Source organism: Armigeres subalbatus, unplaced genomic scaffold, assembly GCF_024139115.2.
Source record: "Armigeres subalbatus isolate Guangzhou_Male unplaced genomic scaffold, GZ_Asu_2 Contig1982, whole genome shotgun sequence".
NCBI classification, from domain to species: domain Eukaryota; kingdom Metazoa; phylum Arthropoda; class Insecta; order Diptera; family Culicidae; genus Armigeres; species Armigeres subalbatus.
The window spans coordinates 129,345-201,433 of NW_026942817.1; the positions used below are offsets into that span (position 1 = coordinate 129,345).

At 41.8% G+C, this 72,089-nt stretch overlaps 3 protein-coding genes and 1 long non-coding RNA gene across 4 annotated transcripts in view; 2 read left to right on the forward strand and 2 right to left on the reverse strand.

The window, feature by feature from the left end:
• Positions 1 to 9,332: 9,332 nt before the first annotated feature.
• Positions 9,333 to 14,800, forward strand: LOC134203600 (endocuticle structural glycoprotein ABD-5-like). The gene is made up of 2 exons (XM_062678483.1): positions 9,333 to 9,590; positions 14,307 to 14,800. Exons 1-2 carry the CDS (start codon positions 9,421 to 9,423, stop codon positions 14,545 to 14,547), a joined length of 411 nt encoding a protein of 136 aa, XP_062534467.1. The 5' UTR covers positions 9,333 to 9,420; the 3' UTR covers positions 14,548 to 14,800.
• An 18,758-nt stretch (positions 14,801 to 33,558) lies between these two features.
• Positions 33,559 to 34,192, forward strand: LOC134203602 (uncharacterized). The gene is made up of 3 exons (XR_009977651.1): positions 33,559 to 33,605; positions 33,668 to 33,806; positions 33,926 to 34,192. It is a non-coding gene; the product is annotated as an uncharacterized LOC134203602 (long non-coding RNA).
• Positions 34,193 to 49,742: 15,550 nt separating this feature from the next.
• LOC134203601 (endocuticle structural glycoprotein SgAbd-5-like) lies at positions 49,743 to 50,499 on the reverse strand. The gene is made up of 2 exons (XM_062678484.1): positions 50,282 to 50,499; positions 49,743 to 50,119 (listed from the first exon to the last, which is right to left on the reverse strand). Exons 1-2 carry the CDS (start codon positions 50,458 to 50,460, stop codon positions 49,906 to 49,908), a joined length of 393 nt encoding a protein of 130 aa, XP_062534468.1. The 5' UTR covers positions 50,461 to 50,499; the 3' UTR covers positions 49,743 to 49,905.
• A 21,252-nt stretch (positions 50,500 to 71,751) lies between these two features.
• LOC134203603 (uncharacterized) overlaps positions 71,752 to 72,089 on the reverse strand; it is a 27,725-nt gene continuing 27,387 nt past the window's right edge. The window contains exons 2-3 of the mRNA XM_062678485.1: positions 71,917 to 72,086; positions 71,752 to 71,856 (exon numbers count right to left, since the gene is read on the reverse strand). Coding sequence (XP_062534469.1) covers positions 71,786 to 71,856; positions 71,917 to 72,086 — 241 coding nt within the window. The 3' untranslated portion in view covers positions 71,752 to 71,785. The remainder of the gene's footprint in view (positions 71,857 to 71,916; positions 72,087 to 72,089) is intronic.

The window sequence follows — 72,089 nt, forward strand, 5'->3', positions numbered from 1 at the left end:
CACCACTGTTCAAAATCTGTAAAGCGGGTTTCCACAACAATTCAAGTTTTTATACCGCAGAATTCTCCGTGGAAATTCCGAAGTGAAGTTACCTTAGAAATTCCCAAATGATATTTCCAATTTTCGTTACAATACAAATGAATTCCTTGGAAATTCCTTAAAATATCCCATTGCATTGATATCCCGAGTAAATTTGCGTGAAAATTAGGAAAAAAGTCTTCCTAGGCTTTCGGAAGTATTTAAGTGAACATTCTAAAGGCCAAATGGCAGAAATCAATTTGGGCGAATGTCACATGTTGTTTGGACGAATATGTCATTTGGCAGAACAAACAATTAGGCCAAAACTCATCTGCCCGGAAACGTCGTTTGCCTAAACAGGCCATTTAGCCGAACGTTTGGTCGAAAATGGCGTTTTGCAGAAACCGTCACTTGTCCGAAAAAGTCATTTGTCCGAAATAGTCATTCGGCAGGAAATTGTAATTTTCCGAAAAAGTCGTTTTGTCGAATAGGATATTTGATCAAAAATGCCGTTTGGCTGGAAGGGTCGTTTGGCAAAAAGGACCATTTGCTTGAACCGGTCAACAATTTTGGACATATGACCCGTTTAAAAAATGACCGTCGCCAACAACAACAAAGTGAAATTTCAATGCAGGGTTCGTACAAACGTTCGATGGCTGTTAAAGTTTAGAAAGGCGCATGATGAAAAGAAAATCGAATCTTTCCAGCATTTTATGTGAAGAAATTAAGGGTTGATTACAAAAATGGCGATGCTGAAAATCTGTTCTCAATGGTGGCGTCTTAGTTAAAAATCCTCTAGTGGCCGTCGGACAAAAGCAGCAAAAAAGGAAATTCCAATACAAGGTTAGGACAAGCCTTTGGTTGTCGTTAGTTAATACTGTTGCTGTTAGTTAATTTATTTATTTATTAATTTCGTCAACAGTCGTAGACTAGTTCATATAAATATACATAATTTTTCATTTCTTAATGCTAATATACATAAATTGTGAAGTATTTACCATATATTTATAATAAAAATTAACTAGAGATTAAATAGTACAGATAAAAAATGTTATATCTTTTGTCTTATGTGTTGCGATTTCGAATTCTATTAAAATATGTTTTAAGATTCTGCCGAGACATTGTAAAGTCGATAGCTTCGCAGTGTTGATTGTAAATGTCCATTATTCGATTCAAAGGTCCAAATTTGGCATAATTTGTTCGATGATAGTTTGTTATAAATAAGGTACGATTACGAAGTTGCCTTGAAGGAATATAAAAGTTTAATTTTGTTACGATTTCAGGTGAATCAATACGTTGCGAAACGATGTGATTTACGAATGAAACCGTTGCTATTTCACGCCGCTTTTTCATAGTCTGTATGTCAATAAGCATGCAGCGTGCTTTGTATGATGGGAGTGGAAATGATGTCCAGCCTAATTTAAGAAGAGCAAATAGTAAAAATTGCTTTTGTACAGATTCTAATCTCTCTTCGTGCGTGATTGAGAAAGGAGACCATACAATACTGCAATAGGTATTCCATTATTGATCTAACATAAGCTACATAAAGTGTTTTAATTGTATATGGGTCATGAAAGTTATAGCAGAAACGCATTATGAACCCTAGCATGTTATTAGCCCTGTGAATGATTGTGTTGTAGTGGTCTACGAAAGAAAGTTTAGAGTCTAATACTACTCCTAAGTCCCTTACTCTTTCACATTTTTCCACATTCTGATTCCCAAATGTGATTGAAATGTTTGGTATTGTTCTTTTTCTGCTAAATGATATTAAGTTTCATTTCTTTACATTCAGTTCTAATAGGCTTTTCTTGCACCATATGCAGAATTTGTCTATTTCATTGCGGAATACATTGATGTCGACTTCATTTCTTATTCTCATAAAGAGCTTCATATCATCGGCATAAATTAACACTTTAATGTTTTTCAGAATGAAGGAAATGTCGTTTACATACAAGATAAAAAGAAGAGGGCCCAAATGAGAGCCTTGAGGGACTCCCGAAGTGACTTGAATTGGTTTTGATTTGTGTCCATTAAATTTGATAATTTGTTGGCGGTCAGTTAGTATGATTCAAGCCATTTCAGGAGTCGTGGTTCAATTCCAATTTTGTGTAGTTTAAAAAGCAGCATCGGTATATCAATGCGATCGAATGCCTTGCTAAAGTCCGTATATAGAGCTTCTACATGGTTGCCGTTATCCATTGCATTCAATGAAAAGTCTACGAATTGAAGCAGATTTGTTGAGGTCGAGCGACCTTTAAAAAAGCCGTGTTGTGTGTCAGTTACTCTGTTTTTGATTTGCAAAAATAGCTTCTAGCTGACAATTGCCTCGAAAAGTTTTGGAATGCAAGAGATAAGGATGCCACGATAATTACGTACGTCTGATTTTCGACCAGATTAAATTAATATTGGTACTAGAAAAGAGCTTTTCCATATTTTTGGGAAGATTCCAGATTCCAGAGACTTATTGAAAAGCTAATATAGAGGAGTAGTGAGTTCTTTTGCTAATTTTTTTAAAAAATACTGGTGGAATCGTGTCAGGGCCAGGTCCCTTCAAAGCATCCAAGTTCATTAGAGCGTCGAAAATTTCCTGGACTTGAATTTGATTTACACCAACATCTCTGAAAAATTCTTGATAAAACGCAAAATAATCGCGGTCGCGATCTTCTTCCGAAAATGTAGTATAGATGTCTTGGGAAAAAATGGCAAATAAATTACAGTTTTTTCAGAGCTATCGCCAACATTTTCATCGAGGTGCATTACAGATGGAAAATTGTCTGATTTTAATTTTGTTTTTACGTAATTGAAAAAGTTCTTTGCACAGGACTTTATTTCAAGCTCAGTTTTTGAATTATATTTTTCATGTGCATTACTGATGGCTAGATTCAGTTGGTCGCAGATTTCCAAATATTTCGCTTGATCACTCTCTTCTTTCTTGTAGATTTTATGTGCTTTTTGTTTGCGATTTTTCAATTTTTTTATTTGACCGTTGTACCAGCTTGGACTTTTTGTATTTCTTTGTCGTCGTTTTTTCTTAAGTGGAATTTCTTGTTCAATTATTTGCTGTAAAGTTTCGTTAAAAGTGTATGCAGCAGTATCGATGTTTCCTTCATTCCTTATAATTGACTGCCAATTATTACTATTTAATCTTAGTTTAATTCTTTCATAGTCTGCTGAATGGTATTCGAAGACTTCCTCGTACTCATAGTCGTTGGGTCTTTAGTGGGCGTGAATGATTAAAGAATATTCGATTGCTGTGTGAAACACTTCATTTTTCCACAATGGATTTAATGATTCAGTCACACAGAAATTTTCATATACGTTAGTTAATAAAAAGTCCAAATAGCATTGCTGTCTGTTTTTTATATGGTTAATTTGATTAAGCCCAAGTTTAGAGGTTGAATCGAAAATAAATTGCAATGTTTCATTATCCCCAACGAATGGGAGTAAAATACTTTCTTTTTCAGAGTCCAGAATGAAATCGGCATTGCGTTGGTTAAAGTCACCATAGATGTGAACTTTAACCTCTGGAAGGAGTTGTGATAAAATTTGTTCAGCACATTGGAAAAAACTTTCATACGTGCTTTTATGAGCATGGTCAGGTGGAAAATACACCGAGGCAAACAAGTGTGTTTCACCTGCGATGTATGATTTCACCCAAACATGCTCAAATTCTTTAAATTTAGATGTAGGAATCATTTCTGAATTAAAGGTAGTCGAAATAGCCACAAGAACTCCCCCACCTGATTTTCTATTAGACTCATGAAAATTTCTGTCGCTTTGAAATACATTAAACCGCTTACAAAAACTTCTTCACTTTTTACGCTTTCGTCCCAGCTAGTTTCGGCAGCCAAAATGGCCGAAAAGGACGTGCTCAAAATGTTTTTATAAATTTCCTTCATTTTAGCTGGACTTATCATGCGATTGTAATTTTGACAATATATCGAAACTTCAGTCACATTCTGTTTAAATTCTGAAGAAGTTTTTGGCTGCTCGTCGGTCAAAGAAATAGTGCTACTTACTTCAGGCGAAGAAGGCGTCCTTACTTGCGAAAATTTCTGGGGGAAGGAGAGTGGAACCTGGTTGAGCTCTCCTTTAGCTGTTGCAAGCGATGTGTCCGTTCACTCGAAAGGTATTGGCGATAAGACTGCAGGTCTGCTGCGGCTTCAACTGGCCCAACTCCATATTCCCGATGTACTTCGGTGAATACGCGATGAAGGTGTTCAGGAGACGATGGTAGTCCTTCAGATGCAAGAAGCATCTTGATGCTGGTTGGCGTCATTCCATCGATGCATACATTTGGGGGCTGGTCTTTCATGTACGCAAGATACAACCTAACAACCCTCATGATGGTAGGGTCACGTAGTCTGGCTTTTAGGAACCACCCGTCCCCTTCCGTAGATTGTTGCGTCAGACGAACGATGGGTGGTCTCATTGGGTTTAGTTCAAATTGGCCGTCAGGATTTGGTGGCTGTTCTTGTTGCTGTAGTTGCTGCTGCTGCCGTTGCTGTTGATTCTGCTGAGTATTAGCGTAAGGTGGTTGAGGTTTCATTTGTGATTTTTCAGCTGGATAGATGGTTTCATCCTTCTTAAAGTGGATGAAAGATTTTGCATTAGGAGCTGATAGAGCTGCAATTGGATGTTCTATTGTTATTGGAGGACCAGAAAATTGACTTTTTGCCATTAGCAGTAGTTGCTTGTCATTTGGTTTGTTGTTGCTTTTACTGTGTCGTTTAGGTCGTTTAACCATTTCAGTGGTTCGTTTGACATTCGTCTTGCTAACGATGTTGGTTTTGATATTGCTGCCTTGGGTATTGGTGCTGTTGAGACGATTGTTTTGCATGGAGATGTTCTGCTGACGCCGTTCATGTTCCATTTTTTTCCAGTCTGGGCTCCACCTACATTTCATTTCCCCACCTTGAAAGCATTTCCAGCCGGGTTCGTTCATATGCGTAGAGCAACTTCCTTTTACTTGAGCATCGGCACTTAGCATTTTTGCACGACGCTCAGCAAAAAGCTCAGCAATGGCATTACGCGCAAGTTTATTCTTAGTGGGCGATTTCTTGAAATTTTGATGCTTGGCTCGATGATGCCAGTGTTGCCAGGACCAGCATTTTCTGAAGAGAAAGGGTTGATTGCAAAAATGGGCTCTTTCGGTGGTATCGATGTTTCACTAGGAGCTTGGTTCACGCATCATTCGGACTATCGCTTGGTTGCTGTTTGTTACCATTAAACCTGCTGTTTTCGGAACCACAATTGAAGAGAAGAAAAAGATAAACCGATGTGAAATTTCTCAAGATAACGAAACACAACCGTGTGATGGCTAATGAAAATTATGCTTTTTGCCGGTGGTGTCAGAAGCAATTTTATTTTTAGAAAGTCGTGTCAAGTACGAGACACTGAAGACAGCCTTACAGTTGAGGTCGAGATACGTATCTGTAAAGATTATTACGTGGTGAAAGTAAATGAACTAGTAAACTTATCTTATGATAGGTAATTTTATTTTTGTTTTATACTTTGAAGTAAATTCATTTCGAATCAACTTTCTCTTGGTCCAAAAAAGAACCGATTTATGTATTTTAAATAATGCGCCTTTTCAATCTCTAAGAGAAACACAACTAAAATCAGAATATCGTGAGAAAATTTCATTTGGCTGCTACTGACGTCATTCATACGAATGATGTTTTTGCGTCATCTCCGTCCTATGCGCGCTTGTGCTTATTTCTATTCGCTTTGCAATCACTATGCGGAGAAATTTTCGTAGTCCTAGGTCAAATTTGCGCACTATCTGATAAGGCTGCACCTTTGAGTTTTTGGCTATTTCTAAATTCCAGTCCTGTCAAGAAGTTGCCAAAGCTATCGATTGGCGCTTATTGATGATTGTTTTTAACCTTTCCGTTCCCTGACGCCTGTTTTTGAAAACTAACTGTATAAACCACATTTCTAAAACGATTCCTTCGCAACAAGTTGCATTCGTTCCGGTTGGATCCCAATTTTCTGTTCATTCTTTGGTCACTCTTGAGTACGGTTCAAGAATTATTCCAGAATCAGTTGGGGTTAGTTGTCCCTAGAAATAGTGGCCATTTACAGATGAAATGATGGGAAGGATATTTCTAGGGTTCCTGAGCCACACGGGTTTAATACGGCCACAATCTGGGGGACCTCCGGAATGGCCTCAAACCTCAAACTTCATGATTTCACAGAGCAACTTCGGGCCACTTCGGTTTAATCCGGCAACATCGGCCATAATCCGGAGGACCCCAGGAATGGCCATTTCCTAAATTGAGTCAAAATAAGTCGTGTGACACCTCAAACTTCATGATTTCACAGAGCACTCGGGTTTAATCCACCCACATCGGGCACAAACCAGGGGACTTCCAGAATGACCATTTCCTAAATAAAGTCAAAACAGACCATGTCACACCTCAAACATAATAAATTTACAAAACAATGATGGAAATCATATTCTAAGGGTTTCTGGGCCGTTTGGGTTCAATCCGATCACATCGGCTAGAATCCGAAGACCTACGAAATGAACACTTTTTAAATTCAAACGCAATAGGACGTGTGCAATCTTCTTCTTCTTCTTCTTATTGGCATGACATCCCCACACTGGGACAGAGCCGCCTCGCAGCTTAGTGTTCATTAAGCACTTCCACAGTTATTAACTGCGAGGTTTCTAAGCCAAGTTACCATTTTTGCATTCGTATTTCATGAGGCTAACACGATGATACTTTTATGCCCAGGGAAGTCGAGACAATTTTCAAGCCGAAAATTACCTAGACCGGCACCGGGAATCGAACCCAGCCACCCTCAGCATGGTCTTGCTTTGCAGCCGCGCGTCTTACCGCACGGCTAAGGAGGGCCGTGTGCAATCATTGCTTTGTAAAACCATGAAGCGGTGTCACATGATCTGTTTTGCCTCAATTTAAATGGCAATGTGACCGGATTGAACCCAGGTCCAGGTGGCCCAGGGACGCTGAAAATATAAATCTCATCGTAGCAGTGTGAACTTATGAAGATTAAGGTGTCACCCGACGTATGTGGACTCAATTTAGAAAATGGCCATTCCATAAATCCTTCGGAATATGCCCGATATGATTGGATTGGATGCAAAAGGCCCTGTGATTCTAAGAATATTATTTCCATTTTTTCTAATGAAATTATGAAGTTTCTGGTGTCACACGACATATTTTGGTTCAATTTTAACCTTTCCGTCACTGACGTCTTTTTGTAATAGCTTTCAAAAATTAAAACTGCTGTCCGAATCCGAAGACCTGGATTGTGGCCGATGTGACCGGGCTGAACCCAAGTGGCCCAGGAACCCTTAGAATATTATTTCCTGTTGCATCATAATGTTTGAGGTGTGACATGATCTGTTGACGTAATTTAGGAAATGGATTGGGAAACTTTGGATTGGGAAATTGGATTGGATTGGGAAATTTTTGTACCAGATTGAACCCTAGCCTAGAAGTCCAGGAACCCTAAAAATATCGTTTTGATCGTTGCTTCGGAAATCATGAAGTTCGAGTTGTTACACGACATACTTTTACTCAATTTAGAAAATGCCCGATATTTTCTCTGGATTGTGGCTGATGTGACCAAATTGAGCCCAAGTGGCCCAGAATCCTCTCAAAATATTATTCTTATCATTGTTTTGTGAAATCATGAAGTTTGAGATGTCGCACGACCTATTTTGATTCAATTTAACAAATGCCCATTCCGGAGGTCCCCCGGATTGCAGCCGGATTGAACCAGAGTGGCCCAGGATCCTTAAAAATATCATTCCCAATTATTTTTTTTTGTGAAATCGTGAAGATTGAGGTGTCAATCGACGTATTTTGACTCAATTTAGGAAATGGCTATTCAGGAGGTCCCACGGATTATGGCCGATGTGGCCGGATTGGGTCCTAGTGTCCTGAAAATGTCACTCCCATTACTGCTTTAATTGGTTTTAATTTCTGATAGCCCTTAAAAACAGTCGTCAGGGACGGAAAGGTTCAAAAACAGCGAAGTAAAGAAACAGACCACTTCTCCACAAGCTTCTGCAAAAGCACCGGGTTCTAGTTTGCTGTAGTTAGATGATGAAATAGATTCTGTACTTTTAATCGAAATTGCAATTATGTTTCAGCATCGATCCACACAGGAGGGTTCGCTAAAAATAGTACGTATTGCCTGTACTATTTTTAGTGGTGCGGCACACTTGACACAGACACATTCTAACAGATTGCAAAGCATATCTATTCGGCGATTTTCGGGTACGGTTATGATTAGATTTCAATTCGTTGATAATGGAGTGATATTGATTCTGACAGTGTTCTGTTCTGATAGCTGTTGGATAAATGCAGTTCCACCGTTCCACCGTGTTCTCGTGAATCCGGTTGATGTCGAGTTTATTTTCGTTTCCGACGTGACTTTTGCCCGGTTTTCAGGTACCTTAATAATCCTTGTTGTCTGGAAAACACATTCTACAAGGCAGACAAGGAACCTGTAATGTTTTACCAAATTTTTCTGGTCACTACAGTCGAGAGAAACTGCAGGGGTAGACAGGCAATGATGTGGATTTTAGCTTTTTCACTAAATTGAAAACTATTATGCAATTGTTCAGCAGATGATGTAAAATGATTGAAAAATTATTTGGGATGCTACAGACATCAGGAAACGGTCCAAAAATGTCCACTCAAGCTGACGAATGAGTGCCCAATTTTTTTTACTTTCAGCTTTTATAGTCTTTTAGTAGCCTTAAAAACATTAAAAAATGGACGTACTAGAAACACTGTAAGAAAGAAAACAGTGCATCCAGAAACTAAGTGACTCAAACTTTAATCAATTTCATTAACGTAATTAGTTTCATTAGCTTTCATCGTGATATTCACCCGTCGCACCTTTGCGGATTCCACTGTAAATTCTCACCCAACTAACCAACCAGCACGCGATGTGCCGGACGATGACGATATGAGGTTCGTCGCTTATTGAGCGTTTAACGTTTAACGAGATATTTGGAAGAAGCATCGGTCGGTGCCCGCCCGAGGTGTGCTGCTGCTTCACCACCCAACGATGCGATGATGGGGCGACGCGAATCATCCGCGTGCGGCGCGTTGTCGCGTTCGCTGAGAGATGCGCTTGTTTTCTCCCGCGGCGGCGTGGAGGAGAACCAAAACAACGGCAGCAACAAAAAAAAAAGGTGCAAGAAGTTTGGTTTCGGTACGTTCTTTCGGCTCTTCTCAAGCGGTTTGTTTATTGTTTGCGGCGCGCGCGCGGTGTGCTTGATGGCAGTATATAAACGTTTTTCCGACATCGTTGGGACATCATTCGAATAGTAGGACTCGTCCTTAACGGTTCTAGGAATTTCGCCAGTAAGGATCCAAAGTAATTGCTTCCTCGAGGAGAACTTAGAGCGTCACAATGAACAAGTTCGTGGTCTTCGCTAGCGTGTTTGGAGTTCTGGTCGCAGTTAGTACGGTTCTTGGAGCACCGGCTCCTCAAGCGGACGCGTCGCCGAGATCCGCCGCTCAGGATGTGCAAACCGTGCGTTACTTCAGTGAAAACAATGGTCCCGATGGTTACAAGTTCACGTAAGTGATCAGAGTGCGATGGCGTACGATAATACGACGAAGTGTTGAATGTACATTGTTGGACAACCAAAAGGATAACTGTGGCGTGAAATTATAAATGTTATCATGAAGAATCGATGTGAAATAATTTTGGGTTATGCATCAACTTGATTTAATGCGACCTGTGATAACATTATGAGAAAAAAATGTTTAAACGTTCGCCAGATCGAGCTTGCCTGAATAATGGCTGATAAGTACTAACGGTTTAAAGTGAATTCGTTAACAATTGCCGAGTTAATCTGTATTGTTGATGATGTTGATAAATCAGTAGCACAGACAGATTTTTTAAAATTCTTTTTTTTATATATTGAATCTGTGGTTAATTGCAAAAAAATGTATTCTCGCAATATTTATTCATCCTTGATTCCGAATTTGCAAGATTGTTTGGGGCCTTCCTTAGTGACTTCAAAGAAAGACCTTGCCGAAGGTGGCTGGGCTGTATTCCTGGCCCGGTCTACGAAATTTTCGGGTTGGGATTTTTTTAGACTTCCCTGGGCATAAAAGTATCAAAAAGTTTTTTTTTGCAATTCAAATGTGAGGAAGATCTATTTAGTCAGGACTCCTATTCTTATAGAAGTCCCAAATACTGCATCTTTCCAGTTGTGTTATGAGATGGTAGCGTTTCAGCTATTTTAGGTGAATTTATTTAGTTGAATATGTTTTTAGTTTGTCAATTTTTTTTGGAGTTCGAATCATTTTGTGCGGCATTGTTCGGTATTTGAGTCAAAGTTTGCTTTCAGTTTCGGTAGAGCATGAGCATGATTGACCGCTCGCGGTTGCTACTTCATCCAAGCCGGACTAGCTGCATCTACACAATGACCCAGTAGATGATACTCGGGATCAGTAAACAATCAAGAATCAAGTTGCTTCATTAAATTCTTTCAGTTTTTCTACATACAATTAGTAAAATAGAATCATTATGCACATACCTGCAAGCTCTATCATAGCGCATTCGAGTGCAACCAATGTATCTGTTTAGTTTAATTTGTGTGCTTTGTGTGCTTTGGATTCGGAGCCAAAAATGTGCACAAGTGCTTAAAATATGAATCCAACCGGTATTTTCCAACATTTTTTGCAAAAGTTCTGCTTGTGATTTTTAATTTATAGTTTAATTATTAAATAATACAATTTCAGTGCAACTTATGAATGAATATTTGAGTTTTCTAAACATCATTTCAATCTCTTATTAACGTTGTGCTATTATTTAATTTGTTGGGTAAAAAATTAAATAGCGGTTTTTTCTTTGCAAAAAGTGTAGGGCGTATTTTATTCATTTATTTATTTTTCAGTTTCAATGACACATTTGTAGCCACCAATAAACCCATTGTTGATGAACAGATCTATTGTTATAACAAAGAGAACGTTAAATCATTTTTTAGGACAATAACGGAAGAACCTTTTAAATTTCGCCGGAAAATCCAATGAAAAAATCAGATTTTCCGCCGTAAATTGTGCAAGTTGTGAATTTCAACAAGAATTATTTGGATTTCAACGGGAAATGTTAAGTTCTCAAGGAAAAATCTTTGGAATTTTTTGGATTTTTTTTGGTTGAAGACGCCGTTTGGCCGAAATGATTGTTTGGCAAGAAGGCCATTTGGCTAAAAATAAATGTCATTTGGTCGAATGGGTCAGACGACCATAAATGTCATTTGCTTAAAAAAATTGGTCAAAAATGTCTACCATTTCGGCATAACGACTTTTTTAACCAAAGGATCAGTTTTGCCGTTTGTACATTTCAGCCAAATGATCTTACCTGACAAGCAACCATTATTCGACCAAACGATCAGTTGTGTTTTGACCAATTGGCATTTTCGACCAGATGGATTTCGGCCTAATTGGGTCGAAAATGGCTTGGCCGAAAATGTAATTTGGCTGAAAGCGACATATGGTGGAAAGGAATGTACGTCCAAGCTGGTAATTTTGCCGAAAAAGTTGTTTTCTCTATCTGATTCTATGGCCAGAAATGTTGCTTGGCTGAATTTGTTATTTGTCCGAATATGTCTTTTTGCCGAACAGCAGTTGTTTGGCAGAAAGGCCCATTTGGCCGAATGGATCATACGGTTGAATACATGGTTTTGTGAGCAGATCATATGCTCAAATAAAGAATCAGCTCGTTCGACCATATGGCCCATCTGGGGAAACGACCGTTCGACCATATGGCCAATCCATATTTTCGGCGAACCACTTCAGTCAAACGAAGTTTTCATAAAAATGACCTGTTCTGCCAAACGATATTTTCGGCCGTATGTCCATTTCGACCACATAATTTGCGGCCTAATGGAGTGATCGGCCAAATAACATATTCGGCCAAACTGTTTTTGGCCTTGTGGCCTTTGGCCAAATAATTTTTGACAAACGGCCCATCCTTGTTAAAGAGAGCTTTTTTGGATTTTTTCGCGAATCCTTGGTGATTTCCACAGAAAATTTTCGGAAAATTCCGCGGGATTTTTTTTTCGGGATTTCAATTGAAAATTCTTTAAAGTTTCAACGAAAACAAGTTAAGAAATAGAAAAGAAATTGCAGGTTTTTTTCAATTTCCGTGAGAAATTATTCGGAATTTCTTCGGGAAATTTTCTTGAAATTTTCCACAATTTCTACGAAAAATTTTTCGGCCTTTGTGGCGTGTATAGGCGGCGCACTCCTTTACTCTTATTCTTGTTTCCAATCGAGCGGTGTTTCGAACTTTATGCACATTCTCGTTTACTCTAGAAAAATATTGGAAATTCGGTCTTCCGTAAACAAAGTGATAATGTTTATTACCTATGCTTCGAGTACTTTCCCTTCACAAGAAAAACTACATTTCTCAACAAAATGTGAAATGAGTATACCTCCTCGGAAGCCTGAAGTACCTGGGGAAATGGGGATTCTTTGGAAATATTCTGAAATAGATCCCTGACTTACTTTACCGTCGGACGAGACGAGCCAGCCTTGGGCTGAAAGTCTCGCTAATAAAGATAAAAGAAAACTTTCCTGTCGTTTTTTTCGGGTCCTAAACGACAACTCTGCGCCCATGACCTTTCTTGCATTAAACTGGTATTTCCCAACGTTCTGTTCTGAGGATGATCCTATTTTAAGTAGCAATAAACTCTCCAAGCCAAGCCTTTCTTCATTCACTCACCAAAATTACTTAGGAATAAAAACTGAACCACCTGGTACCTAATCGGGCAGACGCTGATCGATAGCAAGCTGCTATACGGGTTAGAACTAACGTGCCCAGTGCACTCGTCAACTTCCTTTCCCCGTGTTTAAAATCTGTACCAGCAAATAACTTCTCGGTTTCTCGGTTAAAACTTTACTTTCGCTGAGGCCGCCTGTCCTCCCCTGCTGCTCCCAAAAGGGTCCCGTTTTGTGTGAATGGAACACTTGTAAATCATGTTCGGCGTGTACGGTGGACGGTGCGGGTCTCCCTTCAAGTGAACGCGTCCACTAACACGAAGCGAGGCGCTCCACTACTAAAGTAATTTACTACAGATCACAGAATTTTCAAAAGGGAGACATTAGCGAGGTGAAACGTAGGTTGGTTGTGGAGTTGCTGAATGTCGTTTTTGTCAGATTCGAGCATCGATGCATCAACGTATTGCACACGCACCGTGGTGTCGGAATAGTTGTATCCGGGAACGGCCTGCCACAGCTTGCCCTCCCAGTCCAGCATATTTTCATTGCAGCTACTACCCCACCCAACAAGCATGTACTCTTTCTAAAGGATTCAGCAGCTAGTGTGATTGCGGTCCTGCAAGACCATGCTGAGGGTGGCTGGGTTCGATTCCCGGTGCCGGTCTAGGTAATTTTCCGATTGGAAATTGTCTCGACTTCCCTGGGCATAAAAGTATCATCGTGTTAGCCTCATGATATACGAATGCAAAAATGGTAACCTGGCTTAGAAACCTCGCAGTTAATAAATGTGGAAGTGCTTAATGAACTCTAAGCTGCGAGGCGGCTTTGTCCCAGTGTGGGATGTAATGCTAAGAAGAAGAAGAAGAAGAAGAAGAAGAAGAAGAAGAAGAAGAAGAAGAAGAAGAAGAAGAAGAAGAAGAAGAAGAAGAAGAAGAAGATTGGATATCACATAGTGGACCGAAAACTAATCTTAACGATGATATTCATAACTATAAAAGGGAAGGTGGGGAGTCTTAATTCCTTGGAAAACTTGTTTCATTGAGAATCGAGATATAAAGTAAAATTGTTTTAGCATATTTTATAGTATAGATACTTTAGACAAATGATCGTTATGTGGTGAATTATGTTTTGGATTGACAACCGTATTTATTCTGCAGGACAGTTTGTGGGTTTTGACCCTCCAAAATATTGTTTTAGTCTGGTCACGCAAATTTGGAACAACTTCTCCTAACAATGACCAAATGCTATCATTTTTTCACAGCACAAAGAATATACTGATAAACTTGTCAACATTCCATCACAATTTCAGGATATTTGGATTTTAAGTTGTTGCCTCAATATGGGGACAATTGGTCGCTCATTAGTCACCAGTACAAGAATTTGGCGAGAAAAAAACTCCTTGAAAACCATTTTTTTGAATGGAACATTTCCCTAAAGTTTTTTTTTATACATCACTTCGTTTGAGCTCGTGCGATTCGGTATAATCCAAATACAAAAATAAGATACTGCAGCAACTTTATTCTATCTAATAACATACGAAACCATTGTGCCCCATCTTTCCAGATACGAACTCAGTGACGGCCAGATCCGGTCCGAGGTAGGTACCTACAAGGACTCGAAGGACGCCGACGGAAATGACGTCAAGGTGCTGTTCGTCCAGGGATCCTACACGTTCGTTGGACCCGATGGCCAGACCTACTGGGTGAACTACACCGCCGATGAGAATGGCTACCACCCGAAGGTCGGCACCGGCCCAACCGGAGGAATCCAACCGGGACAGGACGCCCCAATCAACAGTGCGTAAGCCGGTCAGGAGTACCTACTGTGGCTGCCGCCTATGCCACAGTCTTAGCCTTAGTTGATTCTAAGTCAATGCCTACATACTCTGCCGAGCCGCAACAAATGAGATCTGGAACGTGAGATTCTTTTTTTTAATGAATAAAATAGCATCTGACACCGTAGGATTTAGTGTAAATATATTATGATGTAAAGTATACGTGAAACGACTGTGTTCTCTTGAAGCAATAAACTGACAACGAAGGAGATTACAAATCATATTGGTCTTGTTATTTTTTATCTATCGAAGAATTCCTTTATGTTTATGTTTGTTTCGAATGATCTATACGTGTACTATTTTTAGAGGTTCTCTCAGACATAAGCGATTACATCGCCGCTATGGCGACAATTAGTCGCCGCGATTCTATCATTGGGTCCTACAATGTTCGATTTACACTTTCACATCAACGGAGACAGAATCGCTGTCGCCAACCGGTAGAATCGCGTCGAGTATGTTTGGTAGAACCTCAACTCTTCTTTCCCCTTTTGTCACAATTTATGCAACTAACCATTGAATTGAGTGTGGGTTTCTTGGTCGTGTGATTGGTGATACTTTTCTTAAGAAAAAAGTTTTCGAATACCAGTAGACTTCGCATATTGTTCCGTTGTCGAATGGGGGGCATTTTTGAAAGATTTTTTTACCTTTATTAAAGTGTTTTTTTAATCTACAGATTTAGTTCAACAACGATTTTAAAAAAGGGGAACCATTTCCAGGAAACGATAAACGCAACGCAATGGAAAGTATTATAATAATCACGGTTAGTTCTTTTTGTTTCGATGAGACGAAAACAAGCTATTTTCGGGCCGAAGGAGAATCTTTTTTCGAAGTCTGTGTTCGGAAATATCTTTAGAAGATAGGTACCCAAACTGTGGGTCACTATTTTGTCCCACAAATCTTTACCAGCTTTTAGATTAGGATCTAAGTAATGATTGGATGATTGGAGAACTTCAAATTCTACGAGGTCAATGAACTACTTTTTTTTTTATACAATATTTCGGTAAAATAGAATGAAGTCCAAAACTAATCAAAATCCAATCTAAATCCAATCAAAATTCAATTCAAATCCAATCCAAATCATATCAAAATCTTATTCAAATCCAATCCAAATTCAAATCAAATCCAATCTAAATACAATTCAAATCCAATACAAATCTAATTCATATTCTAATCCAATCCTTAACAAATCCAATCTAAAACAAATAAAAATCTAATTCAAATCTTAATCAAATCCAATCCAAATAGAAAAAAAAACCCAGATTAATCCACCTAGCGGTGATAGTGCCTTTCTCGTTTCTTTCGAGTGAGTAATTTCTACGCACTTTTGGTGAAAAAAAAGTATTTTGACCATAACTTCTTTCTGAGCCTATAGTCCGATCCGGCCAATTTTCAACAGGAAACAATGGGACCGGATTCTGCATCGAATGCAACTTCTTGCGAGCAAATCGGCTGAGGGTAAATATGTGACTAAAATGAGTGAGATTTTGAAAAATGTATTTTGGCCATAACTCCGAATCCCATAGTCCGATTCCGTCAATTTTCAATACGAAACAATGGGACAAGATTCCGCGTCGAATGCAACTCGTTAAAGATAAGTGCCTGAAAAATGAGTGAGAATTTTGTACGTGTTTCTTATGTAAACAAATGAATTTTGGCCATAACTTCGAAACCCATAGTCCGATTGGGCCAATTTTCAATACGAAACAATTGGGCAAGATTCTTCGTCAAATGAAACTTGTTGCGAGTAAATCAGCTAAGAGTAAGTGCCTAAAAAGTTAGTGAGAATTTTTCTTATACAAAAATATATTTTGGCCATAATTCCGAAGTCCATAGTCCGATTCGGCCAATTTTCAATACGAAACAATGGGACAAGATTCCGCGTCGAATGCAACTTATTGCGAGAAAATCCGTTAAAGATAAGTGCCTGAAAAATGAGTGAGATTATTTTGCGCACACACATACACACACACACACATACACACACGGGCGATGCCCTAGTCATCAAAACGGACGAGGCTAAGTACTCGGACGTCTTGAAGGCGATGAGGAATGACGTCAAGCTCGGTGAACTCGGCGCCGACGTACGTCGAATAAGACGTACCCGGACGGGCGAGATGATCCTCGAGCTAAAGCGGGGCGTCTCGCAAAAGGGCGCCGCCTACAAGAAGTTGGCGGAGGAAGTCCTAGGCGAGACGGTCAAGGTGAGGGCACTAACGACGGAGGTGAATCTAAGGGTTAAAGACCTGGACGAGATCACCGAAGTCGAAGAGCTCGTCACGGCACTGCGGCGACAGTGTGAAGTGGAGGCGTCCACCACAGCCGTTCGGCTACGGAAAGGTCCAGCAGGGACACAGGTAGCATTGGTTCGGCTACCTGCAGCTGACGCCTCCAAGGTAGTCAAGTTAGGGAGCGTCAAGGTGGGGTGGTCGGTATGCCCTGTGAGCATATACGAGCAACCCGAAGTTTGCTTCAAGTGCCTGGAACCGGGGCACAAGCAATGGGACTGCAAAGGCCCTGACAGAAGCAAGCTCTGTCGACGCTGCGGATTGGAGGGACATAAGGCACAATGCTGCACGAACCCTCCCAACTGTTTGATCTGTTCCAGCAAAGCTGCGAACAGCAAGAACCCCATGGGGGGTTTAAGGGGGCCCGGCGTTTAAGCGTGTTGCAAAATCACAGTGCAGGTAACGCAGCTAAACCTGAACCACTGTGATGCAGCCCAGCAACTGCTGTGTCAGACAGTTGCTGAATGGGGGACGGATATCGCCATCATAGCAGATCCTTACCGGGTACCCGCCAGGAACGGTAATTGGGTCACCGATGGGTCTCAAATGGCGGCGATATGGACAACGGGGAAATACCCAGTTCAAGAGTTGGTGTCTTCGACACACGAGGGCTTCGTCATTGCCAAAATCAACGGGGTCTTCTTCTGCAGCTGCTATGCGCCTCCTCGATGGTCGATCGAGCAGTTCGGTCGAATGCTAGATTATTTGACGGCTAACTTGATGGGGCGTAGGCCGGTGGTGATAGCGGGGGACTTCAACGCTTGGGCCGTGGAATGGGGAAGCCGATCCACGAATCAACGGGGTCAGATCCTGCTGGAATCACTGGCCATGTTGGATGTGGACTTGGCTAATGTCGGTACCAAAAATACCTACAGCTGGAACGGTGCCGAGTCGATTATCGACGTTACGTTCTGGAGCCCTGGCCAAACGAGTAGTTCGAACTGGAGGGTAGATGATGGCTACACTCACAGCGATCACCTGGCGGTTCGCTACAGTATCGACTATACGACCAGCATTCAGCGGACGGAAGAAGGGGCGAGGCCTAGTCCTCGTATGTGGAAGACATCATACTTCGACGACGAGGTGTTTAAGGAAGCGCTCCGCCGGTAACAGTACTCTCGCGTGCATGCGATGCCACCATGCCTAGGAAAGTCCACCCTAGGAATGGGAGACCACCGGCTTACTGGTGGACTCAAGCAATTGCGAACCTGCGCCGCGCCTGCCTACGGGCAAGGAGGCGGATGCAGCGAGCACGCACAGAAGAGGAGCGTGTTGAACGACGGGTGGCGTTCGTGGCTGCTAGAGCCGCTCTGAAGACTGAGATTAGATCAAGCAAAAAGCCTGCTTCGGCCTGTGTCAAAGTGCCAACGCGAATCCATGGGGTGACGCCTATAGGGTCGTAATGGTCAAGACACGTGGTGCGATGGCCCCTACAGAGCGGTCTCCAGAGATGCTGGAGAGGATCATCGCGGGGCTCTTCCCACGTCACGACCCAAGCCCCTGGCCTCCCTTCGTGGAGCTGCCAGGAGCCAGGGTGGCCGACGAGGAAGAGTAACTGTGGCGGAACTTGCGGGGATTGCACAGTCCCTTAGTGTAGGTAAGGCGCCAGGACCGGATGGTATTCCGAACCTGGCCATTAAAGCGGCCATTGCCGAGGCTCCGAGATGTTCAGATCTGTCATGCAGAGATGCCTGGACGAGGGAGTCTTCCCTGAAGCATGGAAAAGGCAGAGCTTGGTCCTATTGCCAAAGGCGGAAAACCACCGGGATCCGTCGGCATATAGACCAATATGCCTGCTTGATACGGCGGGAAGGTGCTCGAGAAGATCATCCTCAACAGGTTGTTGATACGCACGGAGGTGCGGATGGTCTATCGAGTAACCAGTTTGGCTTCGAAAGGGTAAGTCGACCGTAGACGCTATCTTGTCGGTTACCAAATCCGCGGAGATAGCTATCCAGCGTAAGAGGAGGGAGTTCGCTATTGTGCAGTAGTGACTCTCGACGTGAGGAATGCTTTCAATAGTGCCAGTTGGGCAGCTATTGCAGATGCGCTCCTGCGTCTTGGAATTCCCGAGTACCTGTACAAGATTCTCGGAAGCTACTTCCAGAATCGAGTACTGGTATACGACACGGAGGCGGGTCGGAAGTGCGTTGACATAACCTCAGGGGTTCCGCAAGGTTCCATACTGGGTCCGGTGTTATGGAACGTCATGTACGACGCTGTCTTGAGGTTGAAGTTCCCGGTGGGCGTGGTAATCGTCGGCTTCGCTGACGATATTACGCTGGAGGTCTACGGCGAATCGATCGAAGAGGTGGAGTTGACTGTAGCCCACTCGATCGCAATTGTGGAGGAGTGGATGAGTTCCAGGAAGTTAGAACTGGCTCACCACAAGACTGAGGTGGTTGTTGTTAACAACCGAAAGTCGGAGCAGCAAGCGGTGATAAGGGCAGGCTATCATCTCTGAACGCTCAATCAAACTCTTGGGGGTAATAATCGACGATAAGCTCACCTTTGGTAGCCACGTCAATTACGCCTGCAAGCGTGCCTCCACAGCTATAGTGGCATTGTCCCGGATGATGTCCAATAGCTCTGCGGTTTATGCCAGCAAGCGCAAGCTTTTGGCTAGTGTCGCTCTGTCCGTACTGAGGTATGGGGGGCCAGCTTGGGGCACGGCCCTGCGTATTAACTGCTACAGAACGAAGTTAGAAAGTACGTATAGGCTCATGTGCCTAAGAGTTGCGAGCGCGTACCGTACCGTGTCGCACGATGCACTCTGCGTCATCACCGGTATGATGCCTATTGACATCGTTATCGGTGAAGACATAGAGTGCTTTGAAATGCGCGGCACGAGAGGCATCCGCAGGACTGTCAGGTTGGCCTCAATGGTCAAATGGCAGCGTGCGTGGGACAGTTCCACTAAGGGTAGATGGACACATAGGTTGATACCGGAGATAGGTACGTGGGTCAAGAGGCGCCATGGGGAAATCACTTTCCACCTGACCCAGGTCCTTACAGGCCATGGTTGCTTCAGACAGTACCTACACCGGTTCGGACACTCGGCCTCGCCCGAGTGTCCGGTGTGCGTTGGTTTAGAGGAAACGGCGGAACACGTGTTGTTCATGTGCCCGCGTTTTCGCACAATGCGTGACCACATGCTTGCCACATGTGGTCTGGACACTACCCCGAACAACCTAGTTCGGAGGATGTGTAAAGATGAAGTTGGCTGGAACGCCGTTTTATCGGCTATCGTCCACATCGTCTCGGAGCTACACAGAAGGTGGCACGTGAACTCGAGGATGGCTAGTTCAGGCGCAAATAAGAGGTGGTCCAAAGGTTCGGAGTCGGCTTCATGGGTCATACCGGTGCCCTGTGGTCGAACTCGATCCTTTTATCGAACAAGTGGCCGCGTGAAAAACAACATGGTATCGTCGCTTTCGCGGCGTCGGTCAACCGGGCGGGTTCCGAGCCCGAGGACGGAAAGGGGTCCTCGTCAAGGCTGGGGCAGGCATAGGCACCGCGTCGGCAAGTCCCTCTGTGTGCTGGCGAATAGGCCCTATCGCAGAAAGGTCAATTTGGGGTGCACGCGGCATCATCATTCTTGATACCAGTCGTGCAGAGGGAAGCAGGCGCGAAGTCGACCCTGCCCACCATCCGAGGACATAGGGCATGGTAAGGCCACCTGGAAAGCCGGAAATGCGCTGGCACGATATCATGGTGTTCTTCTAAAAAAGCGAGTCACGATGTTCGATGCTGCAAGGACACGCAGCTAACCCCGAGGGTGCGTTATGCACTGGCCCCCCTTTGAAGCATTACTTTCTGGTTGTACCGAAGGGACGATGGGCTTGGCGGCAATGGAAACGGTTTAGCTGGTCGGGGATGCAGTCCTGCCTCCCTCATTGGAGGTGGCCCCTAACCCAGCACTTCCTGGTCAACCCAGGATGTCTGTTGAGCAGATTCCCCCTCCATTGTTTAGGAAAAAAAAAAAACACACATACACACACACATACACACACACAGACATCACTTCAATTCGTCGAGCTGAGTCGATCGGTATATAACACTATGGGTCTCCGGGACTCCTATCAAAAGTTCGTTTTTGGAGCGAACATATAGCCTTTACCTATACTTTGTATACGAGAAAGGCAACAAAAACTTATGAGCGTAGACATATCAATCAATCCTACAAAAATCCAAATGTCTTCTAAATCTTTCGCATCTACATCCAGTTACCCCGTCTAAGACGAATTAAGTACTGTCCATTTAATTCCACCAGTTAACCTGGTGGAATTAAATGGACAGTACTTAATTCGTCTTAGACGGTTTAATACATTCCACTAAACGAGCTTAATATATTTTTCTGATCCAGTAACCATTTTCTCGGGGAACCCCCATGATATTACCGCGGATACTATAGGACCTCTTTATGAAACTTAGTACGTATGTGCGCTATGAACGGGTAGCGTGACCAATCAACTATACCTCATGGTTGCACTAGTGGGTAAGGACTTGGCCACTGTATTGACAGCACGGTTCTATTCTCGGCTACAGGTTACTCCAGCCCAGTGTATGAGATAGCTATATATGGTCTGGGTTATGCTAAACCGCACCAAGCGCCATTGAAAAGTTATTGTTTATTTCCGTTTGCTTTTACGGACTCTCTCTATCTTATTGGCATTACATCCCCACACTAGGACAGAGCCGCCTCGCGGCTTAGTGTTCATTAAGCTGCGAGGTTTCTAAGCCAGGTTACCATTTTTGCATTCGTATATCATGAGGCTAGCACCATGATACTTTTATGCCCAGGGAAGTCGAGTCAATTTCCAATCCGAAAATTGCCTAGATCGGCACCGGAAATCGAAACCAGCCACCCTCAGCATGGTCTGGCTTTGTAGCAGCGCATCTTACCGCACGGCTAAGGAGGGCTTTTACGGGCTAAGTATCGCAAATTCATCAAAAAGGTGTTTCACAGAACCATGACCATCGGCCATTTGAAGCAGCGAGAGATCTCGGATTGCCTGGTTTGACGTTGTGCCATTTCTACGAGCGACAGCGCTTACAAAGAGTGATTACTCTGCAGAAAAGGACTGGGAAATTGGGGGTTACTTGAATGGATTTATTGACTCGGTAATACTGACGATGGACGCATAGTTGTCCTTAAATTGAAACGATATCAACATGTTATTAGTCTGTTTCGGAAGCTTGGAGTGATGGGTCAGTAAAGGTACAATGGAGTAACTTTGTTGCATTATTGTACTTCTGGCTAGATTCTTCTTCTTCTGATTGGCATTACATCCCCACACTGGGACAGAGTCGCCTCTGGCTAGATAAATTGCCATAAATACCTGCTCTTGGATTACGTTGATAATTATTATTATTAATATCTTTATTAATGAGGATTTCGGCCCTGGACCGGTTCGCCTCGTAAACGTTGATAATCTTCTATATAGACTAACGCAAAATGAACTCCCCTAAGAAATTATGACGTTTGAGCGGGTTGCATAATGAACTTTTGTTCGAGAAGACGAGCCGCTCAAATGTAAAAATCAGGTGTCATGCTATTGTTTAGCCTATCGCCAAATCGTAGCCAGGATGTCCCGGGCTATAATTTTTTTTTCATACTACTTTTCAATGATGACAGCGGTCTATGTCTATTGATGATGATGAAACCGCGCTTGTTACAGGCTCAGTAAAAATCCATCGGGTGAGTGAATTCGAAAACAGCTGTACAGGTCTATACATAAAAATGAATTTCTGTCTGTCTGACTATTATAGACTCCGAAACTACTAAGCCGATCAGCGTGAAAATTTGTATGCAGAGGTTTTTTTGGGACGGGGAAGGTTCTTAAGATGGTTCGAGACCCATCCCCCCTTAGTAAAGGGGGGCTCCCATACAAATGAAACAAAAAATTCTGCATAACTCGAGGACTAATCAGATAATAAATGAATTTTAGATGAAACGAAGTTCGTCGGATCTAAATAGCTGGAATAAATAACTGGTCTTTGATGATTCTGCGAGCGTTACGGCCCATACAAATTTTAGAACCCTTCCATACAAAACACATTACGAGGGGGTGGGCTTTTCGGTAAATGACAGCCGGTGTCACTGAGTACATCGAGAGTATTTCTCATGGCAAGTGGATACGGTGGGTAAGATTTTCATTGACTCTGTTTTGATTAGTGATTGTTGCGATTACCGGAGGGGCCAGCAGGAAGCCGCAATATTCTGTATCAAGACAAAATTTTCAAAACGACTTATCTGCCTTTGTAAACAAAGATTCAAACGACGAATTGAGGAATCTGATAGCTCTCCCACGCAAACCAACACCACCAATAGGAAGGTGAAGGTTTCCGCTACCTGTTGATGGTGTTAGTTTGCGTGGGAGAACTATCAGATTCGTCAAATCGTCGTTTGAATCTTTGTTTACAAAAGCAGATAAGTCGTTTTGAAAATTTTGGCTTGATATTTTCTCGAGACACCGAAAGAAAACCGAGAAGGAAACAATGGAACAGGATTCCGCGTCGAATGAAGCTTGTTGCAAGCAAATCGGTTAAGAGTAAGTAAAAAATATGTTTTGGCCATAACTCCGAAGCCCATAGTCTGATTAAACCAATATTCGATAAGAAACAATGAGACAAGATTCTGCATCGGGCAAATCGGCTAAGAGTAAGTGCCTAAAAAATGAAAAAAAAAATGTATTTTGGCCATTACTTCAAATCCCATAGTTCAAATCGACCAATTTTCAATACGAAACAATGGAACAAGATTCTGCGTCGAATGCAACTTGTTGCAGGCAAATCGGCTAAAAGTAAGTGCCTAAAAAATGAGCGAGAATTTTTCTTGTCAACAAATGTATTTTGGCCATTACTTCGAATCCCATAGTTCGATTCGACCAATTTTCAATACGAAAGAATGGGACAGCATTTCGCGTCGAACGAAACTTGTTGCAAGCAAATCGGTTAAGGATAAGTGCCTGAAAAATGAGTGAGAATTTTGTACGTGTTCATCATGTGAAAAAGTGAATTTTGACCATAACTTCGAAACCCATAGTCCGATCTGTCCAATTTTCAATACGAAACAATGGGACATGATTCTGAGTTGAATGAAACTTGTTGCGAGTAAATCAGCTAAGAGTAAGTGTCTATCTATATTTTGGCCATAACTCCGAAGCCCATAGTCCGATTCGGCCAATTTTCAATACGAAACAATGGGACAAGATTCCGCGTCGAATGCAACTTGTTGCGAGCAAATCGGTTAATGATAAGTGCCTGAAAAATGAGTGAGATTATTTTGCGCACACACATACACACACACATACACACACACATACACACAGACATCACTTCAATTCGTCGAGCTGAGTCGATCGGTATATAACACTATGGGTCTCCGGGACTCCTATCAAAAGTTCGTTTTTGGAGCGAACATATAGCCTTTACGTATACTTTGTATACGAGAAAGGCAAAAATAATAACGATATTTTGGCAAATACAATGATGGGGTATGAGGAAATTTACTAAGATTTGTTCTATCTGACGCAAACTCCTTTTTATCTTATTTCTAAAAATCATTGCGGTACGGTACCTGGTGGGTCGCTTGGTAGTCGATAAATTATTTACAATTACATCAAAGTTTTCCGCTTTTTGAATGTCGTATTAAATTTTACTTTCAGACTATTCCTGTGGCTTTCTAATACTTTAGCAAGATGAAATAATTACATCGAGGTAAGTTTAATTTAATTGGATTGGATTTGGATTGAATTAAAATTGGATTCAGATTGATTTTAGGTTGGGTTTGAGTTTGAGGTTGGGTTTTTGGATTTGTTTTGAATTTGGATTGGATTGCGTTGATATTTGATTTGGATTTGATTTGAATTGGATTTGGATCGAATGGCGTACACAAAGTTTATTTTGTTTCTGAAAGAGCAGTCGAGAAATCCGATGGGCAAATAGAGCAGTGGTTAAAACCCGCAGTCCACTGTTTGTCATAATGACAAATATTTGTCAAGTTCATCCGGATATCTATCAGATTGATTAGAAATCGACATAGATGTCAGACTGACTAGACAAATATTTGCCATTGTGACAGTGTACAGATAGCTTAAGAAGCATTTTGATGGGTATTTAAATGTGATGGTTTGGTTATGCAAGAATTATATTATTATGATAAAATTTTCGATTTTACTTCAGAATGTGAGATGTTGGATTCATTCTACCATGTAAACATTTCGGAATAATCGTGTTGAAGCTAACTGAATGTCATTTCACATTGTGGATGGATTAAGCTAGTTTCAGGATAATTTTCCGTAAAACTAAAAAAATATTGCTTATATTTTAGTGCGTTACAAAATTAGTAAATCTCCTCAACAGGCAACATTGCTTCTCGTGGTGCGAAAGATAGCACACACAAATTCAGGCTACTATGTTGTACTGCACGTTTCAGTGATGCCCTCAAAGAATTTTAACGATCAAGACTAAAGATTCGCAATATTTCTTAAAATCGATTACTAACTGTTGGGGCGATTAATCAACATGCGGTTTTCGTTGAGTGAAAGATGTTGATTGTTGAGTATGCCTTCTAGCTATGTAGTTTTTTTTTAACCTGCGTTTAATGGGGAAGCGTCATTAACAGTATAATAAAAAAATAAACTCCCCCATACTAATTTGCATTCAAACTTGAAACGGCTTGTGCTAAATCAGTTTTAATCCAAATGAGTTCAAATTTTTAGAGGACACTCAGAACATGATACAGAATCAGATGAGCGCTGTGGAGCAAAATCGATGTTTTGAACCACCCTACTGTCCACCTTATATTTCGGATACCCATCTTCATGTGTGGTTTTTGATAATTTTACAAAATACTGAGACGATCTAAATCTTTTGGCTTTACTGTTGCTTTCAGCATGTTTAGCATAAAATGGCAATAAATCAATTTGACGTGTGTCCGAAATTTAACGAGGATAGTAATTATGCGTCTCCATGCTTAGTTTTTTATGTTTTTTTTAATGTTTATTTATTTTTAACACTCATTGATTCTCCATCTATCTCGGTATTAAAACCGAATTGAAGCAGTTTCATATCTCGAGTAAAACAAAGTAAGTTTAAAAACTGTATTCTAAGGCACGTCCAAAATAGGTTTATTTTCCATTGAACCGAACATATTTTCGACATATCTTCTTTTTAAGTTCTGGATCTCTTAAACTTTTGCCTTTTTTCTACCAGAGGTAAGCCAGCCAAGGACTGAAAGCGTCTTAAATAAAGACAATTATAATAATAACTTTTGTTTTTACCAACCATTTGTTTCTCTAGTATCAAACCATTAATAAATTACTGTTCATGCCGCACTTAAAACTTACCGTTCATTGATCTAAAACCTAGAAAAATGTCTATTAAACCAACATGTAACTGTTTTCATTATTTCCATACGAAAATAGTTAAGAAAGCTCCATGACAAGAACCAATATTTGCTAGAACTCTCCGCTTGCCAATGCAATAGAGTTCCGCGTTCTAAGATTATGTTTCGTTTGAAAAAAAAAATGTGCAAAGAGCAAGGAAGAACCGGGCAACTCACTACTATCAATGACGCAAATGGAACAGATCTGGCAAACTATATAAAACAAATTGACAGGGTAGGAGTGACCAGGTGCATACATCACGACCATGGGCCGCGCGTTTATTTTGCTGTGATGATGCTGTGCCGAGTGGTACTGAAATTGATATTAGTTTCAATACGCTTTTGAGTGCTTATAAAAATGTGTTGCTTAACAAGGACTTTAAGAATAAAAACGCCGAAAATGCTGCAGATCACTAATATAATCTGATAGTAACATAACTTTGCAAGCAGTACAAAATTATTCGAGTGGTCCAAAATATGTTCAATAGGTGGTCCAAAATAAAAACAGGTGGTCCAAAATTAAATCTAACATATCTTCAGAATTTATGATAGTTTGATTCTTTCGGTGGGATTTACGACATTTTTACCTTCAAATCCTGCTTTCACCACCTTTTCGTTGCATAGGGAATTGATCAAACATTATTAAAAAATCTAACTTTTATTCGAAAAATTGTTCGACCATCTCCTAAACTGCCGCCATACGCATATTTGTCCCATGTTTGCCGGGATTCCCTATATACATGGGACATTTATGCGTATAACGGCAGTAAAGTGATCCAAAATACCTCCCTTACCCTATGCGTCTGAAAAGAGCAGCGTTCAAATATACGTTGAAGGATATTCTCAGCTTGATCGTTCGATAGTGTTGGATGTTATTGATTTTCAAAATGTGTTGTCGAATTATGAAAATATCAGAGTACAGTGTTTATTTTTTGTTGGATCGCGAACAGCAATTCCTATCGAAAGCGTTTAGGTGGAAATCATTTTATCTTTGAAATCATACATCAAACTACTGGCCTATGGAAGGACTATCCTTTCTTAAAAAGTATAAAGTAATGGTGGACGTGAATCCTTTTAAAGAAAATAATACGTTTGCCTGGAATAATACTTAATGCAAATTATGTAGAAGGGGAAGAGTGCAATATTAAACGCAAGGCCGTCATCATCTAAAGTGGTAAAAATCAAACCGTATCTAATTTTATTCAGTTAAAAGACTACTAATTTCCTATCGAGCTTGTTGTACATTATTTGATAATTAAATATATTCAAAAAGCATGTTATGTTGCCGAAGATATAAACAGTTGAATTGATCGATGAGGTAAGAATGTGGGAAAATGGTAATGCTGTCACTCTTGTGGAATTAATTGAAATTTGTCATTGATGTAGCGCCGTGATAGTGTTATTGTTTGTTGTGTGACAAAATACCGGATGTGGGTAATAGCCGGGCACAGATAGCTTGTTATGAAGATGATCGCTGAGAACGAAATATATGGATAAATATATATTTATCTTTTTCTGCTTGAGGTGAATTATTATAGATATTACGTTTGTGAATAACTGAACATTGTTTATGATATCAGCAAAACATTGCCTTTAAACATGTTTCAAATTGAATTTATAATCCTTTTGAAACCCAAGGATATTCAAAAGTTGTTTTTGGCAGCTTCACTACGTAATGACGCATAATGATAGACTCTACCTACATCTGCTAATGTTGTTGTTAGCAATTGCATTACACATTATTTTATAGGGGAGGAGGTACGGTTGTAGGCACCCTTTTGTGTTTGGTCCATAACGTTGGCCCTGGTTTATCTTATGCCGATGTTTCTATAGCAATGAAAGCTAGACTAATAATCTTACTACTAGCGAAGAAATTAGTTTGATTCCATTGATTAAAAAAAAAAATTGACATTTTAGAAAATTTGACATTTTTGGACATTCCCATTTTATGGTTCGGTTGTGGGCACCGTTTACAACTCAGCTAAAAATAAAGAAGCATGAATAAAAACCACCCAGATTTGATGACAAGGAATAGTGTATTCATTCTAATAGCCAGGAAACAATAAAAAAACTCAAATCAATCCACCTAACAGTTATGATGCCTCCTCGGTGCATTGAGGAGGATGTTGAAAAAAATCACATAAGAAAGGTCTAAAATAGCACTTCAGGTAAATGGGTTTAAATTTTTCATTGATTTACGTTTCCTGATTCCTGAAATCCTGATTAATAACTCTAGCGGTAATAGTGCCCCTCTCGCTCATTAAAAAAAAATCATATTTTGGTCATAATTTTGATCCCATAGTCCCAGATCTGATTAATTTTCAAAAGAAAACAATGGGACAGGATTTCCCGTCGAACGCAACTCAATTGGTTGGCAAGCAAATTGGTCAACGCATAGTTCCTAAAAAAGTGTGTATAATAACTAGACATGCCCAAAGCAAAAATATGAAATAAACTCATCACTTTAATCAATTATGTTTAAATAATTATAAGAACTGCATGAAAACGTTATTAAAAATAAGTTAAGGGACAACTAAAACGATATTGAATGATTTATCAATAAAATGAGGGTGTCCATAACCGAACCAATAAGGGTGCCCACAACCGAATTTCGCAGCCTTTTTGGAATGTGAAGAAAAAAAATTCGCGCTAAAATTTTGATGGCAATCATCATTGAGCCTCAAAATAGATTAAATTTACTGTATAAATACGCATTAGAACTCACATTTTGAATAAAATCACTTCAATTTATAACACTTTGAAAAAGGCCAAAAAAAACTTTCGTGTTGTTTTTCTTGTACAAAAAATTAATTTGTTTCTAGGGTAAAATGCTCAATAGTGGACCCCCTAGTAGCGGAATTTTGCTCTTCCTGTCATAAGGCTTAGAAATTTTCAACATATTAACTCTGCTTGATATCTACAATAACAACAACATAACAACAACAAGCTCTGCATCCCCTCTTCACGATACATACATGAAACACCCAAATACATGACGTTATTCGTCAAAATTAACATTTTAAAGTCTAACTGAATTCGCCCTATAGTAGACCCCCTGGGGGTCCATAATGGGAAATTGCTTCCCTTTAGTCGACACTTCATTTGATTTTCATGTCCCGTTTCGGGACGTTCTTCTTCCCTATTATGAACCCCCCAAAATATTCCTATAATGGACACTCTCGTGTTTATTTTTTATAGAATTGTAAAAAATCATCTAATTTTACTTTCCATAGCATTTCCAAAGCATGTAATCAAATCATAGGACTGTAAGGTAGGTTCTCCCGATAGAATTTCATAGCAAAGTGTTGACATTGTGCAGTAATAATGCAAAAATGGCTGAAGGGTCCACTATTGGTTGGGGGTCCACTATTGGGCACTTTACCCTAGTTCAAAGTAGAGATCCCCATCCGGTTTGATATTGAGCACAAAACATCATGTTACTGTAGCAAACAAATGACCGTTGTCAGAGTGACAGCATCTTTTATCTGTCAAAAGATACATAGGGGTTCCCATAACCGAACGGTGCCCACAACCGAACCTCCTCCCCTACATATTATATATTATATAATAGATGCCATAATGAAAAACATCAGAACAGCAGAACAGCAGTTACAAGACTACATTTTGCTCAATCAGCATGATTAAGTGTTCGTCGCGTAATAAATAAAATACATCGCATCAAAATTTTCCAAAGGCAAGCTTATCTATCGCTTCATGGTATGCCGAGCTATGCAATGCCGGGCGATAACATGGAATCTGATTGTTCACTGCAGCAACGTAATTTATTGGCAAGAATGTGAAGTAAGTAAGACTGTACAATTTTGATATTAAACATCATATTAAAGTTCATTTTTCGTCATTGCAAAAAATAGCGTGTACAAAACTCGATCTCGTAGTATTTATTCAACTCGTTGCATTCTTCAACTAGTTGCACAAAGTACTACTTTGCTGGTGCTGAATTCGATATATAGTTCTGAAACTGAATTCAAATGCGATTTACATTTCTTCTTTAATAATCCACCAATATTCATTACTCATTTTTCATTCTCTAAGGTTAATTCAGGTTAATCAAAGTTCATAACTTTTTTTGGGTATTAACCGCCCGACATTCATATTGACTATAATGTTTAAAAAGTCGATGCACATATGCGCAGCTTGTGTCATATCAAATCGTCTTCTTTTCATTGATGTTCGCATTATTTTTACTGCGAAGAGTCTCCATTCGTTCAAATGTGAAGGACGCAAACATTTCAAAATACATACTAAATATATCAAATGCTATATTGTCTTACAAAATGTTATGCACTCATCCCATATGAGGCTTACTTGGGCGCTCTCTCTAACATAACCTGCATTCCCTGACACTTTTTCTGACGTACCATATGAGTCTTACTCGGCTGCTTACCCCTTACGCACCATGTGAGACTAATTTGAATGCTCACTCTGCCACCTGATTCACGCTCTAGCACACCACTTTGAGACTTATGTTGTATTCACTTTAGCACACCCTGCCACTCCTCCTGATACACGCTCTGATACACCATGTGGGACTTACTTCGATTCTCACTTCTCACATGCCATGCGAGGCTGACTTGGGTGCTCACCTCTTACATACCATGTGAGTACCAACAGTTCTACGCTATGACCCTCCTACCTCGGCATCTGTAGTCCATACTAACACCTATGCGCTCACTCTGCTGTCATGCCTCGTGGTGGTGACTGTGGTTGCCACCCGCTGCAACACTCTTACCTCGGCATGTACAAACCTAGGGCAGCAGGGACTATGTCCTAGGGCTTAACAACCCTTCCCCACGGCCTCTGCGAGCTAGGGGGCCTGTCTAGGACGTGGTGGGGCAGCGGGCTCAGTTAATCCTCTACAAAAAGCTGCATGTGTCCTCAAGCAGGCCCTATCAAAGCGACCGTGTGCCGCTCACAGCGCATAGAAGCCTAAGGAGTGCCAATTGGCACATCAGGATCAATGCCAGCAATATCCTGATTATGACATTCTGGCAGCGTGTTCACGGACCTTGTCTTGAATTACGAAAGCGAGGGCTGACAGTCTGACATTCTACTCTCTTAGTAGAGCCGGGTGACACTGACTCGAAACGGCGAATGGGCTAACAGCTAGGCTCAGGCTGCAATCCGGCGAAGGCGCTCAGAGCAAAGCCAAACGACGTACGACGTATTGTTAAAGCGAGGGTTGGCAGTCTGACATTCTACTCTCTTAGTAGAGCCGGGTGACACTGACTCGAAACGGCGAATGGGATAACAGCTAGGCTCAGGCTGCAATCCTGCGAAGGCGCTCAGAGCAAAGCCAAACGACGTACGAAAAGGCAAAACGTCGTCTGGACGGAGCAGATCGGGGTGCGGAGAAACCCGAAGGCGAAAGGCACCAACCAGGCGCAAGTCGCCGGGTCGCAAGAGGGGACCAGCCGGCCTGTACCATCGGCACAAGGGACCGAAAATCCTGCAGCTGGTCAGTAGGGCGAAGTGGACCCGTAAAGAAAGCTAAGGACAGAGGCGAGGCCTTGTTGGTGAAAACTGATAAGGCAAAGTCAAGGGTCAGGACGTGCGAAGTGTCAGACGCACCAATAGCGGAGAAATGATCTTGGTTCTGAAACGCAGAGCGCAGGCTAGTGAGACTGACTAAAGAGTTACTCGCGGTGGACAAATCTCTGGTAACGAACAAAGCTCCAGTAAAGACTGAGATAGCGATCCAACAGAAAAGGCGAGGTATGCGATACTGTGCGTTAGTGACACTTGATGTGAAGAACGCATTCAACAGCGCAATCTGGGATGCCATTGCGCTCTCGGGACTGTACCGGATTTTGGAAAGCTATTTCCAGAACCGTGTACTATTATAAAGACCGATGCCGATCAGAGAAGTGTTCCTATTACCGCAGGAGTTCCGCAAGGTTCAATACTGGGCCCGGTATTATGGAACCTTATGTATCACGGGGTTCAGAAGCTAAAGTTCCCTCCTAGTTTTAAGATCGTCGGTTTCACCAATGACGTAACCTTGGAGGTCTACGGGGAGTCAATTCCTGAGGTAGAACACGCGATCAGCACGGTAGCGGATTGGATGAGTACTAGAAGCCTGGAGGTCGCTCAAGATAAGATGGAGGTGGTTATCGTCAACAACCGTAAGTCGGTTCAACATGCACGACTTCACGTGGGTGCAGCCGCGATCGCCCCAGTCAACATTTTTATACCTATTGCTATTGATATAGATCATCATATACACATAAGATATTATATATATATATATATATATATATATATATATATATATATATATATATATATATATATATATATATATATATATATATATATATATATATATATATATATATATATATATATATAATGCACCGAATCGCTATATACCTACTAAAGTGGAGGCCATTTACGGGCTAAATATCGACTTTCTCGAGTTTTCATGACTTAGTGAATATTTGGAAAAATAAATAGTAACAACCCTGTCTCGAACATTTGACCTCTGGAACTAAAGGCTGATGCTCTACCCTTGTGCTACTCAGCAACTCTTGGAAAGCGGCAACATTTTGACAATCATAATCTAGATGGCGATTTATTATTGACAAGAGTTTCAGTGTACGATATCAACTACATCGATACGATTCGGATTCCTTGTTGTTGAGCGTACAAATGTGGCTTGAATCGTATATGATAACAACTTATGATTATCCTGATAATGTTCGTACATAACAACGATTGTACATCATTCCAAACGATTCAACCCACGTATAAACGATTATGAAATGTCAACATCGGTCTTTCATCGTGTTTACTCTCGAACTGTGTTTACAACTCGATAAATTGTTGTTCGATAAATTGTTAGTGCAGATATTGAGCGGTACTGGTTGGCAGTGAAAAATTACACCGGCAATAATCGGAATTTTGGCAGATCGGATGGAGTGAAGTAAGTAATTTTGAAATTTTAATTTTTATTTTTTTTTTTAATCGGTAAGGTTCAGTGGCTCAGTGCTCAACGCGCAGAAGGTGGAAGCTACACAGAGCGAAAAAAAGTTGTGATTTCAATATTTTGTAATCTTATTTTGAAAGGTTGAAACATTTGGTACTATTGAATGCTAAAATATTCAAATTAACAGAAAAATGGGTGCTTTAACTATTTTTCTCTCATTGTAAAATTGTTATTTTCACAGTGAGAGCACTCAGATCAAAATTTGTAAAATAGTCAAACTTACTTTCATATTCCGTATTTCTGGTAACACGGACAACGAAAAATAAAGAAACTGGCAGCCCACAATGATCTGTCAAAATCGAAAATTAGAAATACAGCTCCCAAACGTTTGTGCTAAAGGCTATAAGTGAGTTTATAATAATAGTGTAGTTTTTTACATCAATTGTAATGTGGATTTATGTTTTTCAGGGAGACAGCATGTAACATATCGCTCCCGGTGATTGTCCTGGTGCTAGTCTGCTGACCGTGAACGACCCGAAAACCCATCTCATTCGCGACATCTGTCTGGAGAAAGGACATGGAAGGTTTTCCCGTGACGGATTGACAAGTGTGTAAAATAGTGCTCTTAATAAATAAATTCGACCGCATACCCATGAATCCATGTTATTTTACATCCAGCTGCTGAAGCCTACGAAATTTAACTTTTCCGGGTGTTTCCATTTTCAGGTTAGATTCGCGCAACATCATCAGTCGAGAGGAAGAAACACTCGAACTGCAAAAGGATCCACAATACTACGAGATGGAAGATGAGTACACCTGGATTCACATCTGCAGCAAGTTCCAAACCCCAAAGTTTCATGTGAAACCATTTCATAATGTGGATTAATATCGTTCGAGAAACCGTCAAGCACATCGGCTCTAAATTCTAAATTCGGCTAAGTATTCAAATACAAAACATGTAACAATGTGTGCTGGCTTACAATAAAAATAAAATAAAAAACGGAAACAAAATGAGAAATTATAAATTTGTAAAATTTCATTTTGACAAACGATTGAAAATGCACTAAGGAAATTGAGAATGAACACAACTTGTTGTTTTGAAAGTAACACTAGTTAATTCTAATGCAAAATGTACATGTCGGTTTGAGAGGAAATTGTTATTTTGAAAAGTTAGTACTTGTCAAAGCTCTTGCAGAGATAACATTTTCTTAATGGTAAATTTAACAGTCGTATACTTTCTACTGAAAATCACTAACTAATTTTCTTAATTTTACCAACGTTTCTTTGGTTTTTACCAACGATTTTTTTTTGTGTATATACGTTCGACGCACATCGGTATATGATTTGCATGACAATATTTTTATACTTAAACGATATTTCCGGTTTGATCCGATAAAACTGATATTGTTTATATAGGTTTATGACTTCCATAAACGCAATCGTAAATATTGTTTACACTGGTATCGTATACAATAATACTCATATTTTAGCCATCTTTATAAGCAGCCATATACGAATGTGGAAGAAAATAGCAATAGGGGAAGGTAGGTAGACTTGATCCCCGGGGAGACTTGATCACCCCCTGTTTTATCGAGAGCTAAAGTAGTTTTGTTCTAGCGTATTTTTTAATATAGATCCTCTAAACAAATGACCTTTATGTGGTGTGTTATTTTTTGGATTGACAACCTTATTTATTCTGCAGGGCGATTTGTATGTTTTGACCTTCCCAAAGATTTTTTAATTAGTCACGCAAAATTTGAACAACTTTTCATAACAATGACCGAATGCTTTCGATTTTTTCACAGCACAAAGCTATAAATATGCTTAATGATAATTACTGATAAAAATGTCAACATTCCATCAAAGTTTTAGAATATTTGGATTTGAAGTTATTGCCTCAATATGGGGACACTTGATCCCCCATTAGTCACCAATACAAAAATTTGTCGAAAAAATTCAAAAAATTCAGGCTTCTAATTTTTTGTAGATTTGACAGATGTGATGAAGTTTTGGCAGGAAAAAATATTTATTGCGTAGATATCGTAAAAAGGGGATCAAGTCTCCCCAAATTTTAAAATTGCATGTGCTGCCGAATTCAATAAAAAAAATCGTTCATGTATACGCACAGCAATTCGAAAATTCTGTTTTTTTTAAGGAAAAATATTTGAAAAATCTGAGGACACCTTTCTAATTTTATCAAAGCAAGTTCTTGAAGAGGGATCAATTTCCCCCGAAAATTCAAAAAGTCGATTTTTGACAGCACTCCAAAAAAACGATTGTGTATCAATAACAACAATAATTCAAGAACTGTCATACATCAGTAAAGTTAAATACTATATTTCTTAGAGAGTCTGTGTGGAAATCGCGAAAGTTTATTTATTTTTGGCTGTGGTATATCGGAAATCAGAAAAGCGGATCAAGTCTACCCAGTCTCCCCTATATGCGATACAATTTATCATTTCATATACGATAAGTGGTTTACTGGGGCATCACAGCGGAGTTTGAAACTCATTGGGGTCGTAATAGACGACAAGCTGACCTTCGCCAGCCATGTTGACTATGCGTGCAACTAGGGTGAATTCGGTTGCCAGATGGCAGCGTGAGTGGGATAACTCTTCTAAAGCTAGGTGGACCCACATGCTGATACCTAACATATCTAGCTGGGTGGGGAGACCCCATGGGGAAGTTCACTTCCATCTGACACAATTCCTGTCAAGTCAAGCCTTGGTTGCTTCCGGCAGTACCTCGACAGGTTTGGGCATGCGAAGAGCCCCGACTGCTCTGACTGCCCAGATGTTGATGAAACTGCAGAGCACATACTGTTCGTATGTCCTCGCTTCGACGTCGAAAGAAAAGCTATGCAAGACGTTTGCAGTCGGGACACAAACCCGGATACCCTTATCCAGAGAGGTGGAGAAGTGGAACGCAGTTTCGACTACAATTACTCAGATTGCCTGCAGCTTGCAGGGAATCTGGCGCACCGAGCAGCAGTCGACAAGCATGACTAATTTGTGATTGGTTAATTAGAGCGAAAACAGGGTGAACGCGGGGAAGAAAATGAGAGGTTTGCACATGTTGAGGTAAGAGAAGAGTGCCGCAGCGGGTGGCAACCGCAGTCGCCACCACGAGGCATGGCAGAAGAGTGACCGCATAGGGGTTAGTATGGACTGCACATGACGAGGTAGGAGAGTCGTAGCGTAGAACTGTTGGTACCTATCGCTATCGACACCTCGAGGAATGGCAGAGAAAAGTAGAGTGAGCAACCACGACAGACTTACATGATATGTTAAGCGAGCACCCAAGTCAGCCTCGCATGGTATGTCAGAAGTGAGAACCCAAGTAAGTCCCACATGGTGTGTCAGAGCGTGTGTCAGGAGGAGTGGCAGGGTGTGCTAGAGTGAGCACCCAAATAAGTCTCAGATTGGTGTGCTAGAGCATGAATCCGGTGGTAGGGTGAGCACCGAAGTTAAACTCACATGGTATGTCAGTGGTGAGCATCCAAGTAAGACTCATATGGTACGTCAGAAAGAGTGTCAGGGTGTAACAGAGGGTATGTTAGAGAGAACACCCAAGTAAGCCTCTTACGGGATGAGTGCCTGTGTCAGCGTGAATGAGCGAGTACATTAAGGATGGGGGAAATGTTGCATGTTTTTGGCAAAATTCAATAACTCAAAAGGCCGCTGAACGAAAATTGTGACCAAGAACTTTTCTTAAACAAAATTTTCCCAGGAATCGAATGGGGGTAATTTCGGGTCCGGCACGCCATTCCTAATAGGACTTTTTGGACATTTTCCCCCAACTTCCCCCAGAACTTTGGTATTATGAACGGAATGCAGCCGTTATAAGCAGTTTACGGCATATTTCTGATTGTATCTGAATGATTAGAATATTGTTGGGTAAGCACAGTGTTATTTTATCTCGAGAGTATGTTAGTTTTAGGGGAATATGGGGTAAAATAGTCTCATATATTATATACATACAAATGGATTTCTGTCTGTCTGTCTGATCATTATAGACTCGGAAACTACTAAACCATTCGGCGTGAAACCTAGTATGCAGATGTTTTTGGAGTCGAGAAGGTTCTTATGATGCTTGGAGATCCCTCCCTCTTTTGAACGGGGGGCTTCCACATAAATAAAAAAAATTACAGCATAACTCGAGGACTAATCAAGCAAATGCAACCAAAGTTGGCATGTTAAGGTTTTTGAAGTCAGGAAATGTTTCTGTGGTAGTTCGTGACCCCTCCCCCTCTAGAAGGGGGGCTCTTATACAAATGAAACATAAATTTTTGCATAATTCGGAAACTAACCAAGCAAATGGAACCAAATTTAGCATGTTGGATAAAATAGGCAAGAAATGTTTCTGTGGTAGTTCATGAGCCCTCCCCTCTCAGCAAGAAGGGGGGGGGGGACTCCAATACTAATGGAATCTAAATTTCCACATAACTTATAAAGTAATCAAGAAAATGGAACCATATTTGGTATGTGAAGGTTTTTGAAGTCAGGAAATGTTTCTGTGGTGGTTCGTGACCCCTCCTTCTTCTGGAAGGGGGGGCTCTCATACAAATGAAACACAAATTTCTGCATAATTTGAAAACTAATCAAGCAAATGGAAACAAATTTTTCAAGTAAGGGTTTTTGAAGGCAAGAAATGTTTCTGTGGTGGTGCACGGATATTTATTTAAGATATTTAATTTCTCGTATGTGGTGTCTCGTCCTCACTTTTCACCGAGACATTATCAATTGAACGATTTTGCGAAATAATCATATACTTTCAATTTTAACTGGTTGTACTTCCACCATCTACTTAAAGAATGCAACTCTGCATTCAAGTGTTCAATCGCATCTTCTAAGTATTTAGCTGCAATGAATAACATTTGTATGAGAGCCTCCCTTTCCAGCATGGGGAGGGGTCACAAACCACCACAGAAATATTTCCAGACTTCAAAAACCTTAACATTGATTCCATTTACTTGATTAGTTTTTGAGTTATGTGGAAATTTCGATTTCATTTGTATGGGAGCCTCCCACCTTCCTTCCATGGAGGGGAGGGGTCACAAACTACCATGGAAGCATTTCTTGCCTATTATATCCACAACATGCCAAATTTGGTTCCATTTGCTTGATTAGTACCCGAATTTTGCAGAAATTTATGTTTAGTTTATATAAGAGCCTCCCCTTCCAGCAGGGGGAGGGGTCACGAACCACCACAGAAATATTTGCAAACTTCTAAAACCTTAACATACCAAATTTGGTTCCATTTCCTTGATTAGTTTATGAGTTATGCGTAAATTTTAATTCCATAAGTATGCAAGCCCCCTCCCCTCCTAGCAGAGAGGAGAGGGCTCACGAACTACACGGAAACATTTCTTGCCTATTTTATCCAACATGCTAAATTTAGTTTCATTTGCTTGATTAGTTTCCGAATTATGCAAAAATTTATGTTTCATTTGTATGAGAGCCCCCCCCTTCCAGAAGGGGGAGGGGTCGCGAACCACCACAGAAACATTTCCTGACTTCAAAAACCTTAACATGCCAACTTTGGTTGCATTTGTTTGATTAGTCCTCGAGTTATGCTGTAATTTTTTTATTTATGTGGAAGCCCCCCGTTCAAAAGAGGGAGGGGTCTCCAAACATCATAAGAACCTTCTCGACTCCAAAAACATCTGCATACTAGGTTTCACGCCGAATGGTTCAGTAGCTTACGAGTCTATAATGATCAGACAGACAGACAGAAATCCATTTGTATGTATATAATATATGAGACTATTTTACCCCATATTCCCCTAAAACTAACATACTCTCCAGATAAAATAACACTGCGCTTACCCAACAATATTCTAATCATTCAGATTCAATCAGAAATATGCCGTAAACTGCTTATAACGGCTGCATTCCGTTCATAATACCAAAGTTCTGGGGGAAGTTGGGGGAAAACGTCCAAAAAGTCCTATTAGGAATGGCGTGCCGGACCCGAAATCACCCCCATTCGATTCCTGGGAAAATTTTGTTTAAGAAAAGTTCTTCGTCACAATTTTCGATCAGCGGCCTTTTGAGTTATTGAATTTTGCCCGAAACATGCAACATTTTCCCCATTGTGCATTGCTTGGGTGGGTTTAGTGGGTCCATCAACCCCACACGCATACCAGGAACGACAATATTATGAAACTAAGATGAACCTCCGATCTGTTTTCACAGGGTTCTAGTACTAATTAACCCCTTTCCGAAAATCATGCGATAAAAATATTCTATCGGTGAAATTTTGAGAAAATTATATTTTAAGATTTTACAGGGATTAGATATAAAGGTTGAAATGTCGAAATTCTATTTAGCATAATTTTCCGTTCAATAGTTCAGTGTACTTCGATTGGCTTTAAACGGGATGTATCCCATACTGTTTCCTATTGAAACTTGGCCAGGTCGGACTATGGGCTCGAAGGTTATGGCCAAAATACTAATTTCAAAATGTGTCCAGAAAAAAATTTTTTTTTGGCATCTATACTCATCTGATTTATTCGAAACAAATTGCGTTCGACGTGAAATTTTAAAATCAGTATAAACGAATGCATAAATATGGACCTATCTAACTATCAGTGATATTTTGGACTTTTCTTGTATGCTTTTAAACTTTTTCAAAGGCACGGGAAAGGCATCATCACCGCTATGTGGATTAATTTGGGTTTTTATATTTTTTTTACATTTTATTAATTTGCAGACCAAAATTTGTTGTGCATTGATTAAATGGAATTGTACTAAGCTAGTCTTATGACAATGAAAACTTTTCACTAAAAAAGAGCTTTAATAATTTTCTTCTGAAATAGAAACTCAACCATGTTCTACGAATACCAAATGCACAATAGAAACACGGTTGGGATTTTCATAATTATATCGACACAGTTTAGACCGATTTTGTCACAGCAACTGAATTAAACTAGCACATAAACTAATAAGGTCATGTTACGGTCATTGTTACTTATCTATGACGAGTATCATTCATTAATATCAAGTTATGATATATGTATGTTATTAAATACCTCCTGTTCTGGTTTTGATTAGATTTCCAGGACTGTAAGACTCACCGACCAATCTTTATCAGTTTCCGGGTACCATAGAAAAGTGGAAACAGTAATTGCCGAATTTGCTTACCAAATTAAATAATTGTAATGAGCAGCATTCATAAAAAGGATTTGTTACAGTATAGACAGACGAATTTCTGCTGGGAATGCTTGTGTTCTAAAAACAAAAAATGGCATTCTTGGCGAATCTAACATCAACTATTGAGTAGTCAGCTATAATTATTATCTTGAAAATGTCTCTATTGCCATCGCTTCACATAACTATCAAGTTTGATACCCATAATTACATAATTTCGTTCATTAACAATTTGGTTATATTCCCTGAACTAATTGTCACGACTCCCGAGCACCGGAAACCTGTTACAGAGTGGCCATTAAATCTCACGGTCTAGAAAACGTTTACGTAGTCATCGTCTAAAATAAAATTTAGGTGATAAATTTATTACTTTATAAAAAATCACAATAATAAAGCCAAACAAAAGTTAAACAAAATCAAAAATATGATAGTAAGATACCCAACAACATATTACAAGAAAAATGGTCCACCTGAAAATCTCTATAGTCCTCGTCTTTCCAACGTCGTTCACATTCCCATACTCCATTCCACAAAAACATCCATTTAGCATCCAATGGTTTCATTTTTATCAAAAGTGAATTATTTTACGAAAAGTTTCGCTAATTTGAGTTTCGACAAGTCGAGTCAAGTATAAGATACTGAAGACGACCTTACTGTTGAGGTCGAAATAAGTATCTGTCAAGGTACAATCAAGTGGTGGAATTAAATGGGATGGTACAAACTCTTCTTATGAGAAGTGGATTTTCAACCCCTATAAAATCTTAAAACCTAATTTTCTTAAATTTTCACCGATAGAATATTTTGATCGCATGATTTCCTGGAAGGGGATGATTAGTACTAAAACCCTGTGAAAACAGATCGGAGGTTCATCTTAGTTTCATAATATTGTCATTCCTGGTATGCGTGCCCCACTCTCTGTGTGATAATTTCAGGTGTCTGTTTGCAGATTTGCCTTCATTCCTCTATAAAAAAAGATACAGCGACACACATAAACATACACACATACAAAAACCAGACACATAAATTCCCATTGTAAGGCGGTTTTGTATCCGGGTACCCCGTCTCTCTTTTAAAGCTAGGGTTATGCGCTAATTCGTCCATGGCGCTAGCATTCGTCATATCAAATTCTAAATCACTAAATACTCGCGAATCGTAAACTAAAATAATGAACTAAGCATCTGGCGAGATAGAAAAAAGTGTACACTACGATCTGCATTCATTTAAATTACATTCCGGTGTTACTTACTTGAAATACAGTTAAATTTAACTTTGCGGCTGTGACTTTTGCATAATTTCCTACGTTATCCGTGCGACGAAGGAAAATCCAGTTCGTTCACTGCTGTAGAAGACGCGCAACACCGTCACCAAAATCCACGTAATTCACTGATTTTCACCGCACTTTTTCACATAAATTTCTCACTGCGCATTAAATAAAAGCAATGTTTATTGCTCAAGTGAATAATAATTGCAAAATAACTGCCGGAAGGCGTTCAAATGATCTGTTTTTTCAAACTTTAGAGCGTTTGAAATTTATTTTCTTCGTCGCCTTGTTTATAGTCGAAAAACGCGTTGCCAAACTGGCGGTTTGAACTGAAATAATCTTATGTTACACATCTGATAATACATCATGCAGTCAATAAAAGTGGGTTTTTCAATTATTTTCCGCTAGTGTAATAAAAGAAAAGTCTTCCAAATAAATATTTTTCATACACACTCGTCATTCACACTAAAATTTTCCACTATTCCAAAAGTTTGAAATAGGAGAAATAATTTCATAACAGAAATCTGTTGGCAGCACTACCCACGTACATGTTAAGCATGTGTGTTAGTTGTTTGACAGACTGAGGCATTTAACTGAATGGAAGCACAATCGAAACCATTTTTATGCGGTCGAAATGGGATTGCAATAGGAAATTTTTGTTAACTGGAACCGAAAATAAACTTTTAAGTTTGACTTTCAAAATTGACCGAAATGATAGTTATTTTGCATAAAGTCACAGATAAGTCGTCCAGTTATCCAAGAAATGGCTTGAGCTCAGGAACAAAGATTTGCAGTCCTGTTTTAAGTATGGTACATGCCTCGGTACATGCTCCTTGTGGTACAGAGAAAGAATACGTAGATGATCAATTTTCCGGTTTCAAATATGGTACATGCTCTCTGTAGTACAAAGAACAGAATGCGTTCACTGCATATGTTCTTGGTCATCCAAGAAATCCCTGGAGTAAGGTCTTTCGATCAACACGCATAACTGAAGATCAATTTTCCGGTTTCAAATATGGTACATAATCTCTGTTGTACAAAGAATAGAAAGCGTTCAGAGCATAATTTCTTGGTCATCTAAGAAATCCCTGGAGTAAGCCTTTCGGTCTACACGCGTAACTGAAGATCAATTTTCCGGTTTCAAATAAGGTACATGCTCTCTGTAGTACAAAGAACAGAATGCGTTCTCAATATATGTTCTTGCTCATCCAAGAAATCCCTGAAGTAAGGCCTTTCGATCTACATGCGTAACTGAAGATCAATTTTCCGGTTTCAAATATGGTACATGCTCTCTGTAGTAAAAAGAACAGAATGCGTTCACTGCATATGTTCTTGGTCATCCAAGAAATCCCTGGAGTAAGGCCTTTCGATCTACACGCGTAACTGAAGATCACTTTTCCGGTTTCAAATATGGTACATGCTCTCTGTAGTACAAAGAACAGAATGCGTTCACTGCATATGTTCTTGGTCATCCAAGAAATCCCTGGAGTAAGGCCTTTCGATCTACACGCGTAACTGAAGATCAATTTTCCGGTTTCAAATAAGGTACATGCTCTCTGTAGTACAAAGAACAGAATGCGTTCTCAATATATGTTCTTGCTCATCCAAGAAATCCCTGAAGTAAGGCCTTTCGATCTACATGCGTAACTGAAGATCAATTTTCCGGTTTCAAATATGGTACATGCTCTCTGTAGTAAAAAGAACAGAATGCGTTCACTGCATATGTTCTTGGTCATCCAAGAAATCCCTGGAGTAAGGCCTTTCGATCTACACGCGTAACTGAAGATCACTTTTCCGGTTTCAAATATGGTACATGCTCTCTGTAGTACAAAGAACAGAATGCGTTCACTGCATATGTTCTTGGTCATCCAAGAAATCCCTGGAGTAAGCCCTTTCGATCTACACGCGTAACTGAAGATCACTTTTCCGGTTTCAAATATGGTACATGCTCTCTGTAGTACAAAGAACAGAATGCGTTCACTGCATATGTTCTTGGTCATCCAAGAAATCCCTGGAGTAAGGCCTTTCGATCTACACGCGTAACTGAAGATCGCTTTTCCGGTTTCAAATATGGTACATGCTCTCTGTAGTACAAAGAACAGAATGCGTTCACTGCATATGTTCTTGGTCATCCAAGAAATCCCTGGAGTAAGGTCTTTCGATCAACACGCATAACTGAAGATCAATTTTCCGGTTTCAAATATGGTACATGCTCTCTGTAGTACAAAGAATAGAATGCGTTCACAGCATATGTTCTTGGTCATCCAAGAAATCCCTGGAGTAAGGCCTTTCGATCTACACGCGTAACTGAAGATCAATTTTCCGGTTTCAAATAAGGTACATGCTCTCTGTAGTACAAAGAACAGAATGCGTTCTCAATATATGTTCTTGCTCATCCAAGAAATCCCTGAAGTAAGGCCTTTCGATCTACATGCGTAACTGAAGATCAATTTTCCGGTTTCAAATATGGTACATGCTCTCTGTAGTAAAAGAACAGAATGCGTTCACTGCATATGTTCTTGGTCATCCAAGAAATCCCTGGAGTAAGGCCTTTCGATCTACACGCGTAACTGAAGATCACTTTTCCGGTTTCAAATATGGTACATGCTCTCTGTAGTACAAAGAACAGAATGCGTTCACTGCATATGTTCTTGGTCATCCAAGAAATCCCTGGAGTAAGCCCTTTCGATCTACACGCGTAACTGAAGATCACTTTTCCGGTTTCAAATATGGTACATGCTCTCTGTAGTACAAAGAACAGAATGCGTTCACTGCATATGTTCTTGGTCATCCAAGAAATCCCTGGAGTAAGGCCTTTCGATCTACACGCGTAACTGAAGATCACTTTTCCGGTTTCAAATATGGTACATGCTCTCTGTAGTACAAAGAACAGAATGCGTTCACTGCATATGTTCTTGGTCATCCAAGAAATCCCTGGAGTAAGGTCTTTCGATCAACACGCATAACTGAAGATCAATTTTCCGGTTTCAAATAAGGTACATGCTCTCTGTAGTACAAAGAACAGAATGCGTTCTCAATATATGTTCTTGCTCATCCAAGAAATCCCTGAAGTAAGGCCTTTCGATCTACATGCGTAACTGAAGATCAATTTTCCGGTTTCAAATATGGTACATGCTCTCTGTAATAAAAATAACAGAATGCGTTCACAGCATATGTTCTTGGTCATCCAAGAAATCCCTGGAGTAAGCCTTTTCGATCTACACGCGTAACTGAAGATCAATTTTCGGTTTCAAATATGGTACATGCTCTCTGTAGTACAAAGAACAGAATGCGTTCACAGAATATGTTCTTGGTCATCCAAGAAATCCCTGGAGTAAGGCCTTTCGATCTACACGCGTAACTGAAGATCTATTTTCCGGTTTCAAATATGGTACATGCTCTCTGTAGTACAAAGAACAGAATGCATTCACTGCATATGTTCTTGGTCATCCAAGAAATCCCTGGAGTAAGGCCTTTCGATCTACACGTGTAACTGAAGATCACTTTTCCGGTTTCAAATATGGTACATGCTCTCTGTAGTACAAAGAACAGAATGCATTCACTGCATATGTTCTTGGTCATCCAAGAAATTCCTGGAGTAAGGCCTTTCGATCTACACGCGTAACTGAAGATCACTTTTCCGGTTTCAAATATGGTACATGCTCTCTGTAGTACAAAGAACAGAATGCATTCACTGCATATGTTCTTGGTCATCCAAGAAATTCCTGGAGTAAGGCCTTTCGATCTACACGCGTAACTGAAGATCACTTTTCCGGTTTCAAATATGGTACATGCTCTCTGTAGTACAAAGAACAGAATGCGTTCACTGCATATGTTCTTGGTCATCCAAGAAATCCCTGGAGTAAGGTCTTTCGATCAACACGCATAACTGAAGATCAATTTTCCGGTTTCAAATATGGTATATGCTCTCTGTAGTACAAAGAATAGAATGCGTTCACAGCATATGTTCTTGGTCATCCAAGAAATCCCTGGAGTAAGGCCTTTCGATCTACACACGTAACTGAAGATCAATTTTCCGGTTTCAAATAAGGTACATGCTCTCTGTAGTACAAAGAACAGAATACGTTCTCATCATATGTTCTTGGTCAACCAAGAAATTCCTGGAGTAAGGCCTTTTGATATACACGCGTAACTGAAGTTCAATTCTCCGGTTTCAAACATGGTACATGCACTCTGTAGTACAAAGAACAGAATGCGTTCATTGTATATGTTCTTGGTCATCCAACAAATCCCTGGAGTAAGGCCTTTCGATCTACACGGGTAACTGAAGATCTATTTTCCGGTTTCAAATATGGTACATGCTCTCTGTAATAAAAATAACAGAATGCGTTCACAGCATATGTTCTTGGTCAACCAAGAAATCCCTGGAGTAAGGCAATTTGATCTACACGCGTAGCTGAAGATCAATGTTCCGATTTCAAATATGGTTCATGCTCTCTTCATATTGAATACATTTGTGTTGAACTTGATGTTAAACTTAAAAAACACACAAATAAAGGGATAATTCAAATATGACGTCCACTACTTTTTGAGATTTCTAGACCCCTCTCCCTCCTCTGTCACGCCTTTTTGTATACCTTGTATATGCAGTGTCACAAAATCTTAGGAACCCCTCCCCCCCTAAAACCTGTCACATCATTGTTGAACGACCGCAAAGAAAAAAAAACAACTTAGTTCACCGAATAGTGATACTGCCTTTCTCGCATTTAGTCAAGACACCAACCTTATATGTCGCTTATATGGCTCGGTTCAATGTACCGTTTTCGTAATAACTGTCAAACGCGATCAACTAGGCTTTGCCTTCTATCGAATAGAACTTGTTGTGAGAAAATAAGGTTTACTATAAGAAAAGTTGTCTAATGTTTTTCTTAGCTTTTGTGCACACACATACACACACATACACACATGCATACAGTTCGTTGAGCTGAGTTGATTGGTATACAGTCAAACCTCCATGAGTCGATGTTGAAGGGACCGTCGACTCATGGAAATATCGAGATGTGGAATAGAAAATCCTTGGGAAGCTGTTTGAAGGGACCATCACAGTAACCCAGAAAATATTTTTTAATATGGCATAATTTGCTTCCATGAGTCGATATCGAGTCATGGAACATCGACTCATGGAGGTTTTACTGTATAACACTATGGGTCTCCGGACCTTCTATAAAAAGTTCGTTCTTGGAGTGAAATGATAGCCTTTCGGTACAACTTTGTTGTACGAGAAAGGCAAAAATAATGGGTACATTATATATTCAAAACAGGCCTTTAGATCGTTGGTTACGCGTGTCGATCTGAAATGATCCACTTCAGGTATTTCTTGGATATCCGCAGATTCTGTTACTGTGAAACCTCCATGAGTCGATATTAAAGGGACCTTACATTTACAAAACCAGCTTGTAGATCATTGGTTATGCATATAGATCTGAAGGCCTCCATTTCAGGTATTTCTTTGATAACCGCGAACGTCTTCCATACGCAGATTTTGTTATATGTACTACAATGGGTACATTACATTTACAAAGCAGGCCTGTAGATCATTGGTTACGCGTGTAAACCTAAAGGCCTTCACTTCAGGGATTTCTTGGATAACCGTGAAGATCTTCCATACGCAGATTCTATCATATGTACCACAATGGATATATTACATTTACAAAACAGGCCGGTAGATCATTGGTTACACGTGTAAACCTGAAGGCCTTCACTTCAGGGATTTCTTGGATAACCGTGCATATCTTCCATACGCAGATTCTATCATATGTACCACAGTGGGTATATTACATATACAAAACAGGCCTGTAGATCATTGGTTACGCGCGTAGATCTGAAGACCTCCACTTCAGGTATTTCTTGGATATCCGCGAACGTCTTTGATACGCAGATTCTGTTATATGTACTACAATGGGTACATTACATTAACAAAACAGGCCGGTAGATCATTGGTTACGCGTGTAGACCTGAAGGCCTTTACTTCAGGGATTTCTTGGATAACCGTGAAGATCTTCAATACGCAAATTCTATCATATGTACCACAATGGATATATTACATTTACAAAACAGGCCTGTAGATCATTGGTTACGCGTGTAGATCTGAAGGCCTCCACTTCAGGTATTTCTTGGATAAACGCGAACGTCTTCGATACGCAGATTCTATTATATGTACTACAATGGGTACATGACATTTACAAAACAGGCCTGTAGATCATTGGCTACGCGTGTAGACCTGAAGGCCTTCATTTCAGGGATTTCTTGGATAACCGTGCATATCTTCCATGCGCAGATTCTATCATATGTACCACAATGGATATATTACATATACAAAACAGGCCTGTAGATCATTGGTTACGCGTGTAGATCTGAAGACCTCCACTTCAGGTATTTCTTGGATAACCGCGAACGTCTTTGATACGCAGATTCTGTTATATGTACTACAATGGGTACATTACATTAACAAAACAGGCCGGTAGATCATTGGTTACGCGTGTAGACCTGAAGGCCTTCACTTCAGGGATTTCTTGGATAACCGTGAAGATCTTCAATACGCAGATTCTATCATATGTACCACAATGGATATATTACATTTACAAAACAGGCCTGTAGATCATTGGTTACGCGTGTAGATCTGAAGGCCTCCACTTCAGGTATTTCTTGGATAACCGCGAACGTCTTCCATACGCAGATTCGGTTAAATGTACTACAATGGGTACATTACATTAACAAAACAGGCCTGTAGATCATTGGTTACGCGTGTAGACCTGAAGGCCTTCACTTCAGGGATTTCTTGGATAACCGTGAAGATCTTCCATACGCAGATTCTATCATATGTACCACAATGGGTATATTACATTTACAAAAAAGCCTGTAGTTCATTGGTTACGCGTGTAGATCTGAAGGCCTCCACTTCTGGTATTTCTTGGATAACCGCGAACGTCTTCCATACGCAGATTCTGTTATATGTACTACAATGGGTACATTAAATTTACAAAATAGGCCTGTAGATCATTGGTTGCGCGTGTAGATCTGAAGACCTTCACTTCCGGTATTTCTTGGATAACCGCGAACGTCTTCGATACGCAGATTCTGTTATATGTACTACAATGGGTACATGACATTTACAAAACAGGCCTGTAGATCATTGGTTACGCGTGTAGATCTGAAGGCCTTCACTTCCGGTATTTCTTGGATAACTGCGAACGTCTTCCATACGCAGATTCTGTTATATATACTACGATGGAAACATTACGTTTACAAAACAGGCCTGTAGATCATTGGTTACGCGTGTAGATCTGAAGACCTCCACTTCAGGTATTTCTTGGATAGCCGCGAACATCCTCCGTACACATATTCTATTCAATGTTTCACAATGTACACATATCATACTCAGAACAGGCCAATTTTAATTGAATTTATGTTATTTTTATTTAACACGGTATGATACCGCATAAAAAACTAATTTGGTGTACCTGTAGAAATCGCACACCAATACCAACATATTTATTTGACAGCAATCCATCGAGTTTCAGACTGGACGAATGAAAATTCTCATGGACGTAAACAGATTTTCATAAGACAAATTTGAAAAATTTGAAGGGTATTTTTGATTGCCGATTTTCAATAAACTATGATTTGTTCAATGCGCTAATAGTACACAATAAAAACTAGGAACTCTAAAATACGTGTTACATACAACTTAGTTAGAGTAAGTAGTTGGTCTGGTGTATAAATTAGATTTGAAAACCAAGCACTACCTACTACGACGGGAATTAGCTCACTACCCTACTTTAAACCTCGGGAGAGTTTTCCGTCAGATTTTGGTGTTTTTAAAAGGAGCCGGGATTTTGATTTTCCGTGCCCAAATCCCGAAAACATCGGATATGTAAAATCACATGGATCAAATTTCCGAAGTGTGAGGCTACCTTCATGGTGGGAAAATGGTTACTCACATAAGGGTTAAACGGTTTTGACTTTGACGCCGATGCAACGTTTCAAGAATATTTTATCGACATACAATTTTTAGTTTTACGTTTTCTTGCAGACCACGTAGGCAGATAAAGTAAATAAATAAATAATCATAATATTGAAAATATTAAAAGTAGGAATCTATCAAATGAAATAAGATTAGCAACTTTATATTTCGATGTTCGTCTTTGAATCACGTTGCTTTTTGATCAAACAAATTTGGCACTTAGGTGTTTGAATTTTCCATATCACCTTTTATTTGAACTGAATGTAGGTGTTTGAATTTATGGATTCCTGGTCTAATTTCATTCTGCTGCTTAAAACTTCTTCTCCGGATCAGGCCCAGTTCCCACTCGAGGATGATATCCGTTCTCATCGGCCGTGTAATGCACCCAATAGGTTTGTCCGTCGTTTCCGACGAACGAATAGGATCCTTGTACTACGTAATAGCGCACATCGTTGCCTTCGGCATCTTTACCGTCCTTGAGCGTTCCGACCTCGTCACGTGTTTGGTCATCGCTTAGTGCGTAACTGTGGGAGATGGATTAAATAATTAGAAGAAGATGATTCCGAAAAATATAAAATAACAAACCATGACACGATAGAATTCTCGAATCACGAATTGCTTTGTAGCTAATTTCAATCGATTCGTTGCCAGTGATTTGAAGATTAACTAATTAGCGGAAGACTTACTTGAACTGGTAGGTGTCCAGTGCGTTGTGATTGTTTTCGAAGCGTAAAAGTTGAATTTCCGAGGCGTCTGATCTTGCCTCCACTGAGAGTCTCTTGCGATCGTCTCCCTTCAGAGGAACTGCGTGTAAACAGCTCGCCAATAGGCTTGTAGTCAGTAATAAGAGAGTTAATTTTGCCATTTTCAGACTATCACGCACCCGTAGGCTGTCACGCCGAATATGCCAAATTAGAAATGCACCATCTCAACTGACTAAACTTATCTTTTATAGTCTCGCTTGAATAACGAATATTTGTGGAGAAATATCGCCAAACTTCTCCAAATATGGTGTCATCTGTCTGGTTAGTTATGAATTGCAAGCACATTTTTCAAAATAAAATTGATACAACGGGAGAGTCAACCTCAGAGGTCAGCACGTTGGCTGCGCCCCATCCATGATGGTTTTAATGTTTTCATGGGATTTCTCAAGAACATTCGCCAACAGTATAGTGATGACACGGTGCTGATGCCCAGATCCCGCGCGCAAACGCATGACGGACATTCGGAATACAAATTGCACGCTTTCAGAAATTTGAATAAATAACTCAAAGGCAGCAGCAACGCAGTCTAACGACTTAATTCTGGTGGTCGCAACAGCGGAAGATGCAAGCAACATGGGGTTATTAATCTTGGAAGCTGAGGTGTATTTGCCGTTTGAACCCTTAAATGGTTACCTGCATTTAAAGAAATTTATAATTTTATATATCTCCAGTAATATGTTCCTAGTGAGAAAGCCATTAAAAGATTAAACTGCTCAGACCAATTATAATAGCCTCAATGCGTTTCCACAGACACCAATAACAACGAATTAACGATATACTAAGTATACGTAAGTATATGTCAAGGCTATATGATCACTCCAACACCAAACTTTGGATAGAAGGCTCAGAGACCTATAGTGTTATATACCAATCGACTCGACGAATTGAGCTGATGTCTGTTAGTGTGTGTATGTGTGTATGTGTACAAAATTTTGTAGACACACTTTTTTAAACTTAGCATTTACCGGATTACTCGCAACAAGTTCCATTCTACGTGACATCCTGTCCTATTGTTTGCTATTGAAAATTGGCCGAATCGGACTATGGGATCAGAAGTTATGGCCAAAATACTATTTCTTATGCTCAAAACACGCTAAAAAAGACTCACTCATATTTTTTTTTTTTTTTTTGTGCGTGAAAATCACCAACACCGCTAGGTGAACTAATCAGGGTTTTTGAATTTTAAATTTAATGTATCACAGCGAACGTAGAATAAAACATTAAAGAAATATTCAGTGTAGTCCTCTTGAAAGTATAATCGTGGTGGTCATGTTTAAACATCTGAGCATTAGCGAAATTTTAGTGCGAAGTTAAAACATTTAGAAATCTGATTTTAAAAAGGTTTATTAATTTGTTTGAAGTAATTTATACAAAATTAATGGTCATTGTCGGAAAATAATGGGAGGTAAATTGAAGGTTATTCGGCTTGAAAGTTTCGTCACGTGTGCTCTGTACATTTTTCTTTTATTTTTGATAAACAGTGATTATTATTTATTACCTTTGTGTTCATTCACCAGATGAAATTTGTAGATACTGGTCACATAATTTCCTTTGATTAATTCTGCCATGATTTGAATGGCATCGGATTCTGTAAAATATGTTGAACGTTATAATGTATTGCGAACAAACTTGAACGCAAGCCAATAAAGCTTTGCACGAAACTACGATTGTACAATTAAGATAAAGCTACAATATTCATGAGCTTTTCATACGGCTTGGGATACAGTAGTCGCGCGATTTTGTGTTCCTCGTTGTTCTGCACTTACCGTGTAGCATTTTCTCGAACCCAACAAAGTAGAGGTTGTTTTCCGTCGGTGCAAGAAATACGTACCGTCCCGTGAGCTTTAGCTGATCGGAACCTTCGTTGTGTGGTGCAACAGTGTGCTCGAGTATCCGAAGGGGTACGCTTTCAAAATGCAAAAGGGTACGAATTAGAAGCTTAGTTTATCGCATGCAATATAGCAAAATCTGTCACGTACCTGTATGTCGTTAAATTAGTGAGAAAATTTTTATAATCATTTATTACTTGTGCGACCATGTGAGTGCGTTGTTGATTGAAGCATTTCGGAAGAAGCCAGAGGCTGGATAATAAGAGATACTTAATAATGAAATTTAACATGTCGTCGCACCGTATACTTCCAAACGAATGACCATACTCAATTGCGGTGTGGAAGTTTATATATAGCAACGATACGAAGCAAAACTTTTCTTTACAATGTTCTGAAAAACTTCCATGTAAAAATGTACATTTTGTGGAAGAATTTGATTTGAAAAATGGTTTGGAGGTGATCACTTTTTTTCGATGGGTCTCAACGAAAGCAAAATAAAATTTCCATGAAGAATTAGATATTTTTAATTAAAAAGGAATTTGCCAATAAAGAAACTAGGGTATGAGCAATAAATAAATATAAAAAATCCACAAATAATGCAAAAGTTTCTCAAACAACTAAGAATTTTTCACAAAACAAAAAATAATTAGCCCTTTTTTAGCAAACATAAGAATTATAAAAAAAAGAATTTTCCATAAAAAATCAAAATGTTTCACGAAAAAATACAAAATTTCTATAAATAATTCAAAACAAAAACATTGTTTTCCTTAGAAAATTAAGAAATTTCCTCAATTAGTTCTAACATGTAGATGTTTTAATGTCGCTAATTTAGCATTATGTGGAATACCTTTTTAGTAGGCTTGATCATTACTATTTCTAATATTAAATCACACATAAATGTGTTTTCTTTTTTTTCCTTATTTTTTCTACAGGTGTTACGTAAGTTATGATATTGCGATATATTGACTGATGCTCATTCAGTGTGCAAACATATTCCGTGCATAAACCGCAGTGTGAACCCGGCTCAACGTAAATATTCGCGAATGCTGAAGACCACTATCTTGAAGGAGAGTTACCTGGTGGATATTTTCATGCCGAACTGGATTGACAGCAGCCACATCCGCTGCAGAAAACGTCACCGAAAAAAGAGAAATTAGCATCGTTAGTGCCAGGTGGAATAGTGGTACCGGGAATCGTTTACTCGGGAGAAGTTTCGGGAGCAATAATCGTAACAAAAAGGTGGCGTCGAGTACACTGATTCAAAAGTGTAATAATTTGAAAAGCAAATAGTCCGAATTTACAACAATCAACTTTGTGGCACGTGGAAAACGGAAATCATTTCAATAAGTTGCGATGAATCAGCGATGGGAAAACCGCGCTCCGTATCGAAACCAAGGTTGGCAAGGTAACGTTCCGAGGAAAGAAGGACGCTGAAAGCAATTCACAACTGGCCGTTCCGCTACAAGGGGGAAAAGGATGGCTCGTTGCTGAACACATTCCTGCAACGGGTAGAAACCTTCGCCGCATCAGAAGAGATCGCAGATGATTTGCTGCTGAAATTCGTAAAACATTTGCTGTTGGACGACACTCTGAACTGGTACAGCAACATGTATGCCACAGATGTTTTCGATTCCTGGGAGGATTTTAAACGCTTAATCAGACACGAATTCCTACCAGCGAGCTACGCTTATATCTTGAGGGCAGAGGCCTACCACTGCATACAAAGCGAGGAAGAGCCGTTCATCAAATTCTACCAGAACATCTCGACTCTATTCCAATACGTTGATCCACCGATGAGCGATCTGGAGAAGCTGTTCATAATCAAGAAGAACATGAATTTAACGTACGCGCCCATCGCCGCTTCGCAGAACTCCATGTGATTGCTGGTGAAAGCATGCAAGGAACTGGATGAACTCCGGAAGCTGCAGCAACACCAGCGGCGGATCTCGCTGCCTTACGGTGCTTTAATAGAACCAGCGTTAGCCACTCCAAATCCATCACAGCGTCAAGCAAAACCGCAGCAACCATTGCAACGTTTTGGAAGAGTCTATGTATTGGAAGCTGACAACGCGCAGAACTACACAAGCGGTAAAGTACCGGTGGAAAGCGACTGTCCAGAAGAGGAGAGAATAGACCAGCGTATGAAGGCGATACTACAGCGATCACACGAGGTTAGCACAGGAGTTAGGACTACAGAAAACAGCACTTGAAGGAGGAATACGGACAGCAGACGGCACCGAGCACAGGATACAGTCCTACTCTCGGCTACCGGTAGCCTACAATAACAAGAACGAAGTCGTCACCATGTTGCTACTCCCAACTTTGCCGACGTGTGTGATTTTCAAAATGAACTTCTGGAACACTTTCGGCATCAAGCCTACTTGTTGAACCATGGCTCTGCAAGCGGAGAAAGAAGAGAAGTCAAAACAGGAAGCGACAAAGGAGTTATGCACGGAAGAGCACATTCGACTCCAGGAAGCAATAAGTAAATTCCCGAAAGCAGAACCCGGAAAGCTGGGCAGAATGGATCGCTATACCCACCGCATGGACATAGGAGACGCAAAACCACTGAAACAACGCTACTACACGATGTCGAGGTACGTGCTGGATGAAGTGAACAAGGAGATCGACCGTATGCTGGAACTCGACGTGATTGAAGAGGCACTATTCTCGCCGTGGAATAATCCGTTAGTAGCCGTTAAAAAGAAAACTGGTCAATATCGAGTATGCCTAGACGCGCATCACCTCAACTCAGTGATGGTAAACGAAGGGTATCCAATATCTCACACACTTATTTTTTTACCGGGATCTCAGCAAAATGTTGAACTTTTACTGAGATTCGCACAGCCGTGCCCCAGCAAACATGTTTTTTGCCGAGATTTCTGTCAAAATTGCTGAAAATCAGCAAATATTTTGCCGAAAATAAGCTAACAAACGTCATTTTTGCTGAAATATCAGTTTTTTATTTTGCTGGCGCACGGCTGTGCGGATTTTTGCCGAGCTGCAGAAATAAAAACTGAGTGTGCAGATATCTGCGATCATGAACAATCTCAGTGGTTGCACATACATCTCAGCGATCGACCTGAAAGATGCCTTCTGGCAGCTACCGCTGGAAGCCAGTTCTCGTCCAGTCACAGCGTTTACGGTGCCACAGAGAGGTCACTTCCAGTTTGAAGTCGTGCCGTTTGGTCTGTGCATGGCGAGCCAAACCCTGGCGCGTCTCATGACCCACTTGTTCGCCGACTTGTGTTTCATTACCTCGATGACATCATCATCTGTTCCCGTACGTTCGATGAACACATCAAGATGCTGGAGAAGGTCGCCCAACGGTTGAAAGATGCGGAACTGACTATTTCCGCCGAAAAATCGAAGTTTTGTTTGGAGGAGATGAAGTACCTGGGGTACGTGCTCAATCAGAGTGGATGGAACGTCGACCAGGAGAAGATTGAGTACATAGTTCGGTTTCCAGTTCCACAGTGCAGGAAGGGGGTGCAAAGGTTTCTGGGCATGTCGAACTGGTATCGCAGATTCATACCGAACTTCTCGAGAATCGCAGTTCCTCTCACGGAGCTAACAAAGACAAAAGCGAAGTTTCGCTGGACAAGCGAAGCGGACGAAGCATTTCTGAAGCTCAAATCAGCTCTCGTATTGGCACCAGTTCTAGCGATGCATGATCACTGCAATCCATCGCATACTTCTCGCAAAAACTATCATCATCCGAGAGAAAATACTCAGTTACCGAGCGGGAGTGTCTCGCCGTCATCAGAGCCATCGAGAAGTTCAGAGGGTATGTGGAAGGAACGAAATTCACGGTGCACTGCGATCACTCAGCGTTGAGCTATCTCAAGTCCATGAAGAATCCGACGGCGCTCATGAGTCGCTGGATACTGAGACTCAACGCGTTCGATTTCAACATCAAATACCGCAAGGGAATTATCAACACGATTCCAGACGCACTGTCAAGGATCGTTAACGCACTAGTGTTTTCGGTAGATGCTACGGCTGATCAATGGTACCAGCAGATGGTTCAACGAGTGCAGCAAGCCGGTGACAAGTGTCCTGACTTCCGCGTGGTGAACCAAGAACTCTACAGAACTGCAGTTTCAAGAACCAAGAAGGAGCAGCATAGCACAAGTGGAAGAAGGTCGTGCCACTCAATCAGCGAGCAGAAGTAAGTGCGAAGTTTTTTTTGTCTTTATTTAAGAGACTTGCAGTATTGCGAAGTTCCTCGATTCAACATCAGGAGCTCATCTAGGTTTCCAAAAAACATGGCAGAAAATCCAAATCCACTTCTACTGGCCGAAGATGATTGAAGACGTAGCGCGATATGTCAGAAGCTGTGGAACTTGTAAAGCAAGCAAAGCCCCAAATAAAGCGATGATGCTAAACATGGGAAATCTCAAGCCCGCGCGCGTGGCGTGGGAGCTAGTGTCCATTGACTTCGTCGGTCCGTTCACTTGCTCGCGCGACAGGAACACGGTGATGCTCGTCGTAGTGGACTGGGTGACAAAATTCGTCATCGTTTATCCAATAAGGTCGGCAGATACGCTAAAAATGGTAGAATTTCTGGAAAAACACGTCTTCCTAAGGTACTCGAGACTACGGATCATCCTTTCAGACAATGGAAAGCAGTTTCTATCGGCAGCTTTCAAAGCTTTAATATCCAAGCACAACATCATTCACATGAAGACTGCGTTCTACTGTCCGATGGTGAACAATGCCGAAAGAGTAAACCGGGTACTGATCACGTGCATACGTGCTCTCCTGGATGAAGATCACCGGGGGTGGGACGAGAACCTGCCAGCGATCGTCGCAGCTATAAACGGAGCAAAGCACGAAGCCACCGGAGTCAGCCCGCATTACGCCAACTTCGGCAGGGACCTGATACTGCACACCGATCTTTACACTCAGCATGAGCTTAACACACGCAAGATGATCACAAGGTTGCACAAGACGTCCGACTCTCGGAAATTCGTCGAATCCAAGAATTCAAGCAGCGTTACAACCTGAGGACACGGAACATCACGTTCAAGGTCGGCGATCTCGTCAGGCGAAGAACCTTCACGCAGTCATCCAAGGTGGATCACATTAATCGCAAGCTCGATTCCAAGTTCGTTCCAGCTACAACGGTCAAGATTTTTTTTTTTTTAATTTCTTTATTATAGTGATTTTTTCGATGGAATTAGAAGTTCATCACTTAGTGGTCAAGATTATTGAAAGCAACCTATACATGCTGGATGACGTACGAAATGGAAAGCGTGGTCAGTACCACGCCAAGGACATTAAACCCGACTAGTGCAGTACTAACAAGCTATTTTTTTTTTCTTGAGCAAGGGTAAACGGAAATCTGCAACCAGACACCTGAGGAGGTACTCAGGTAGTGTGGGGATGGGTATGTCATGTAACTCTTACCCGACCCACTAAAACCAAAACCCTTTCGCCAGTCCGTACCCCCGGCCCGCAATTAAGCAATACATCAGGGGGGGACTATTGAGAACGCTCACGCCTATGCTAACGCACTTGACGTCAATACACATAACATCGACTTCAAGGGTGGCTACCTCACCACCCGTCGATCGCAAGCTATGATAGTAACCTAACGGTCCGTATCATAATCTCACGTTGGAGACGAGCACCCGACAACAACCACCGCGCGTGAACCGCAATGACCTCTATATCTACATACTGAGGTCCCCGCAGCCCACCCACGACATGTTGGTTGTCGGGGTGAGCAAAGTGTTCACTGCATCACAGGTGCCCTTACTGCACACGTTGGTTTTGTTCAAGACGCCACCACCGCTGCAGTTTCGACATAATCTGTCGAGATGCTGTGTTCACCGCATTCCATATAGCTTCCTCCCGGCACATCCTCTCGACGAGGTTGTCCGGGGTTGTATCCATACCACTAATAAGCAGCATGGCATTGCGTTCTATCTTGAATCGCGGGCATGCGAACATCACATGCTCTGCCGATTCTACCTCACCTACACATTCAGGACACTCCGCAGAATCTGCGAAGCCAAACCTGTGTAGGAATTTCTTAAAGCAGCCATGTTCAGATAACACCTGTGTTAGGTGGAAGTTGACTTGACCATGCTTCCTATCAACCCAGTTGGACACATCTGGAATCAGTCTGTGGGTCCAACGACCTTTGACTGCGGTGTCCCATGCTCTTTGCCATTTAAGCAACGAAGCTGCTCTCTTAACACGTCGCACTTGTACCGAGTCCCTTTCGTTGTAGCACTCCACATCCTCCTCTAAGAGTATGTCGATCGGCATCATTCCAGCTATAACGCACACCGCCTCATATGATATGGTGCGATATGCGCTCGCGACACGTAAACACATCAGACGGTGTACTCTGATCAATTTCTTTACATTGTACTCGGCTTTTAGTGCTACGGCCCATGCCGGCACGCCATAACGGATGATAGACAATGCTACGCCAGCTATCAGCCTACGCACTTGACTATGCACCGCCGATCTGTTGGACATCATTCGTGATAAAGATTTTATCGCCAATGAAGCCCGCTGACATGCATAATCGACGTGGCTCGTAAAATTGAGCTTATCATCGATCATCACGCCCAGATGCTTGAGAGACCTCACGGAGTTAACTGTGCAGGTCCCTACTCTTATTCTCGCCTGTTGCAACCCATGACGGTTATGCACTACCACGACTTCCGTCTTGTGATGTGCAAGGGACAACCGCCTCGAGTTGTGCCATTCCCCACTCTCGTATGAAGCCTTCATACGCGTATGAAGCCTTCAGTTCGACTTCGTCGAGAGTGTCTCCTGTTACCTCTAGCATTACGTCATCCGCGAAGCCTTCTATTTTCACACCGGCCGGGAGACTTAGGCGTAATACTCCATCGTACATAATATTCCACAGAACCGGTCCAAGGATCGATCCCTGTGGAACACCCGCGGACACTACGATCGACTTTTGACCAGCATCAGTGTCGTATAACAGCACCCTATTCTGAAAATAGCTTTTCAGTATCCTGCACAGGTAATCCGGAACTCTCAATCGGTGCAGGGAGTCAGCAATTGCTGCCCAGCTAGCATTGTTAAACGCGTTTTTTACATCAAGTGTAATCAACGCGCAGTACCTAATACCTCTTCTGTTTAAACCTCTCGCTATATTGGCCGTATCCGTTACCGCTCGAATTGCTTCGATGGTAGAACGGCCCTTACGGAAGCCATACTGGTTGCTAGATAAACCACCAGCACACTCTGTATAAGCCGACAATCTATTCAGAATGACCCTCTCTAGCAGCTTTCCAGCTGTGTCGAGTAGGCAAATTGGTCTGTATGCCGAAGAATCCCCCGGCTGTTTGCCAGGCTTCGGTAATAGCACCAATTTCTGCCGTTTCCATCGATCTGGGAAGTTTCCTTCGTCCATACATCTCTGGAGGCAGCTCCTGAACATATCTGGATTGGCAAGAATGGCGTGTTTAAGGGCCAGGTTTGGAATACCATCCGGGCCTGGCGCCTTATTGAGCTTAAGTTTTCTTGCGGCTACGATAAGCTCTTCGTTAGTCACTAGCGGTACCACGTCAACTGACTCGTACGGTGTAGCGGGCCAGTTCGATGATTCATGCCTCGGAAACAACCTGTCGACTATTTTGGCCAACATCCCCGGAGATTTCTCAGGTGGCGTGGTATTGGTCCTAGCCATCACCATCCTGTATGCATCTCCCCATGGATTGTCGTTTGCCATCCTGCACAGCCGCTCGAAGCAGGCTCTCTTACTACATTTGATCTCGTAGTTCAGAGCTCTGCTCGCTGTCTGGAACACCCTGCGTCTCTCGACCTTATCAGCGTCTGTTCTGGCACGTCGCAGCCTTCTCTTTGCTCGAAGACAGGTTCTACGAAGGTCTGCAATTGTGTCAGTCCACCAGTACACAGGTTGCCGGTTTCCGGGAGGTGGTCCTCCTAGGCATCGTCACATCGCATGCACGGGTTAGTACATCGATTAACTCGTCGCCACTTAATCCCGTTGTTCGCGTCTCCCATCGTAGTGATTCCTCCAAGAGTTCTGAATTGATTTGCGAGGTGCGCCATCCTAGATCGGCTTTGCCGATCCGCCTTGTGGTTGCTACCGGATCATAAAACGAATTTCCTGATGATCGCTGGAGGTATGCCCCTCATGAACCTCCCATTCTGGCTCCACCGTCCATCCCGCGCTGCAGAAGGTCACATCGATGCATGAATCACCGTTCGGTCCCCTGAACGTTGGCACTTGGCCTTCATTCAGCAGGACTACGTTCAATACCGCTAGCGACTCTAGCAGGGTATGACCTCTGGCGTTTGTGGACCGGGATCCCCAGTCCACTGCCCACGCATTGAAGTCGCCTGCTACAACTAACGGTTTTAAGCCAGTTAGTTTTGCTGCAAGAATATCTACTACCCTAGTAAACTGCACTATACTCCACCTGGGAGGACAGTAGCAGCTACAAAAGTAAACACCGTTTACCTTTGCTATAACGAAACCCTCATCATCAGGTGATGATACTATCCCCTGGATGGGATATCGCCCGCAAGTCCAGATGGCCACCATCTGAGACTTATCCGCAATCCAACTACAGTTACCGGCAGGGATGCGGTATGGATCGGACAGCAAAGCTACATCAGCTTTACACTCAGTAACCGACTGTTGTAGCAGCAATTGAGCCGCCTTGCAGTGGTTCAGATTCAGCTGTGTTACCTGCGTGTCTGGATCCTTCTAGAGGCCGGACAAGCCTGGACACCGGTGAGGTGTCTGTTGTCTGTACCCGGGGGACAGATCAGACACCTTGGTGCAGCCTGACTGGTGCGAGCTTGGTGGCCTTCAGCTCCGCACCTACGGCATAGCTTACTGCGATCAGGTCCTTTACAGTTATAAGACTTATGACCGTTGCCAAGACACCTGAAACAGGTCTGAAGCGGTTGGCTTATACTTAGCGGACATACCGACCAACCCACTTTCAGTTTAGCCTTATCCATTACCTTTTTGGCCTCAGCCTGAGGTACTTGGAATGAGGCAACCTGCATTCCCGCGAAGCTTTTGCGTAACCGAACCGTAGATTCCTGGATCTCGACATTGCACTGATCTCTCAGTGCGTCGACCAGGTCTCTAGCCTCGGTTACTCCATCTGGATGTTCGAAACTGGCCATAGGGCTCTTACTTGAACCCCATCGTCCAGGACTTCCTCCGTCAACTTTTTGTACTCAGTACTTTTCTGAGCAGCATCCCGCTTCAAGACGAGAATCATCTCGCCTCTCCGCGTCCTTCGGATGCAGTTGACATCCTCTCCTAGGCCAGCGAGTTTGTCATTAACTCTCATGGCCTTCAAGACTTCGGCGTAGCTCTTGTCGTCAGTACTGACGATAATCGCCTCGCCTCTGTCTTTACGCTTACCACTGACATTGGAAGGCGCACCCGTCTCCTTCTGGGCTCTACCCTTCTTAACAGTGGCGCGTATCGCTCCGCCTGCCGCTTTCTCTGCCGACTGCTGCCGTTGCCTTCTCGCCTTCTTGGGATTCACGACCTCCCTCCACGGTAGATCTTCCTCCCGGCGAGCTTCAGTGGTCCTCGATGGTGGGGGCACTGGGTTCACCGGTTTAGGATGGCCATCCTTCTGCTCGACCTTCTTCCTTTTCTCTGGCTTCGGGGCTGCGGACTTCTCGACAGCTGCTCTCAGGTTCGCCTCCTGCGTAACCTTACTCAGCTTCGGGGTCGCCCCTGTTACAGCCATCCTTTTGCGGAGTTCCTCGACCTGGCTCTCCGCCAGTCGTTTGCCCTCGGACAGGAGACGAATTTTCGATTCTGCCTCCTCTTTGTCCTTATCCGCCTGCTTCCGCTCCTTGACAAGTTTGCGGTGCTCTCTCTCCGCACTCTTGCTGGCCTCTAGTAGGGACCTCCACTCCGATTTGGCCTCAACTACTAGGGCACAGAGTGCCTGCACAGCAAGTTTCAGATCCTTGCTGTACTGAACCCGGTTGTCTAGGAACGACATAATCACGTCGGATACCTCCGTGACTACCTTCATTGTGTGACCACCGCGTTCTTCGTGGTTCGCCATCACAGATTTGATGACGCGGGTCAGGGTGGGGCCGTCCATCTTTACTTCAACCGGCACCTCCTCAGACCCTCCACGGGCTTCTCCATCGCCTTCCCCCGGCGATCTTTGGGGAGACCTTTCAAGGCCGCTACGTCTGGTGAAAGGGTTCTCCTTACCACCATTCGCCTGCATCCCTCGACGTTTTGTGTTTTGTGTTGTTAGAATTCATCGCTGTTGGGTCCCCCTTGCGGCTGCTGTCGAATCCTGCTGGTGTAGTCGCCTTCGCGATCCCATGGTTATCTATACATACCTTGCGGCATGCAGGGAGGCCATGCGAGGGTTGACACTTTCGTGTTCAGAGCCAGATCAGCGCTAGTCAGGGAAAAGCATCTGAGCCTACTCCCACTCAGCTGCCAGCTGAGCGACAGGATTGTACCGCGTGCTACAAGGCCCGCCACGGTTTTAGGGGACGGAAGACAGCCTGGCCATTAGCCCATTCGCCGTTTCAGGTCGGTGTCACCCGGCCTTACTAAGAGAATAGAATAACCAGACTACCAGCCCTCGCGTTCACAATATCTCAATATCCAAAAACAAGACCAATAACATGCAACCAGTATACCATAATCAGGATCTTACTGGGATCGATCCTGATGTGCCAATGGCACTCCCTGGGCTTGTGTTTTGAAGCGGCACACAGTCGCTTTGATAGAGTCTGCTTACGGGCACTTGTGGTTTTTGGGAGGGATTTTAGCAGAGCCCACTGCTAAATCCCACCACGCCCTAGGCAGTTCTCCCTGACTCACAGACAGCTGAGGAGGGGTCGTCAAGCCCTTGGACATGGTCCCTGCTGCCCCCTAACAAGCTATGTAAACAGCAAAGGCTGTCAACTACAGATTATCCACGGAGAATCAACAAAATACGCAAGGCGGTCACGATTCAACGGTGTAGAACGAGGAGACAACATCCAAGGGAAGCAGAAGGTACGCAGTGAATTAACAAGCCGACAAGCTCCGGAAACACGGAGGACCTAGACGGTACTGCTTTGTATAGCCACCCATGGTTTGTACGATTGCATATGCTATGCTCTGCTATGGATTTTTGTAATTAATCACTGGATAATTTCCGATGGATTACTCAGAATAATTTACGATGGTATTCCTGAAGGATTTTTTTTGAGGTATGCCTGAAAGAATTTCTGGATGACTAACCTAATTAATTCCCAAAAAAATATTTAAAGCGCTGTTTTTCGAGTGAACTTAGCTTAGCTTGATTGACTGTACACATCCTAGTTACTAGTCGTGATTGGCCGAGAAACAACAAATATGCACAGCTCACCAAATAACTAGTTTTCTTGGGATTAGAAAGCTATTCTTCCTTAACATGCTTTGGAGTTTTTTAAATTGAGAACCAATAATGATGCCGTCCACGTCCTCGCAGTCAATTAGGATTAGGTGAGGAATATGAGTTCGACACTCATTGCTACAGAAGACCAAGGAATGCTCTGCATCTCCATTAGCGCACTGGAAGGGAATAGTATGTTATTTGGGAAGGAATTCTAATGGAATTCTTGGTAAGCCTTGGTAAGGGACAAATCATTCACCGGGCAAGCAAAAATACGAGCTGTTTCATACAGTGACTAAATTACTTCAGATAGCTTTCTCTATGGCTACTGTAAACTGTGGAGTATCGCAATTATCTTGACCGGGGTAAAGCGCAATACTAGCTCACGATCCACCGAATATCGAATAGATTTTTTTTATTCCTTTATTTATTTGGTAGGCACTCTGTGTTACTTAACCGCTACTGTGCCGAGATCTACTGTGGTATTCTGCAGCCAGAATCCACACAGAATCTATTTTTAGATTTTTCCATTATTCATTGTTGTTGTCGTTGCTGGTCCATCTCGTCGTGAGTCCATTGTGTTCGTTTTGTCCATGCCGTTTTATCCAATGATCGTTGCATTGTCCGGTTGCCGTTTATCCGGGTAACGTTTGGAGGAATGCCTCCGAGAAGAACAAGTTGTCAGTCGTCATCAGGCAGCCGTGACACGGTGAGGCGTGCACCCCAATACGCTACCGCATAGGCTGCGCATCCTGCGACTGACGAGGGTTTTGGTGGAGAGGCTGGGAATCGAACCCATGACCATTCGCTTGAAAGGCGAACGTGTAGCCAACTACGCTACGGGACCCCCCTAATATCGAATAGATATTTTTTCTTCTGTTCGTGTTATTTATCATAACACAAGCATCACTGTACTTACTTTTCCGATGGCTACTGCAAACTAACTGCAGGTTTTTCGAGCTTTTTGATAAACCCATGAAGCATCATCTGGATGAATACTTTAAGAAATTTCTGGAGAAATTTCCAAAGAAACTCCAATTAAATTCTAAAGATATTCTTGAGAAGAAATGTGATGATAACTGACTGTGACTGACTGCAGTATCAATATTTTCAGGTATTTTTGGCATCATGGCTTAATTCCAGATTCAAAATAGAGTTTTGCTTTACTACTGTCCGGAACTTTTGAAGGAAATTCCCTGCGGGATTCCTTCAAAAGTGCCTAAAGGAATTTTTGCAGGAGTTTCTGATGTAATTTTCAAAGAAATTCCTGTAGAAATTTAGAAATTTGTATGAAAGTTCCAATAGGGATTTGTTTGGAAACTTAATTGAAAATTATTTTGTGCATTTTTTAAATTCCTTCAGTAATATCCAGGTTGCTCTTCAAGAAATCATTCGAAAATTCTTCCCGAAATACATTTAGTTATTCTTTTTGATTTTTTTTTTCGGAAAAGGAGTTTCAAAAAGATTTTTTGAAAAAAATCTCAAAAGTTTGTCCAAAGGAAATTCCGAAGGGAAAAAAGTCTCCGAAAATCTAAAGAAATTTCTGGAATAGTTGCTAAAGAATTCCTAAAAGAATTTTTGAAAGAACTCATGAAGGCACTGTTTCTAGCCAGGGTAGACTTGGGAAAGCAGTTGGAGTGGAATGGACACCAGAGAAACATTGTTGACTCCAGTATACTCTACACAAGAGCACAGTACGGGAAGCCTTAGGTTAAAGATAATTAGTCTATTTGACCGAGCTATCACTCTCTCGCATTGAGAACTTTAACTCAATTCCTTTCAAATCTAGTGAGCAATAAGTTCGAATTGTGCCCCATACCCCATTGCCCATCCTTCGTTGGCAGGTTGACAGGAAATAAACACGAAACTTTAGTAGGTATTCTATTATCATTTCCTTAGTTATTAATTATAGAATTTGCTATGTCCATCATTGCATGAGTATGTATTTTGTGTGGCAAGTACTATGGATATACTATTCCCAGGGTGTTAAGAAAGTGTCCAACTCGAAAACATATTATACCGGACTGAGAATCGAACTCTCCATCTTCGGATTGGCAGTCGCATGCCTATGCGCGCAATTTAGATTCGGCTGCTGGATTTTTTCCCAATTTATTTTATTTGATTACTAGCAGACCCGACGAACTTCGTTTCGCCTAAAATTGATTCATTTTCTGATTAGTTCTCGAGTTATGAAGAAATTGATGTATGATTTGTATGGGAGCCCCCCTTTCCAAAGATGGGAGGGGTCTCGAACCATCTTATGACCCTTCCCCGGCCCCGAAAACCTCTGCATACAAATTTTCACACCGATCGGTTAAGTAGTTTCCGAGTCCATAAGGGTCAGACAGACAGAAACTAATTTTTATGTATGTAGATTTTATCTAGTTTGCCTTGCAATTTGTGGGCGTCGTGGCCAATCGGTTAGTAACACCAGTCGTCTATAAATTTATGTGCGCTGTGGAGTGAGGGTTCGTTTTCCGCCATCGTAAGGAGAAAGCTTTTGGTCAAGCGGGTAATACTCCATTGTTCCAGTGATTGTTGTAAATATCTTGACCGTTGTTTAATGCTAGGTGTTAAGTATTTAATCTTCACGATTTTTGCAAAGAAGATAATGCTATTTTTCAAATTGTCCAATTTGAATAATTAGTTTAGTTTGTTTTTTAATCCCCAATCCGCTTTATTTATCTTATCTAATTATTTTATTTGTCTAATTTGCTCATTTTTTTTTCATTCGTATAATTTGACAAGTCGAGTCAAGTACGAGATACTGAAAAAGGCCTCATTGTTGATGTACGTATGTGTCAAAGGTACAATCAAGTGGTGGAATTAAATGGGATAGTACTGTAGTGAAATTCCTCGATACAGATTCTCGTATCCTGCATATCTTTAGATAAGTGCCAACGCTTAAAACGTTACCAAATTACATAGACCCAAGAAAAAAAAGTCCAAATTGAAATACCTCATTTCATTTATTTAGTTAACATCTAAACAGATAACACTGAATCAACAATTTGACGCCACAATGCACGGTTCGAGGCCGCATCTCTCCATCCTCGGATACGCCCCACGCTTGCCAAGTCGTTTTGCACCTGGTCTGCCCATCTCGCTCGCTGCGCTCCACGCCGTCTCGTACCTGCCGGATCGGAAGCGAACACCATCTTTGCAGGGTTGCTGTCCGGCATTCTTGCAACATGCCCTGCCAATCGTACCCTTCCGGCTTTAGCTACCTTCTGGATACTGGGTTCGCCGTAGAGTTGGGCGAGCTCATGGTTCATTCTTCGCCGCCACACACCGTCTTCTGGCACACCGCCAAAGATGGTCCTAAGCACCCGTCTCTCGAATACTCCGAGTGCTTGCAAGTCCTCCTCGAGCATTGTCCATGTTTCATGTCCGTAGAGGACAACCGGTCTTATAAGCGACACATGACACATTTGGTGCGGTGGCGAATCTTTTTCGACCGCAGTTTCTTCTGGAGCCCGTAGTAGGCCCGACTTCCACAGATGATGCGCCTTCGTATTTCACGACTAACGTTGTTGTCAGCCGTTAGCAAGGATCCGAGGTAGACGAATTCCTCGACCACCTCGAAGGTATCCCCGTCTATCGTAACACTGCTTCCCAGGCGGGCCCTGTCGCGCTCGGTTCCGCCCATAAGCATGTACTTTGTCTTTGACGCATTCACCACCAGTCCAACTTTTGTTGCTTCACGTTTCAGGCGGGTGTACAGTTCTGCCACCTTTGCAAATGTTCGGCCGACAATGTCCATGTCATCCGCGAAGCAAATAATTTGACTGGATCTGTTGAAAACCGTACCCCGGCTGTTACACCCGGCTCTCCGCATGACACCTTCTAGCGCAATGTTGAACAACAGGCACGAAAGTCCATCACCTTTTCTTAGTCCCCGGCGCGATTCGAACGAACTGGAGTGTTCGCCCGAAATCTTCATACAGTTTTGCACACCATCCACCGTTGCTTTGATCAGTCTGGTAAGCTTCGCAGGGAAGCTGTTCTCGTCCATAATTTTCCATAGCTCTACGCGGTCTATACTGTCGTATGCCGCCTTGAAATCAACGAACAGATGGTGCGTTGGGACCTGGTATTCACGGCATTTTTGAAGGATTTGCCGTACAGTAAAGATCTGGTCCGTTGTCGAGCGGCCGTCAACGAAGCCGGCTTGATAACTTCCCACGAACTCGTTCACTAATGGTGACAGACGACGGAAGATGATCTGGGATATCACTTTGTAGGCGGCATTAAGGATGGTGATCGCTCGAAAGTTCGCACACTCCAGTTTGTCGCCTTTCTTGTAGATGGGGCATATAACCCCTTCCTTCCACTCCTCCGGTAGCTGTTCGGTTTCCCAGATTCTGCCTATCAGTATGTGCAGGCAAGTGGCCAGCTTTTCCGGGCCCATCTTGATGAGCTCAGCTCCGATACCATCCTTACCAGCTGCTTTATTGGTCTTTAGCTGTTGAATGGCATCCTTAACTTCCCTCAAGGTGGGGGCTGGTTGGCTTCCATCGTCCGCTGAACTGACGTAGTCATCTCCTCCGCTGCCTTGACTTTCACTGCCTGTACTCTCAGCGCCATTCAGATGTTCCTCGTAGTGCTGCTTCCACCTTTCGATCACCACACGTTCGTCCGTCAAGATGCTCCCATCCTTATCCCGGCACATTTCGGCTCGCGGCACGAAGCCTTTGCGGGATGCGTTGAGCTTCTGATAGAACTTGCGTGTATCTTAAGAACGGCACAGCTGTTCCATCTCCTCGCACTCCGCTTCTTCCAGGCGGCGTTTCTTCTCCTGAAAAAGGCGGGTCTGCTGTCTCCGCTTCCGTCTATAACGTTCCACGTTCTGCCGGGTACCTTGCTGCAGCGCGACCGCCCGTGCTGCGTCCTTCTCCTCCAGAATCTGTCTGCACTCTTCGTCGAACCAATCGTTCCGTCGACTTCGACCCATATACCCGACGTTGTTCTCCGCTGCGTCGTTAATGGCTGCTTTGACTGTATTCCAGCAGTCCTCAAGAGGGGCCCCATCGAGCTCACCCTCTTCCGGCAACGCTGCCTCGAGATGCTGCGCGTATGCATTGGCGACATCAGGTTGCTTCAGTCGCTCTAGGTCGTACCGCGGCGGTCGTCGGTACCGAACATTGTTAATGACGGATAGTTTTGGGCGCAGTTTAACCATCACCAGATAGTGGTCAGAGTCGATGTTAGAGCCACGATATGTCCTGACGTCGATAATGTCGGAGAAGTGCCGTCCATCAATCAGAACGTGGTCGATTTGTGATTCTGTCTGCAGTGGTGATCTCCAGGTGTACCGATACGGGAGGCTGTGTTGGAAGTAGGTGCTGCGAATGGCCATATTCTTGGAGGCGGCGAAATCAATTAGTCGTAGGACGTTTTCGTTCGTCAGACGGTGAGCGCTGAACTTTCCAATAGTCGGTCTAAACTCCTCCTCTTGGCCAACCTGAGCGTTCAAGTCTCCTATGATGATTTTGACGTCGTGGCTTGGGCAGCTGTCGTACTCACGTTCCAGCTGCATGTAGAATACGTCCTTATCAGCATCAGTGCTTCCGGAGTGTGGGCTATAGACGTTGATTATGCCGAAGTTGAATAACCGGCCTTTGATCCTCAACCTGCACATTCTTTCATTGATCGGCCACCACCCGATCACGCGCCTTTGCATATCGGCCATCACTATGAAAGCTGTTCCCAGCTCGTGTGTGTTGCCGCAGCTCTGGTAGATGGTATGATTACCTCTAAACGTTCGCACCATTGATCCCTTCCAACAAACCTCCTGCAGCGCTACGATGCCGAATCCACGGTCCTTGAGCACATCGGCGAGTATGCGTGTGCTCCTGATGAAGTTGAATGATTTGCAGTTCCACGAACCGAGTTTCCAATCGCTAGTCCCTTTTCGTCGCAGTGGTCTTCGCCGATGGTTCCGGTCCGTACTCTCTTGTTGATTGTTCGTTGCTTATGATTTTTAAAGGCTGGCTTGCAGGGCCTGACACCAAACCCCCTAAATTTCCGGAGGACCATTCCTCCTTATTTCCAGTGGACCATGGTGCACAGTTTCACTTAGAGTCCCTCGCTGGCACTCGGACGATGATCAGCCGCCCCTAACATGGAGAACAGACGCTGTTGTGAGCCGATCCTGACATGGAGAACAGACGCTCAATAAGATTTGCACCTCCGGAGAGGAGCAAACCCCTCTTCCCTGTCAGCATACGACCATAGTTCTCATCGGGGTTGGTTACCCGATCTTCCCTAAGGTTGCTCGTATCCCGGCCAGCACCGCGGGGAGGTAGGGATAGGAGTTGCTGGGTAAGAGGCTAAGGACCGCGAGATGGGCTCTATTTTATTCCTTCAGGTACGCGAAGTACCAATGGTACGCTTTACCCAGCATTTGCCGTGCCAAATTGAAATACCTATCATTGAATATTCAACGGCCTTGCTTGTTTTTTGTTTTTTCACCGTCATATAAGTGTCTGGTTTGAAGGAATTGAAAATGCCAGTGGTAAGAAAATTATTTTGAGCTTTTTAGTGGAATGTCTTCACTTGTCATAAGACGAGTTTATACCATCCCATTGAATTCCACCACTTAATTGTATCTTGACAGATACGTATTTCGACCTCAACAGTAAGGCCGTCTTCAGTGTCTCGTATTTGACTCGACTTAGTCGAGTCAAATACGAGACACTCAAGACGGCCTTACTGTTGAGGTCGAAATACGTATCTGTCAAGATACAATTAAGTGGTGGAATTCAATGGATGGTATAAACTCGTCTTATGACAAGTGAATGCCAGTGGATCAAATGCGATCATTATGGTCCGTTTTTGAACCTCAAATAGTTCGCCTGCATAGAATGATCTATGATTCAAACAAACAAACTCCTCATCACTACTTCCGAGTATCTATTATTCGAAAATGGTTCAGATTTCTAAGTCAAGAACAAAAATTATATGCGTTTTTTACAGTCTACTCTGTGTTCCGCCTTTGGCATATTGAAGCCCTCATCTAGTGCTTCTTCCCCAAAGATTTATTCCATTCTTTTTTTCATCTGATGATGAGCCGATGTTCTGATCAGCTATTGACGGAAAAGGTCTTTTCGGGATTTAGTCATACGTTTGATTACGGATGTAGTCTCCTAGAAAGTCGTATGTTAAAGCTTGAATCTGTAACATTTTGAAACGGTGAATTTGAGAAAACACTTTTTTCACAAGGTTTGATTTTAGCCGATTGAGACCTTCTGCATCAATAAAACAATGAGTTAACACGGAAAATAGCTTTTGAATTGTAGCTATACGAAAGTGAAATGCGTTAGAATTCATGCTTAGAGGCACAAAACTCTTACAAACATAATTTGCAGATATATTGGTCTATTATTATTATTGTGATTTTTGCCACCAAAAACGTGAGGTGAGAGGTTTTTTATCCAGGTAAAAAAAATCTGACTTTAAAAAAGTACAAACCTAACTATTAATAGAATCGGTTATCTTTTATTCTACGTGAATAGAGGAGATACCCTCTTTTGTGGTTTTACCCATTAAATCAAAATTGCCCGTCTCGAGTGTTGCTTCCGTTCGCTTTTCCACCAAACGGTTGGAACTGGTATTTCTCCCGAAGTTAAAAAAGAACATGGTTTTCCCTAAATTGCATTGAATTAAAAATAAATCCAGTCAACCGGTTTTGTTTGTCTCTTTTTCCAGTGTTTATTCCTGTCTTCAGGCAGAGGTTCAGCGATTATAATACTACCTTCCCGCTGACGACACTTTCGTGTTCCAGATTTGATCTTGTGCGGAGCATAATTTGTAGCTGTTTTTTTAATGGATGTGACATCGAGATGAGTTTCTGTTAGGGACAGCATCCATGGTGGAAAGAGCAATGCCAATTAACCTCCTAACACGAGTAGAGGTTGCTGTTAGCGGAAAATACTGTCGAAAAGAACATTGGAGGGTACAGGGTGGTCAGTTGAATAGGATGATGAATTTGATCTCAATGCTGCCACTGAGTGAGGCAGGGTCAACGGAACTTGATCCGGATGGTCCAGTTTCAATCTTGTTGTTGGGATGTGTTATCTTGTATGCAGAGGGGGTTCGTTGCTTTGCGGATGTTGATGTTGAGTGATTAGATCAAAGGTTAAACAGATGCGGCTTTCGGATGCAGGAAGTAATGTTTATAGTTTTTCAGCTAATTATTATATTTCCTTTTATCCGAGAAGGGAGATGAGTACTTTCGAATCAATGGAGTCTTCTACGAACGACCCAGTTACGTTGGAAACTGTAAAAATAATCCAGTGTTAGTATGGAGTAGTGAATGTTCGAAGGAAATTGTGATTACTAGAACTTCTCGCCCGATATCCTCGTTCGTCTGCCGTGTAGGTGGTCTTGTAAAGAAGATTGTTCGGGCCAATAAAGGAGTATGAGCCTTCTTCTACAACAACTTCAACGCCATTCACTACTTTTCGGTAAGTTTTTCGTCGAACCATTGTACCGTCGGAAAGAACATGCCTG

Coding starts and splice junctions, on each gene's coding strand:
- LOC134203600 (XM_062678483.1), top strand. CDS start 9,421: ATGAACAAGTTCGTGGTCTTCGCTAGCGTGTTTGGAGTTCTGGTCGCA. Junction 9,591..14,306: donor CCCGATGGTTACAAGTTCAC/GTAAGTGATCAG, acceptor CCATCTTTCCAG/ATACGAACTCAGTGACGGCC.
- LOC134203601 (XM_062678484.1), bottom strand. CDS start 50,460: ATGGCAAAATTAACTCTCTTATTACTGACTACAAGCCTATTGGCGAGC. Junction 50,120..50,281: donor CTGGACACCTACCAGTTCAA/GTAAGTCTTCCG, acceptor CATCTCCCACAG/TTACGCACTAAGCGATGACC.